This window comes from Salminus brasiliensis, chromosome 18, assembly GCF_030463535.1.
Source record: "Salminus brasiliensis chromosome 18, fSalBra1.hap2, whole genome shotgun sequence".
NCBI classification, from domain to species: Eukaryota; Metazoa; Chordata; class Actinopteri; order Characiformes; family Bryconidae; genus Salminus; species Salminus brasiliensis.
In genome coordinates, this window is record NC_132895.1 from 22,259,557 (window position 1) to 22,331,645 (window position 72,089).

Below are 72,089 nucleotides of genomic sequence, written 5' to 3' on the forward strand. Positions count from 1 at the left end.
TACTTTGAAGTTCTTTTGGCTCAGTCCTCCGTTCACTGGGGCCACTTGGTCAGCTTTGTCCCTGCAGTGGCTTTGTTGTTTTGGCTTGTTTCACAGGGGTCCCACGCGTGCAGGCTATCCTCCTTTCTCAGTGCTCAATCATTCCCCATGGAGTGCAACCGAGAGCCAAAGAAAAAAATATTGGACGGTAGAAGCTCTCCGGGGGAATGTAACAAAAAATGTAACCAAAAAAAAGAGGATTCTCTCAGAAAAGAGGACAGCATGTCATTCAAAATATCCCAAAGCAAAAGGTCCCAGAGTAAAGTGAGTGGTAGAGGAGCAAGGCTCAGGAGCACTTCCACATGCTGGAGAGCTGGAGAGCATCTGATCTGCGGTTTGTCTTGTCTCAGTATGAGCTGAAAGTGGGAGCACTGGATTGTCTCACTTGCACGCTCTCTCTCTCTCTCTCTCACTCACTCACTGGTCAGTGCTTCCTGCCCTTGCACTCATCCATTCTCTCTCAGAGGGCTGTGTCTGTGCATGAGTGAGCGAGGGAGGATGTCACAGACAGAGAGAGAGGGAGAGGGAGGGGGAGATAGAGGGTGGGAAAACAGAGGGAGGGACGGGGAGGGGTTGTCGGATATGAATGGTAGATAGAGAGAGGGCGGTAAAGGGGAGGAGGGGGGGGCTGTGTGTGTGTGTGGGGGGGGGGGTTGGTGGAGTTTTGCTGGAGATAGTTAATGGCTAAGTGGCATCATCAGGCTGAAACTCAATCTCTCATTTGCTCCCCCTCAGGCACTGTTCCATATGATTCCCTGAGCCTAGCCTGCAGCGGGGGAGAGAGAGAAGGGAGGAGAGAGGGAGAGAGAGAGCAGGAGAGAGAGATGGGGCAGACCTGATGAAGGCTGAAAAAAGTAGAAGCAAAAAATAAAAAAAAGAAGGAGCAAGAAAGGAGAAAGAAAGCGACTTCAAGAATCAGTTTGAGGAGAAATCCCATGCTGTTGTTCTAGAGGAACTTCAGAATTGAGAAAGTCAGAATTGTAGTAGTGGCAGTGAATGGAACCACACGTCTGAGGAGTTTAGAGCCTCTAAAAGCTCCCTCACAGAAAGCTATTATGGGAAAAGGTTATGACTATGTTACCTGATGCCTGAGACACTGTTATCCAGCCTTTTTCACATATGAGTTTGGTTCAAAATGTAAGTTTTTAAAAAGCTGTTCGCGCCAGAAAGGCACATGCAGGTCGTTGACCGTCATCAACACTACTTATGCAACTAAGAAGACATGGGGACGCTCACTGGTGGTTTTCGATAATAAATAAAATGGTTGGTTTTGTGTTGTAGACTAGTATTTCTCAACCCTGGCTCTGGAGGCCCACTGCCCTGCACTTTTTTTTATGTTTTCCCAGCTCCCAACACACCTGATTCAACTAATCAGCGGATTTACATCCCTTTGTTGAGTTAAAGTGGGAGCGTTAATGCAGGAAAAGTATTCAAATGTGCAGGACAGTGGGTTTTTAGGGCTTGAGAATCGCTCTCGTAGACCTCATGACCCCTGCTTCCTATCACTGCCATTTCAGAAAGTTCTCTCAAAGCTCCATCTCACATCAAACTGTTCCGTACGGCTTCTTTTACATCTCAGCCATCGAAGTGTGGAGGCAATTTGGTGGAATTTCCTCGGAAATTCTTCCCTAAGGGGATATTTGGCTACCAAAACACCAAACTATGGAACTTGTTACTGCAGACAAGTTTGCTACCCAGCCTACAAGCTCTTGTGGGGCTTGTATGGGAGGAACGTGGGCTAGGTGAGGTTCTTTATCTCACATGGGTCCCATCTAGGCCCCATTTGCAGTGTACAACCCAGATGGGGCCATGCTTAACCCTTCCTGTTCCCATCACTGACCCTGGTGGGCATCCGTATTAAGGGCCAATGTGAAACCCCTGAGAACAAAATAGGTTGGGCTACCTATATGACACAACATTTGTGCTAATATCAAATATAAAGTTGCAATTTCCAAAGATCACAAGCCACAACACACAAAATAAAATCCAGGGAAAGGGCAGAAAACTCGACTGGCCTGGTCTTAGCACGTTCATTTAGTATCTCACTCTGTTGTGTTTGTGAGTGCGTGTGTATGTGCCGACTAGCAGCTGTCCTAGAGCGGCTCACATCCTCCCCCCAGTGAATAATTCAGAGCCTGACGTTCTAGTGCATGTCAGATTGGAACTGGGCCCATGTTCCTATCCTATTTACTTCTGTTGTTGCCAACAGATACCAAGAGACCTTATCATAATGGCAACATGCTTGTGGTGAGATTAGCAACTATTGAGAAGCGCGACTCTGTACACATCCCCCTGCAACTCTTGGATGAAGGCTCTGAATTAATCACGGGCCGCGCCACTGACAGAAATAATCATTTTGTGGCGTGATACGAGCGAGCAAACATGGAGTGAAAGCGCTCACATGTGCTAGCATGTTTGCCCGGCAAATGAGAACAATACAGGGCATCAAGTGGGATGCACCTCCCACTGTATTTGCATTGTTGCCTTACTTGTGTCTTCTTATTGACGGAGCAGGGAAGATATCTCCAAGGTAACAGAGCATGTGTGTATGTGTCTGTGTGCAATAGGACAGGAAGAGGGGTGCTTCCTGGCTTCCTGTAGAGGGAAATAGCTGGGATGGCCAAACAGAGCAGTGAGCTGGAGAGTGAATCAGGTTTCTCCGTCCTTGGCAAACTCAGCCTGAGGCTCTGTCAGCATGACAGTGGAGCTCAGTTGTTGAAGCACACTTCACATCTGACTGCTCCAGAACTGAGATGCTTCACATCTAGCCTAGATAGACTTGTAGAATGCATGTTAATCTGGATAAGGAATCTCACATTACAGAGATAACATTATGCGGTCAAACACATAACCAACAATGCACACTATTAGCCCAAGGCCTTCAGTTTGCCACCTCTACCTTTATTCTAATTTCTGCTAGCTTCAATGGGATTCCGGTATGCACTAGAGCATTCTTTGGCCCTACCAGATTAGTCACAGACATCTTAGGCTTGCGTAAGCTTGTAATAGACAGTAAGCTATGGAGATATTCATACATTACACCGCATATTCAGTTAAATGTCCTAAATGTTTGACCACTGTGCATGGCAGCATTGGTACAGTTTAAGTAAACATGTTGGTTTCCTGGCACATACCCAACCTTTTAAGCACAGTCTACATGTTTTCGATAGGCTTGAGGTCAGGACTTTGGGACGGCCATTCCAAAAGCTTAATATTAACCTGCTTAATCCATTCCACAAGCACTTTTAAAGTGAGGGGTCATTGTCCGGTTGGAACATCCCACGTCAATCGTCCAGCCGTTGGTTTGAGGTCATGCTGAAGAATCCCAAAGTAGTTTTTTCTTCTTCATGATTCTGTGCACTCCATCCAGACACAGAGTCTGATGCTTCCACCACCAAGCTTAACAGCTGATACATTGTTCCTGGGGTTGAATGTCTTACTTTTCCTTCTCCAAATAAATCTCTGGTTATAGTAGCCAAAGAATCTTAACCTTTGTCTCAACTGACCTTAAAACGTTCAGTGATCAGCTGCAAACTTTAGTCACTTTGGATAAGGTGCTTCCTTCTTGGACAGTTGCTGCTCAGTCAATGGTGCTGTAAAACTCGCTTGACTGTAAACGGTGAAGCTGGTGCTTCCAGTATCAACCTGGGTGGTTATTGGTTCGTTCCTGACCATCCAAACAAAACTCCATTCAGCTGAGGGTGACAGTTTGGGTCTTTTTCCATACCTTGGCAATATGGCTACTCCTCCCAATACCTTGTTCTTATGTACTTTTGTTTGTTTAGACTTCTTAGATCTGCACTGAGCTCCTCGAACCTTGACACACTTTACACTGTTGGTGAATTCATCGAGGGCAGCCTAATAAACCCTTTTTAAGCAAGTACAGAGAAGCTACTGGCTGTAGCCAATCATGATCACTAACAGGAAGAGAGGAAGCCCTTGGCTTTGGCATGTTCAACAAACATTTCGGAACCTTCTGAACCACTGAATGAATAGCCTAAGTGGCTGTGTGTATCATTTTAGATGTTAAATTTAGAAAACCACCAAAAAGGAAAACCTGTGCACCAAATTCTTGTTTTGTGTATTACAGATATACGTTGTTTTACCCCAGAAAATGACCAAATTGCCATCAAATCATAATACATATAAGTCAACCTCTGACCACAACTGTAGGTTACCTTGCTGTTTTGCATTTTAACAACTGACTGAAACCTAGTTAGGCGACCAGGTTACAATATAAAAAGCATTCTACTGACTGAAAATTACAAACATGGATGATTTTAAATTCCCAGAACTCTCAGGCCCACCGAATCTTTCTCAAATGGCCTTCAGAAGGGTTCCCCACTGTCTGAATGGAATGATTTTGGTTGCTTTGTAATCTAATGAAGCAGTTAAAGCAATTGTCATTCCAGATTGATGAGCTCTAAAAGGCAAAATATAACTTCCTTATCCCCTGCTTGTATGATGCAACCAAACTGTGTATGTATGGGCACTCATTCAGGATGCACACATCCTCTCTCTTGTGTAAATCATGTGTTCCATGTTTGGTCTCGTGCTCTTTTCCAACAGTGTGTCTCCACTCTATTTATTTAGCCGTGTCTGTTTGTGCCTGTGTGTCAGGAATCGTCTGTGTGATTTCTTCACTCTCATTCTTTCTCTCTGGCTGTTTTTCCCATTTCTCACTGATCCTAATTCATCCGGCTGCATGTAGCTAAGCCGGACCAAACCAGAGTTGCTCGCACCCCTATATACGAACGCTCACTTAACGTCCTCTTCTCTGTCTTTACAACTGAATATGCGAGGAGAAAAAAAGAATGCACACCATGTATGTGTGTATCGACTGCCTGTGCGTCCTCCCCCTCGAGGCACCATGCCCCTGTCGCTTCAGCCCCATAGCTCCTGATCCCACTGGCAGAGAGAGAGAAGGGAGGGGCCGTGCTGGGCCATGGCAGGATCAATGTTAAATGGCCTGGTTAATGACCGGCACACAGCTGACAAAGTCATTCATTTCTGCCGGCACTGTGTACCCTGTGCATGCATGTGTGTGTGGTGGGGGGTAGAATAGATTGCCTCAGATGAGTAAAGAGCAAACCAAAAAAGACAGAATAACATTATTATCAGAGTAAAAATGATGTAAAACTTACAAGTAAAATAAAAAAAAAAAAGTAAATATTTACATCTGGACATTTGATCTTCATTTGAGCAATACTGAGAGATGGAGGCCATATGGCTAAACACAACTCAACTGAAGAAAAATCCTAATCTCTTAAAATTAATTTGTAAAATGTAATTAGTTTTCTGGTGTGGAAAAAGTTAGGACACCCCATTTATGCTGCGTTCCATTTACCTCAGAAGTCAGATGTCGAAGCTGGGAATGACATCACACCAGAGTTGCCTGCGTTCCAGTTAAACATTACAATAATTTACACTGTTTCCGATAATTTACACATTTCCAAAAAACTGTTCGCTAAAGACTTTACCACCAGAGTTTACCACAGCTGGTTTTCACGATCCTATTCCAGTGTTTTATAGCGAATCTAATCAAAATATGGTCTAATTTTTATGCCCCAGGTTAGCATTGTTAGCAATATTAGTAGATAACGCATTATATGGTATTTTGCACATCCAAACACCACAGAAACTGATTAAATGAGACAAATAGATATTGTTACTAAACTGCATGATATAATACTACTGCTTTAATTACTGTTGATGTGTGGCATGGCCATCTTGGATTCTGGACTCAGGGTTAGTGAGGCTCTCCCAACTTTCCCAGTAGAAAATCCCTCTTGTGAGAGTGTTCGAATGCCAAAATCTGACATCCCAATTCAAATGGAACGCAGTGTTATTACAACTGAAACCAGAACCTCAGTGTCTGCTGCCACCAAACCTTGCTGCAGATCTTTTGCAGTTGCTCAAGGGTTTTTGACCGCCTGCCTCCTCGGGAACCTGGTGGCAGCTGGTGATAGCTTCCCAGTTCTGCCACGTCCAGGTAGAGTAGCCAGTGTTGCTTAAACTTTGAACCTGCAATGTATGTTTCCAGCTGTATTCGGGGCCTTTGCTGAATGATCTTTGTGTATCCGTTTCCTTGTTTGTAAAGGCAGTGATCACTTCTCTGAACCTTTTGAACAAATCTCTTGACTTATTCATGTTTCTAGCATGTAATCAAACACCACAGTCAACAAACCCTGAGTCAGTCCAGGAACTGAATGTGTTTAATCTCAGGCACAACTGATGCAACTAATGAAGCCCTTGATTTGCCACCTGATTTGAGGGATGAGGGATTCCATTCAGGGGGTCAAATAACTCGGAGACTGCAGTCGTCATTAAAAGCAATTGAGCAACTTAAATTGGTCTTGTTTGATGGTTTAATTGCAAACAGCTGAATTTGGCAATGAAACCTAATTTACAATGGGGGTTAAATAAGTTTAACTGCAACTATAAGCTATATAGAAATCTGGCTTTTCATCATTTGCAAATATGCAAGAAATAAAAAAAATAATATTTAACAAATGGAAAATAATTTAGAAATAACATAAGAAAAAGTCATGAATAAGAATAAGAAAAGGGTAATGGACTTTGTCATGGAATGTGTGAGTGTCTGGTGTGTACGTGCATGTGGAATGATATAGATAGTGTGAGCATGACCTCACATGTGCGTGTCCAGCTGCAAGAGAGAGAGAGAGAGAGAGAGAGAGAGAGAGATACTGTGCTATTGCTATAGAGTTACAAAACACTTCTGCTCAGCTCTTTCTCTGGTCTCTAAGCTCCAGCCTCTGTCTCTGATTCAGCCTGATTCCTAGAAGGAACTTGACAAAACTGCCCCCCCCCCCCCCCCACACACACACACACACCCTCAGGCTGCCTTATTCTTCCAAACAAGCAGTCAAGCTCTCCCTCATCCTCTCCCTCTGTACCACTGAGCTACATAAACACCACCATCTGCATCTGATCAGAATTAACGCCAGCCCCCCTCCTTTAGGGCCTCGCTCGCTCTTCTCTCTCACTTCCTCACCCCCACTCCCACCCCCCTCTACTCACCCTCACAGGGCCTAGGGTCATCATAAAGTTAAACTTGAGGGGAAAAAGTTAGGATAACTTGTTTTTTTTTCAAATCGTCTTTAGAATTTTCTTAACCTTTTATCCGTCATTTTTCTTGGATTTTATTTTTGTCCCAGAGGTCCATTTATAACTTTATGGACCAAATTCATTTTTCCATGACAATTTTCCAACCTCTTCTTATCCTGTTATGGAATTTACCAAGCTGTTTCTGTTACTGTGCCTTTACAGCTGATGTATGTAAATAAGCCCTGTTGTCATTGGCTGCCTCGTATTGTACAGTGTTGCATTAGAAAAGCAGAAACTTTATTTATGATTTCAATGGGAGTGGCTGAGGCTAAACTGTGTTTGGTAAATGGGTGGAGCTTAACTGCTGTGGACTGAATGGGTGGGGCTGATCTTCTGTTGAATTAATGAACAGAACTAAACTGCTGTAGACGGAAAGGGTTAGGGCTGAACAACTGTAGCCAAAATGGGTGGAGCTAAACTGTTGTGGACTAAATGGGTGGGGCTGAGTAATTCTAGCTAAAATGGGTGGAGCTAAACTGTTGTGGACTAAATGGGTGGGGCTGAGTAATTCTAGCCAAAATGGGTGGAGCTAAACTGTTGTGGACTAAATGGATGGGGTTAAACTGCTGGGGGCTGAATGAATAGGGTTGAGCTGCTGTAGGCTGATGAGCCAAGCTAAACAACTGTAGGCTGAATAGGTGGAGCTACACTTCTGTAGGCTGAATGGGTGGGGCTGATGTGTCGGATGAGTGAACAGAGCTAAACAGAAAGGGTGGAGCTCATCTGGTGTAGACTGAATGGGTGGGAATGAACAACTGTAGCCTTAATGGGTGGAGCTAAACTGTTATAGACTGGGGGGTTCAACAACTGTAGTTTAAATGGGTGGAGCTAAACAACTGTAGCCTAAATGGGTGGAGCTTAACTGCTATACACAGAATGGTTGAGGCTAAACTGCTGTAGGCTGAATGGTTGAGGCTAAACTGCTGTAGGCTGAATGGTTAGGGGCTAAACTGCTGTAGGCTGAATGGGTGGAGCTAAACAGTACAGCCTTTCCACATATTGATGGACTGGGGAGGGACTGTTCTACACTTTTCCACACAGCCCAGCATTTTTCACCACAAATATATAAAATGTAATAGATATTAACAGACAACATGATAAAATACATTATTAATAATAATAACAACTTTCATAAGGAAAACTTTCGAAGTTTTTACTAGCACTGCTTCTTCACTAACCACAGTGAGTAAGTGAAGTGTGGAGCCACATAAAGACCTCTGGGTTTACAGTGATTTTTCCCTCAGAAAGATTTTGTGAATCTCACTCCTGGTCCTGTGCACACGTGGAGATACCTGCACATCATCAGCCTCAGATTACCATCACAACATGAAGATTCATGCGCTCACACACTCACACATACCAAAGCACAAAGGCCCTCCCCCCACACACAAATGAACTCTTCCACCTGTATAAAACTACACACACACACGCACACACACATACAGCTTCTCCTCCAACCTTCACGCCCTGGCGTAATTGTTGCTGATAGTTTGGGGCTGAAGTATCCGTGTTCCATTAAGTGAACGCTGCTGTAGCTGATTGGCCGGGCCCGCGGCCCCTCGGAATAGCCGCCCTGGCCGCCGGCCAGCAGCTCATTTCCTGCCGGCCTGAGAGCCTCCAGCCGCTCCCACTGCAAATGCACTTCCTGACTATGTATAAAATTTTTATTAATGGCCAGGAGTGCATCAGCAAGGGCCCTGTGGAGGAGGGAGAGACAGAGACGGAGAGAAGGAGCGCGGGAGAGAGAGAGAGAAGGAGGGAGAGAGAAAGCGAGAGAGCGAGAAAGAGAGAGAGAGAGATGATGTTAGGGGACAGACAGCATTAAGTATGAGCCCTGATAGACAGAGAGCAAGACAGAGAAAGTGAGAGAGAGAAAAAGAGAGCAAGGAAAACAAACTAGACGAAACAGAGAGAGAGAGAGAGAGAGAGAGAGAGAGAGAGAGAGAGAGAGAGAGAGAGAGAGTGCCCTTTTAAGCACATCTTTAAAACGGAGCAGACCCGGTCATACATCTCTTCCCGTTATCGCACAATCAGATAAAGTGGAAAAGGAGGAAGAGATGGTGTGATAAAGTGAACGAGTGAGAGACGGCAAGAAAGAACCAGAGGAAGCACCTCGAGAGGCAGACATTTCCAATAATAACACACGCAGGCCAGTGAACAGCGTATGGTTCACCTCCTTAAGTCACTTCAAGGCAGTTTGGACAGTCAAGTGAAAGAGAGGCAGGCGGAGGGCAGATGGAGGACAGGCAGGCGAAGGACAGGCAGAACGAGGGCAGGAGACGGGCAGGCAGGCAGAGGACAGACGGAAGCAGAACAGGCAGTAAGAGGGCAGGTGGAGGAGATGCAGGCCGAGGAGAGGCAGGGAAATGAGATTCAGGCTGGAGGTTTGCAGTCATGAAGAGGAGAGGCAGGGAAATGAGAGTCAGGCTGGAGGTTTGCAGTCATGAAGAGGAGAGGCAGGGAAATGAGAGTCAGGCTGGAGGTTTGCAGTCATGAAGAGGAGAGGCAGGGAAATGAGAGTCAGGCTGGAGGTTTGCAGTCATGAAGAGGAGAGGCAGAGGAACAACATGCAAGAGTATAGCAGGCAGGGGGGGTGGACAAGCAGATGGAGAAGCAGAAGAAATACAGGCAGGAAGAAGGCAGGAAGGCAGTGGACAGGCAGGCAAAGGCCAGGCAGGTGGAGGAGAGGAAGGCGGAGGAAGTAGAACAAGCAGACAGGTGGTGGGCAGGTGAAAGAGAGGCAGAAGGAATACAGGCAGGAAGAATACAGAAATGCAGTGGACAGGCAGGTGAAGAGCAGGCAGGTGGAGGAGAGGCAGGCGGATGGGAGGCAGATGGAGAACAGGCCAGCAGAGGGCAGCAGGCCGAGATGAGAAACGGGAAGGAGGGATCATCAGGCACCTCACCCACTTCAGAGGTCAAAGGTTGACGAGTGGAAGAAGAGGAGCGGCAGAAGACTGACACATGGGACTTGTCAAAGCAAATCCTGCTCACCCCTTAAAAAGTCGAGATTGACAGACGGGCAGCTCTCTTTGGAAAGGGCAGGCGGGATAGGCAGCTCGCAGGCAAAGGGGTGGGAGGGTGAGCCAGGCTGTGAGAGGAGGTCATGTTGGTGAGGGGAATACACTGCAGCACGTCCAACTCCCGTCCTGTAGGCCCAGAGTTCAGTAGGTTTCCCTGATAGAAGCTCTTTAGCTTACAGTCATTCAATTCAAACCCCACCAATCTGGAAGTCATCGGTTTTAACTAGTAAAAACAAACTAATGCTAATGCTAACTATCAACCCAGATAGCAGGGTAATGTTAAAACACCAGAGATTTTTGATGATTAATGAAAGTTGCCGGTTCCTAACGTTTGCAGCAATGACACTGAATATACATTGAGTTATAGCTGACCGGTAGACCATGTGACCGAGGACACCTGAGCTCACCCTGGCAATTCCTACACGTCCCAAATGGACGTTTACAACTAACTGTTGCCTCTGAGGTAAGAAGTAAACATTTCATAATGTAAAAATGTTCCATTTCTGAGTAATTATTATCAGATCTACTGAATATTGATTATTTAAATGCATTAACTAAATTACCATTACATTATACTGTGGCAAAAACTGTGGTTGTGCCTGATGATTTTAGCTAGCTAACTGGCTCACTAGCTATGTCTTCGGCTGTTACTGGAAATACATTACTTTTATTGCTCATATAATGTCAGACCACATATATGTCAGACATATATAAAAAAAAAAAAAAATTTAGTCATTAGCATGTTGAGCGTGCTAATGTGAGTTAGAGTAGTACAATTTATTATAATCATTCATTAATTATAATTATCATGAGGAAAACTGAACTAATTAGGTAACATTATGTTATAATTATACCTGACTTTGATGTTTTAAAGAGTTTTTAACACAATAATTACTTTTTCGTCAAGAATTTGCTGTGGGTTCTGTCTATAGTTCTGTGGAGCAGGTTGCCAGACCAGTCCTGCACCTATTGATTTGGGACCTGAACTGAAGGCATATACGTAATATGGGGGAGAGTGAGGAATAACCTCATGCGGTGTAAAATCTAACATGGACATTTGAGTAGTAGTTTAGCATATGATTATGATTTTGATCATATTACATCCTCCTAGCATTGCTAGTTTCAATGGTCAAGATTCACACTTTGCACCATAAAGTAACTTTTAGTAAGCAGCACAAAAGAATAGCGATAGCTTCATTAAAGGAGTTTATTTGCATAAATGTATACATTTATTTCTACAGAATGTATTAATGCATGTATTTAAGCAAATGTGTTTGTTCTACTGCAGTAACTGGATTTTAAAAAGTTTGAAAGTTGACTGAAGCAGTGTTGGTTTTCTGTCGATGGAACATTGATTGAATGAAGTTTATGTTGACAGTTTAACATTGATTTCTATCTGGGAAAGTTTCTGACCACCTGGGAAAACTAGCAGCATCAGTCCTAGTTGAGTTTCAGTGAACTGGAACTGTGGATTTAAGCTTTTTGTATTTTTATCTAAATCGTGACAGTAACATTATTAGTAAGTAATGTATGTGGCCCATTCTTGTCAGATCATATTCTAAGTAATATACATTTGATTTGCACTGCACAATTGCATTGAGACTTAACCCCCCTCCCCACACCCCCACCCCCTTAAGTTCAGGACTGTCCAATCTGAATGTTCCTCAGCTCTTCTCCCATTAGACAGGTTTGACTTTGGGCTCCAGTTATCTGGCTCAGCTAAGAAATTCTTTCTTTATGAAAGTAAGCCTTCACTGTCACTGTCTTCAACTGTACAGAAAAGAAAACAATCTTCTTAACTTTTATTTTGCAGCATTTCTGTTGGTCCATTCATAATGAATTTTTGAATTCATATGAAGAACAACTGCCAGATGCAGTAAATTATGTAAATGTGAAAAAGACAAGCATGGAGAAACATGTTTTCTTTGCACAGTAATGACAAAATACAGTCCTATGTAGTGCAGTAAACCGAAACTCAAAACTCTATAACTCTATAACTCTAATGCTATAGCTAGCCAGCACTTGAACCTATGTACATCTGGTGCACCTGGCACCTCACAGCTAACAGCTGAGTTGAATCGGTTGTGTTTGACTAGAGACACTTGTCCAACCCAGGGCATCTTTAAATGGTTCTTTGCCTGGTTAAACTGTTATTCATGTTTTATTATATATATGTTTTATTATTCATATTCATGTCAAGAAAAAAACTCTTGTAAACCTTGTTAAAGACTTAAAGAACCATTTCTCAGTACTATCTAGAACCTACTAAGAGTGCTGCATTTTACCCCACGTAGGTTTGTGCCCTTCTCTCCCCTGCTTCCACAGGTAAAACGAATCCAGCTCCAACACTGCATTCTTATTTTGAGGAGGGGGGGGGGTGTGCATATGTGTGTGTGTGTGTGTGTGTGTTTGTGTGTTCAGGAGAATATCCAGTGATCCTCGACAGGGGCCCTGGTTATGGAGGTAAGGAGGTCATTGGGGCCACAGAGCAGGGCCCCAATTCTTCCCCACCACTCCGAATTCCACTGCAAGCACTGGGGCGAGTGGGGGTAAGTAACATGCGGAGCAGCACTTTCCCTTCTTTCCCCTTCTCCTACACACTCCCCCCCCCAAAAAAAAAAAACACTTGACTTTCTTTCTTTTCATTTATGCACAACCGGCCCATTCGAGGTCCACCTCTCCACAGAGGTGGCCTGCTGCTGCCTGACCGGTAAAGCCGGAACGTGAGCGGTGTAATCTAATGAGATGAATATATGCTGATGTGACTCTGCGGAATCTGATGTAGGTGATCCGATCAGGCCTCTCCGAGAGGAAGCCGTGGGTGTTCTGCTGACATGATATGCAATTATGAATATTAATTATTGAAGTGCAGTGCAGAGCGAGGAAATATGAACCTGGAGAGCCAGCACTTCTGTCCGACCACTCACACACTCACTCTCTTGCTCTCTCTCTCCCTCTACCCCCCTCTTCCTTTCCCCTATCTGTGAGAACAGCGGAGATGAGGCCTTCCAACAGGCCCAAAAGCTGACTCAGAGCTTTAGAAGGGTCAGAAAACGCTGGGTTTCTTTATGAACGTCTGCCTGAAAACGATTGATTGATTCTGAGCAATTCATTGCTAAGCTCCCACTGAAATACTAGTCTGAATGCTAGTGCATCTGAAGGGCAGCATTCTTTAGCAACATTATAACACAGTAATGGTGGTCTCTACTCCAGACACAACTGCACAACTGTAGTAGCGTTACCTCAAATGCAGTCAATCAGCCATGATAGGGTTGTCCGAGGTTTGCTTTTATGGCCCTAAATCACTACACTACATAATCTAATAATCTACCTTCAGGAATAGAACAGGCCAAATATTGTAGCTACTGCCTTAACTGCCATCACCTGGTTGCAGCTCGCCTTCTTGACACCTGCTTCTTAACTAGTGCACTGTTTGTATTGGAACACAAAATTCTGATAAAAAATCGAAGCTAACTTCTTTGGGAACACATTGTGATATACTGATTTTTCTTTTTTTTAACTAAACCTGGGTGTTGGGGTGAGGCGTTCAGCAAAGGTTACATAGAAAACACAAAGCAGAAACATGATAAATCATCAAAATGCACTCCTCAGACCTCTCGGAGATCGGCCTGGGCGTGGTCTCAATATTCGAATGAATGTGCTTGACTGACTATGACTGACTCCATCACTGGTGAACAAAAAAAACGTTACATTACCATGGTAACACACACAACCATGAGACAGAGATTTTTACTTTGGACTGCGTTCTGCGATCTTTAAGGGGGGGGGGTCTTTAAGGGGGATCTTTAAGGTTCTGACGTCTGTTACTGAGTTACTAGATCATGTACAGCTATGTAAAAGCTCGAGCCATGACTATGGGGACCCGCTGCCTGTAGTCCCTCCCGTCTGACGGCCATCGCCTCTCTGCTTCGGTTATGCACTATGCCAGTAGAACGGGGTATGGGAGGGCAGCAGGCAGCGTATCTCCCCGATGCTGCGTCAGGACCTCCCGTCCATCCCGCCACACGGCCCCTAAATTCAGGGGTATGCTGAAGTAAGCCTGATCACATATAGGGCTGCCCATTCCCAAGCAATAATGGTGAAATACAGCAGATATTTGTTAGACTTTGGGAAGATATTGGTCAGGCATACTTTGTACATTTACGCTGGAGGCCCTCAGGAGCCACATTACCTTAATTAGAAAAAAAATGTTGTACTCTATTTGGAATAGGCTTTCACTTTTACACCAACCCACCTTGCTATCTATGCTATCTTGTGATCTACCTGAGCTTCCAATTCAAATAATGACTGTAGCAGCGATTAAAGAACCAAGAAAATAAGGCCATGGGGCGGGGGCCCGTGAGCGTGCCTGTGACCAATCAGGCTGCATATTAAACTTTTAACCCAAGTTATGTTTACGTGTTACACAGAGAGATTCCCAGGCCACCCATGGCAATGTGCCTCTGGTCAGGCCTTAGAGAAGGTAAGATTTACTTTGCTGCTGAGTGTGGCCGGTTTGATGTAGGAACAAGGACAGACAGATGAAACCATGCGCTAGAGACCGGAGGAGAGACGAACAGATGAGCTAGCCTGCTACCTTTTGGTTATGCTGACTGACCTAAATCAAGCTTACTAGTAGGCTTTCACTCAGCCAGCTTCTCTGGTAATTGGTACCTTGTAACTTGAAGCAATTTTTGAGGAAATAAAAGAGTTTATCCTGCTTTGTTCAGAGAAGGCTGTCTACTAGATTTTGGAGCATTGCTGTGAGAATTTGATTGCATTCAGTGACAACAATGTTGAGTGTTAGTGAGGTCAAGATGTTGGGTGATCACCACCCCACCGAATCCCCAACTCCCCAACTCAAGCCAGAGGTATTGGATGTAGCACCATCCATCATTCCAGAGAACTCAGTTCCACTGTTCCACAGCTCAGTGCTGGGGGTCTTAATACCCACACCTGGCAATAGGCATGGTGCCAATAGGTTTATCTTAATCTTCTCTACAGAGTCCTATTCTATTGGCAGCACTTCTCTAGCTGTGCGTGCGGGTGTCATTTATTGGTTAGTGGAACATTATTCATGGGGCAAAATTTAAACAGGAATTATGTTTCACTTAAAGGAAAGACTAGCCTGCTTAGAGTGAATGAATGTAGCCAGCCATTAATATCCACTTAGCAATAGCATCGTCCAACATGCCTGCCTTAATTCGGGTTGGATATTTTCTGAAGAATAAAATCTTGCAAGGTTTTCAGACTATATCAATGGACTAATACAGTGTCAGTGAGAATGTTGATGTTGCAGAGTTCACAGGGACAGGCCACCAGAGGTTATTCAGGTCCTGCTCAGATCTGTTTAGGACCTGTTTAAATGAAATTTGCTGACCTTTTTTGAAGTAGGCCTGCGACAAATGACTATTTTAAGAGTCGAATGATCTGTTGATTATTAAAATTAATATTCAATTATTCAGATTAGGAATTGCTCAATTACCAAAGAACTAGCTATCAGCTCTTAAATTTAGCTTGGAGGTTGTTTTATATATCTGCAAAACTAGAAATAAAGACAATAAAGATTAATATCTTATTTGAAAATTCCACTGTTTTGAACTTTTCTGCTAATATTAAATGTATTATAAATAAAAGAATTAACTCCAATATATATTTACTGTCAAAATTTAAAGGATGTGCAAAGCTAAACCATTTTCCCCCTTAAACAGTGTCCCCATATTTTTCTGGATCAGCAAAAATGAAAAAAGGGAGACAAATTTGACATTGTTATGGTTAAACTTTTCATCTGTGGTACACCTGCGTCCTGAGCCATTCCTAGTTAGTGTGAGATCACGCATGATGATGTCACCAACTAATCAAAAATTACATTAGTTGCCAGCTAATTTGGTCGATAATGCTATGTAAAAAAACAACAACAAATGGACAAGGTTACAGTGCATAGCTGGATTCTGTCTGTATGTTTGTCCGTTTATTCCTTGAATTCCCTAAAAAGGAGAAAGCTTTAGAAGAGAGGCTGAGGAGGGTGTGCAGCACTTGACTAGTTGCATCTCTTGTTTTATGCAGAGTACAGAAGGACAGTTAAGCAATTTATCCATTCAAAGAGGGGAAAAAATAGGAGGGAAAAATTCAGTCCCTGTAGGTTTGGTCCAGCTAGCCTGCATGTAGTCCCATGAATCAATATTAGTGGGAAATGGGAAAAACAGCCAGAGAGAGAGAGAGGGAAAAAAAGAAGCATGCAGATGATTCCTGACACACAGGCACAAACAGACACAACTAAATAAATACAGTGGAGACATGCTGGTGGAAAGGAGGGGGAAAATTCAAGGAACACATGATTTACACAAGAGAAAGGACTTGTGCATCCTGACACACATACACAGACACACACACACATGCAAAACACATGTTAACAGAACACCCAGGCATGAGAATATGGAAAAGACTGGCCAACCCAGAGCATGTGAAGCACAGATCCAGAACTCTAACTAAGAAGTGTATGACTTAATCTTGAGCGAGTCGATTAAAGAGCAGTGACAGAATAGTGTCCCAACACTATGGTGAGTGAGCGAATGAGAGAAAAAAGTAAGATAGATAGAGAGAGAGAGAGAGAGAGAGCAGTGTCTGTAAACCCAATATCCTCTGTGGCCCCAGGGGCAGGGAGTGCATGGCCAGCGCAGGAAGAGAGAGGCTGCATTATCCACATCAAAGCCCTGAATTATCAGCCATAATCAATGCCTTCCCATTACTAAGCCTGCTCGCCTCTCAACTCATACGCTGCTCTCCCATAGCCCAGCACAGCAGAGAGAGAGAGAGAGAGAGAGAGAGCGCACAAAGGAAAGAGAGACACTTTGACTAAGCAAACTCCAGCCTTGTAATATTTCCCCTCAGCAGAAGGCGAGAGGGATACATGGATGGGCAGCATCCGAGTTTTTTAAGGTGTTGTTGACTGATTACAGCTGAGGACAACAGACCCAACATCACTCATGCTGAATATTAAAGGCATAGCTGAAATAGGAACGATCATAATTCATACCTAATTTACATAATTTCTCCATCACCCTACATCAGCCAAGACATGTCAGATGTCTAAATGTTGTTTCCTTTAGTTTTGCAAAAGGCTAAACTAGCTGAGCACTATCGGAGAACTGGACGAAAGTATAGATGAAAAGGAAGCTGTTAACTGTCAGAAAAAATGGAGCCTATGGCACAGGTACATTTTTGTAACTGTGTCCCTTAAACATGGAGGAACGACAGCTGCCAAAGAATGTAGTACAAAAATACACGGCCATATCCGAATAGCATGACCTCCTACCTAATAGTATAGAATACCCAACCTCGGCTCAGATCACTCTTGCAATTTGCTTGAGTCGTACAGTCGTTCCCATCTGGCATCAATGGCTCGTGGGGCACCACTGTTATTGCCATTGGGAGGCACTCAGTGTGCAACACGTCAATCCTCGGTACAGCTTCACTGCAGCGGCTCTAGTTCATGATCTGTCACTTCCATGAACCAAACTTGATTTGAACCAAACAGCTTAAGACCAGCTTTTGCTGCTGGCTGCTTTCAGACATGGTCTAAGCTGGTGCTTAAGTTGATCATCAATGTGGAAACGTGCCCTATGCTGGTAAGCAAGGTAGTTGACCTATTTAGCTCTTGATCAGCACTGCATATTTTATTATTTTTGAATGAGTTTGATGAACTAGCTGGTCTATTAGTAGATGATCCAACTAGACCAAGCTGGCTGACCTTGGTCATGCTGGTCAACAAGCTCATTGCCTGGTCAGATTGTTCAAGCTGATAGACCAGCTAAACCCTCAAACTCAAACAAAAACCCTTAGCTGATCAACCAGCTTCGCCAACCTGGCGAGGCTGTTTTTTTAGGGTAGGGTACCATTAAATTGCTCATTTTTTAAATCAGAGACCATAGAACCTTTTCCGAGGTCTTGTGAAGGCCATGACTCAGAGCAGTTTTTACACCACAGTATAAGGCAGGTGGTTTTAATGTTATGGCTGATCAAATGCTATCATACAACACTGCCCCCATTATAAAACGTCTCAACGTATGGCATGCCATCACTTTTACCCAGCATCAGTACTAGATAACCGCTTGCTTGTGCTTGTCTTCATTAAAATGATTAAAACTCTCTGCAAAAAAAAAAAAAAAATGTATATATATATATATAAGTTATATGTATAAGAACTATATGTATAAGATCCATTCTGGCAGTAGAACACCTCTCTACACGTGCTCCGTTATGAAGTTCTAGGAGTGTTTAACTTGCATGGGTATACAAACCACTGCCTCCAGATGGGAGTGGCAGGCAGCTGAGTGATCTGAAGCTGTGAATGAATCAAAATGGTGGCCAGCCAAACCTGCCCTTGCCAGTTATAATGACCTCATTCATGCAGATAGAAAGTCTGCCTTCTTGCCGGCCTATAACAGAGGATGCGTGAGCGTGCGGTGCCCCCTGGTGGCTAACGAACATGGAGGAAGTCACCTATGAATAAAAACATGGTTAAAATGATACAAAGGGGTTTAAACTTTGACTCGACCTTTTTACAAACAGCACAAACACACTCGTTTGATTTATGCATGCCCAACTACTGTTTATTTTAAGCACACACAATAAAAAAAAATTAATCAAACACATTTAACACATACAGTGGGTGGCTGTGAATGGCACAGTGCCATATTTTGCTGAATCTAGTTGTTCATTTTACTGAGAATCTTATCAGGGCTGATTCCTGTGAAAATGGCATTTCCTGCAAAGGCGTAGCACAAGAGAGCAGCATGTGGCCTACTGAAAATTATCCTCTGAAAGTTCTCTCTTCCTTGTACAGGTATTTAGTTTGGAGGTAGACTTGACCCACCCCTCCCCGACTCAAAAGACAAATCCGCATGTGTTAAATTCACCTCTGTACTCAGTACCTGTGTTCGACTGTACAGAGAAGGACACTTAGGGTGGGAGAACCTCCTCACTGTATCAGTGCCTTCACCAGCTAATCCTTCTCTCCACTCAGCTCTTTCACGACCAGAGAAGTGCCATTTTTTACACAGGAATATCACCATATTTTTGAGGTTCAATGATCAATAGTTAAGTCACCCTGCTTAACCCCTGAAAATCCTTATTTTATCACTTATTACAATGAAAAAATATTCAGATTCTTTAACAGTGTGATTCAGAAACACCACCACATTTTCCTTTACGTACTGTGACGTATTTCAGAGAAAACCACAGTATCAGAGAGGATCTCTGGCTGAGCCTTTTTTCTTAATAATAGAAAAATGTGGGTTGAAGGTGGCGGGGGATGTAAAATCCGATATCACTGGTAATAGTAATTGTCAGATGCAAGGCAAAATTCAGGCATGACAGGAAACCAACTATTTCAAACAGTGTTCAATGGATCATGCCTGATCATATCTGATTTCACATTTCGATTGACTTGTGAGGAATGGGATGGAAAACTGGATCAAACAGTAGGTCCTGGACCTTCAAGGGGCCAACATCTCCTTCTTCTTAGTGGCTTCTCTAAATAAACTCCAAAACCTTGGGTAAACCTGTCTTAGATCCAGTGTCAAACTATAACTTTCTTACTGTAATTACCAGACGTTTGCTTGCATGAACCTAAATCTGCCGTCTGGATTAGTGTTAGTAAGTGCGGCTTCTGAGGAACTATGCCAGATATCTGCTTTACACATGATTCAGTAGCCTAACCAAGTCGTGGGGTCTCTTTTCAAGGTCAATAGGGCTGTATTGGCAGTTGTTGATGTGGAGGGATGGTCACAAATGTATACTAGCTGCCAACTTGTCTTGATAAGAAATCAAGCAGATGTCTCAGATGCTACGTTACAAGTAATAATTACACCTCACCCAAGAGATTAGATGGCATTCAATAAAATTCAGTAGTTGAAGATGAAAGAAAAAAAAAACACCTTACTCCATTATTGTTAAATACCCTTATTCCTCAGCCCAGTATTCCACTGGTTTTATTGTTTTAGTGATAGGATAGTCAATTCATTGCCACATGCAACTTCAACCACTGTTGCTGTACAGCAAACATGTCCCATCACCAGATTATACTAACCTACACCTACGCACCCCAATCTACAGCAGTGTTCTGCAATATCAGAAAGAACATAATAAAATACATAGTAAAAAGAAATAAAGCACAATTTTCCATAATCCTAATGAAGCGAAGCAACCATGACAGATTACCATAATCCTTACCAAAGCAAGATACAGATACTGTCACATTACAGTGCGCACTGTCTGTGCTTACATACATGCTTACAGTAGTGCCGACCAGAGACTGGTAGGGTTGTGGTGGCTCGAAGCACTACCAAGAACGTCCTTTACAATCCCAATCCAAGTCCTTACTGAGCTATATAGCACGTTAACTCAGGTTAGGCATTGCGGATCAAGTCAATGCATCAGCACAGCTCTCATCAGCCTGAAGCAGCAATGCACCCCAATCCAAGAAAAACAATGCTTCTCAAAAGCATAATATGATGTTAAAGGGCTGTAAAATGTGGGCCTCCACACCAATGCGCTGTGCTTTTAGATGCCTTGACTCCCATCATACCTTACCCTCCACAATTAGGCTGGAACCACCACCACTCTATAAAGCCCTGGAGTAATGGGAAGGACAGCATGCAGGGAAGGGAAAAGGGAGAAAGGGAGGGAGAAGGGTAGAAAGGGGAAGGGAGGGAGGGAGGGGGGGAGAGGCTTCTGGATCTTCCTCGTATTCATTCCTGTCAGAGAGAAGCATTTTCTTTAGGGTGTGGTAATGATTTCCTGCCCAAAACAGAACAGAACACAGTGTTCATGACAGCTTTAACAGTCCCTTATTTCAGTTCTTCAAAATTCAAATAAAAAATTCATATCTAAAAAAAATTATGTCCTTCAGGAAGTCTGGTCTTAAATGGTCATAGTGGTGACCTTTTAGAAAGCTTGACAAGTTTCAAGCAGCCCCTGACACAAGTACTTTTGTTTAGTTTTTTTTTAGATAACACTGACAGTTCTTTTCTCGACTACCATAACCTGTGCTGGTCTATAAGAATTTGTGTTGAGTGAAACATGGCAGCTAACGTCAAGCTTGCGGGTCATTTTAGAGCATTTGTACTGGTTTGTTAAAAAATGTTTTCCCTCAAGGTCCCCGGTCAGTCCACATTTTTGCTTTGTTTCATTTCACTTCACAGCAGGTAAAGTGGCCCAAATATGACCCATCTGCATAAAATAGCAATGCTTTACGTGAAGTTGCAATTTCACCAGCACCACAGGAGCGATTAAGGAGTTCAGCTGGGCTTAGCACAGACAATGAGTTCGAGCTCGCTGTAAAAAGGCCATGATATTTAGCCACGGACACTGCTTTGGTCTGCATGCTTGGTTTCTTAAACTTGCTGCTGCTTTTATGCTTCCACGTCAGTCATTTCTATAGAAATTTCTTCAGTTTCTAAAGAGACACCCCCCCAAATATTTATGAGCGCTGTAAACTCGCTATCCCACCACTGAAAACGTCCACTTTCTTTTCTCCTCAGCATGCACTTAGGACAAATGCGGAGTTTGACTGTTGTTTGTAAAAGTCGCATGAATTCTGATTGGGCTGTTTAGACTGAGTCGCATTGCCGCATATTAGATATGAAAGTGACCCAAATCAAAACTGAAAATGCCAGAATCTTGTGTTTTCGCTGTTCACACTGCCACACACATATCTGTGACATGCATTACGAAAAGTGTTGAACGGAGCCTAATTGAGGTTGTCGAGATTTCACAACCACTAATCACTTTTGTGAGGTCTGTGTAATGCTCTGAGGACTCGGCTGCTCAAGTTTGCCCTCTAGTGTTGACTAAAGTATCACTAAAGTTGCCAGAGGCGGCTCTTCTCAGAAGTCCTTCTTCAAGATTTGAACGTTGCGTCATACGACACTCTATGTTTTCCATGATTGCCACAGACTTTTACAGAGCGTTGATTTGTGCCAAAAATGTTGCAGGTTTTACTGACTTTCACTTTCACACACAGAAATGACAACTAAATGCCTGCTTGAGCACCTCCTTAGTTGAGGAAACCCACAAAAAAAATATTTTTTCGCTTTTCCAAATCTAATGGATTATTTTCCAATATGCTAATTAGCCCAGGACTAATATGACCCTACAGGTTGTTTTATGAATGCTAAAACAAGCTGAAATCTTAATTGATGCAGTTAAGTTTGGTAAAAACGGACTAAACTAATCACTAATCATCACCTGTAGTTAATCGAAGCAACCATTTGCCTTATTGCCAATGCCACCGAGGTCTTTTCAGTTCAGGTAGCTTTGGAGCATTCTTAAACGCCTGTGCAGAGCCACGATCTACAGTACCTGTTTGATCATCTCTCCGGTCCTCTCAATGACAATGGTCTTGGCCTCCTTGACAGGCGAGGTCGCCTGGTAGTCATCACTCAGCAGGCCCAGAATAGGGTACTGGTTCCTGTATCTGCACCAGTGGGAGGAGAGGTCACAGCTGTGAGTGTCTCTTTGACTAGTTCAAAGCAATGCTAACTGAATCTTTATTGCCGTCAGTAATGAAGATATAAACTCTACATAGTTTATGTGTACGTAATAATTGTGTTCTATAGGACAAAGCATTGTCTCATTACAACAAAGACCTTAACTTAAGGGTAACAGCAACATTGTTTTACCGGGATAAACAACACTTTTTGTGATATTCTGTTCAAATACTTAAGATACACTATATGAACAAAAGTATTGGGACACCTGCTTATTCATTGCTTCTTCCAAAATCAAGGGTTTTAAAAAGAGTTTATCCTGCTTTGGTTGGAGTAATAGTTCTCACTGCCCAGGGAAGGCTTTCTACTTGATTTTGGAGGGTCATTGTTACGAGGATTTGACAAGAGTGTCAGTAAGGTCAAGATGTTGGATGATCACCACACCACCTCATCCACAACTCATCCCCAACTCCCCACCTCATCCCAAAAGCATTTGATGGAGCACCATCCATCATTCCAGAGAGCACAGTTCCACTGCTCCACAGCTCAATGGTTTTATACCCCTCTAGCTCATGCCTGGCATTAGGCATGGTGCTAATAGATATCTTTCTTAATAGATGTCTTTTTTTTATTGGCAATAGTTCTCTTTAGGAATCAGTTGCACATAATTGCACATCTGTGTCAGAGTAGCTGAATGCATTAATAATGAAAAGGTGTCCACAAACAAACTGGGCATATAGTGTTTTATGAACCTCTAAATATTCAGAGTTTGTTTAAATGAACTCAGAATGTGACGGTTGTTGATTTATGCAAACCTGGATATGTGCAAAAGGTGTGCAGGCACTTCAAACATGTTCTAGCATACACTGTCTCACTCACTCACCCATTCCTATCCAAGCAGTTTGCTTACCTTTTAGTGATTATAGTCTTGGTGACGCTCTTGGAACTGTCACTCTTCTCCTGCTGGAGCCGCTTGATCTCCTAAAAGCAAACACCAGGGGTCAGAAGTCAGAAGTGTTAAGGAAGGGGGGGGGGGGGAGAGAGAGAGTAAGTGCTGTCAGTCAAACTCACTGACCCTATTAACAGGAGTAGTAAAATCAAAAATGAAGGAAAGCCTAATTGTGTAAAAACAAAGGACATTTCATAATGGTGTAAATACTGAAACTGAAAGGGAATGTTTCCAACATCAGCAGAACTTCTTGGGCTTTGTTACTATGACAGCACTGTGTTTTACTTTGTAAAGCTTACTAAAACTGTGTTAAATATTGAATATTGAAATCCAATGTCATGTTCTTACAACCAGAAAATTGAGATGTAGAGCTAAAAAACAATAGAATGTCTGCGCATCACATAAAGACAAGTATGAGTAATATACAACTGCCTCCTCCTATATATGTGTGTGTGTGCCTGACCTCTTCTTGGCGTCTGATGACCGACTCACGCTGCTCCAATGAGGTCAGCAGCTCTGTGATCCGCAGTTGCAGGCTCTTATCACCGGAACGCTCTGTTGTGTATTCTGTCTGAATCTTCACCAGCTGAGACTGTCTCACACACACACACACACACACACACACACACACACACACACACACACACACACACACACACACACACACACACACACACACACACACACAAAAGACATGTAGAGAAAGATATCAAGATGATCCGATAGGGCAAACTCGAGGTAAAAATCGACTAAGTTTCACCTATACACAAAACACAAGAGCACTTCTACTTTAGCGGCGAACAGCACATATGGCAACCCAAAATTCATGTGAATGAAAAGTGTCAATCCAACACCATGATTAGTGCTGTACTGCTCCTCTTGGGGGTACACTTTTTTAACCTAATTTCTCTAGTATAATCAGCATGCTCTCTTTAACAGTTGGCAAAACGTGTAATAAAGAATATGCATAACTTATGTATTGATTACTTTACAGTCATATGAAGGAGGAAACCCTTGCTCTTAAAAACAAAAGACATCAGAACAATAATCAAGAGTCTGTCCAAAGCACATTGTTCCAGAAGTCTTGTCTTAGTTTGGTCTTTGTATGGGGATTCACTAGCTTACTTTAGATCTTGTGCACGTCCCATGAAAAACTAGGATTTAATGGGACTTCATTATGCATTTTGTGGTCTGCTCTTGGGCTGCACTTGCTAGATCAATGCTAGCAGCTGTTTAACTTGTAAAGTGTTTGTAAATTATTTGCAGACAGTGGAAATGCATATTTCTAACTGTTCAGAGATATCTTTCCAGACTCATCTGCATCCACAACCTTCTTTATGACGGTCTCAGAGAGCTCTTTGGATCTGACCATGTTGATCTTCACCACTCACTTCAACAATCAGGGCAAACCAAACTAAATGTCTGAGGTTTAAATAAGACAGGCTCCTACAAAATCCTCTATATCCATGTTCTAACCATCTGCAGTTGATGTGCTGCCCCTGTTTGTAAATGTAGACTTTTTTATCTAGTAATAAATCTAATAATAAATGTGGACCTGACTTTAAATCAGAGGGAAACTGCATTTCTATGAATTACATATTACTCTTTTTGTAAAATATTTATATTACCATCTCTGCCTATTGTTCAAATGAAGACCAAATGGCCACATAATTAACGACACATTTGTTCTACATGTTTCTATTAAAATAAATCTGGTTTGTTACTGAGAAACATTGGTGTCCCTCTTCTCTTACAGTGCAAACGATCTAAACAATATAGGGGCTTAGAGATTGCATGTACTGGTCCTCACCCTCCCGGCTCGGCATAAAGGTGTGTGATAAAGGGAGACCCAATAACAATATGGAAGGCCTGTACCGGGGAGAAATCTGGCATAAAATGAAAACATGCTCTTGTTGTCTCACAACTTTTCATGAGTGTGCCTTTTCTACACAAACACTAATCCTATGAATATGAAGAATATGAAGTTAATTGTCAGATGGTTATCTGGCCTCACCCGCATGCTCTTGAGTTCTTTGTCCTTCTCCTCCCGCAGAGCGCTCAACATCTGCTCGTAATGTCTGGACAGTTCCTGCGTCTTTGTGTTCAGAGTGGAAGTACTGCACTGGCCTTCCAACTGCAACACACACAGACACACGTTTTTTCAGACTCCAGTTTCCAGTGTGTTTATGTTTCATATATATATGGATTTTGTCACTTCCCACAAAAACCTTGTGTGCCCATGTTTGTTGTTCTTTATTCAGTGTGAATCTGACAGTTTTACATTGTGTTCCAATTTAATGATAAACAAACCAATAACAAATGCAAATTACTAAATAAAATATTACACTGACTTCCACTGACCGTTAAGGAGGTTATTTTTCCCTGTACAGGTCATTTTCCTAAGCTGAACCTTCGGTCTAACCCCTAAACTTCATTTCAGCAACAAAAATAAGAAAATGTCAGGACATTTCTGTCCTGCAAAAACAAATAAAGACTCTCCCTCACACAGAGTCAGGCAGGGAGTAACAAAAAAGCGCACAAAGACACACATACAAAAGGACAGGTCGTAAAGACAGACTGTAATCTTGTGGGTTTTCACCAAGCAGTCTCCAGTTTGCGGTTTTCCTGTCTCCGGCAGTTGTGTTGTTCGCAATAACACAGTTGAATGAAGAAAGGCATTCAGGTCTGTGGGCACTACAAATGCAGGCCAGTATTACAGCTGCTTCTGAGTAAACAGCTGTGTTGTAGCAGGAAAGCGAGCACTGATGTTTGTGTGTGCACTGTGGGAGTCTGAAATCCACAATGGAGTTCCTACCTTCTTGCGCAGCAGCTCGTTCTCCTGCTCAAGAGCTCTCCTGCTTCCCTCCAACTCCTTAATGCGGAAATCTTTACTGGAGTCTGTACTGCGGGTGCCCATGAGCTGAGTCTCCAATGTGCGCTGGGTTAAGCTGCTCTCTTTCAGAGAGTTCTGATGGAGTAAGGGACAGAGAGTATTAGATAGTGTGTGAGCACATACATATACACACATATATATGAGATTTCCAAGGCTTTGAATAGCCACTCAGTGGTCTAATGTGCTACCACTACTAGTACCCAAAAGGGCAAAGGACAACTGTTTAAAAGTACTGTGATGCATAGTAGAACATAGTACTGGCACCAACAATCATGCCACGCTAAAAAATACCCCCCCCCCATTCTGAGGGTTGATTGCCTGAAGCTTTTTGCATTGCCCTGCAGCCACATGAAGGACTTATTATGTATATGTGTGAAGTGCTGATAAATGCACGTACCTGTAGCTGTCGGTTGTTCTCGCGTACAGCTTCCAGTAATCTGTCGTACTGTTGTGCCTGCTCGGCCTTAAAGGTCAAGTCCCTCTCCAGCGCCCCTTTTTCACTCTCCAGACGCTGCAGGGCAAAAAAAATACACACAAAGAAATCGTCCCTTATTCGTTAAAAGTTACTTTAGGTCGAATCAAAGGTTCACTGTTCGCAATCCTTATTGAATCTGCACGATCAAACTCCTGTCTGGTCAGGTCCAGTCTCCAGTGGACCTTTGTTGCTCATTAGTCTTTTAACTGAGTAGTAAGTATAGATGCAGACAATTGCTTGAAGATCAAGGCTGGGCTTGCATGTGAAAAGCCTATTATTTTAGCTGGTTTCTTGAAGGATAATTGGCTTCTGCCAAATGCGTTCCTTTTTTTATGTCTCTGTTGCGACGCTTGCATGAGTTCGGGTGTGTTTGATGTAAACGATATGAACATGAAGGTAAACGGGGTGTGTTGTTTGCAAATGACATGCAAATAAGAGTTTATAAATAAGCCTTTCTTGTGGACTCTGCACTCATTTCTATGTGAATTTCTTACAAAAGGCATGCAGTTCGTATTCTACTAGGCACTGGATTTAAGACTGTTCTTGTATAGTATGCAATTTTAAAAGACCTTCACTAATGAATAGTCTATATGCAGGGTCTGCTGTAAAAGTCCTGGTGCCAGATGCTACAGGGCAATCAGAGCAGAGTCCATGCCTTGTCAAGTCAGAGCTGTTTTGGAAACAAGCACATTTGGGAGGTCACTACATTCTGCAAAAAAAAAAAAAAAAAAGGCATCATGAATACACCTATAGCACATACATTATATGTGAACGCTGCTCATTCAGTTTATCCTGCAAAAAAAAAAAAAAAACTACAGAATGATGTCAGATAGTGTTTCATTTTGTGATGTTTTAACCCTGACCACTAGGCAGCAGTGCTGTACTCCTTTTTTTCAAATCTCATGTTCTGATTGGATAAGAAAATAAACTTCGTATGCACATGCATTTTTTCTACTACGTTTTCCTCAAATTTGATAAAAACAAAAAATCACAGTATATCATTTTGCTTGAAGTAACACATATTGAATCATAACACCTGCATCATGATATGCATCATCTCCCCAGTGTCTTGCCAACACACTCTACTAGTGTTGCCTAATTGTTAGAAATGCCTCAGGCCTTAATACATACGCATCGCACGCACATGTTTGTATGTATGTACACATATACGCATAACCTGTATAAGTGATTGAAGTGAGTAGGCTTTTTCCAAGCCTTTGTGACTCAGATTCAGCTGTGAGAAAAACTACTACTGCTACATTCCAGTGAGTGCAATGAACTTCACTAGCTCAGAGCGACTGAAGAGTTGCTGACTTTTTAACAACCAAAAATTTCCAAAGCAGGACCTCTGGTGTGACAGCAAATCTTTCCTGGAACATGATATTCCACCTGACATGCACACACATAGACATACTCACACACACATACATACAAACACAGAGACAAACATCATCACAAAGAGACATCTGGTATTTGTGTTTATTAACGGCTTGCGGTTGCAATTGCCTGACTGCAGGAAATTTCTGTGAGTTTCTGAAAGGAAGCACTCCAGTGTTGGCACATTATGTGGCCACCATGAAGCTGACTGTGCACCAGTGCTGGTGCTGAGGTTGAAGTTATCTATACACCATCCGGAAAGTGTGAATTTAATTGTGGTTGTGATTGTGGTGACTTTGGTTCTTCCTCACCTCTTTCAGGATTGCCTGTTGTGCTCTTGGAGTGATCTAAACAGGAGACCCTAAAGTAGCAGAAGCCCTAATTCTCTTGATTGCTACATACATTGTCTAACTATGATATTGAGGAGTTCAGCTCAAATGTAGGAGTAGGTGGGTCCGACTTAAGCAGGACCTTCTCAGGTTTCAGATGTGATTTAAACTCAAGTAAAAACTTATTTAGTAGCAGTGACAACAGACTTAAATTTGGGGCCACTCTCACCCTCAGATCCTCCTGCAAGTGCACCAGCTCTTCTCTCAGGCTGCTGAAGGTTGTCAGAAGGAGACGCATGGTCTTATCAGCCGTCATGCGCGTCTGGACAGGGACAGTGACAGAGATAAAGAGAATGAGTATGTACCCGCAGAAACTCAAGTGTTTTGTTCTGGTAAGAGCAGCAAAGACCAAACAATCTACTAGTATTATTACTCAGGAGGGTAAAGGTGGGGCTGTCTGAGAACAGGGTGTGATCAAGAAGGAGTGCTGACTGTTTCCACCACTTACTGCACGGTATGATCACACTCCCACACACATTTAAAACACACCTGTAGAAGGTAGCGGATTTGCTGCTTGGTCAGTTCGGACAAGCCTTTTGGAATGAGGGCCTCGATCTCTTCTTTCTCCACCTGGTCCAGATGCAAACACACACAAACAAACACATTCACACACACTAGGTTTAGGAAACACATTCTCTGATGTAATGTCTACAATAGAAATTTTAGATTTTTTTTTAATTATTGCATATTTCTTTGCTTGTCCAAAATAACCGTCTCCCAAGGTAACTACTAACTGTAACCTGTGAGAAACTGCTTATACATGCAATTGAGGTGTTGTAAAGCCTGACTGGGCTGCCACTCCCTACCTTGTAATCAATGGTGGGGTCAAGCAGGTGTTTTCTGAGGGAGAGAACAAGACAGAGCATGAGCAATACAGGCGGCAGCCAAAAGAAATATATATTTAAAAAAAACAAGCCTCACTGAGGCATCCAGGACTGTGACAACATAGGCTGGTGTTTACTTGTGAATCGCAGACCATATCATCACACAGCAGGTTTGGGAAAAGGGAGAGGTTTCAGTTTTGTAAAATGCTTTTCAGAGAGACTCATTAAAGATTAAAATCCTCCCTATGACGTTCCTTTCCAGAGTATAGATAAGACCTTAGCTACCAGAGATAACGGGATCCATGACTGAGATAATGACAAGTTCTATTCATTACCTCAGGGATTCTGTCATTTAGATCTCAGGGACAGGTTTTATCAGGCGATCTCAAATTTTCAACAATGAGAAAAGATCTAACTAAACTGGCTTGTAACCCTGTTGAATACAGAGGACCGTCCAGCAGGTCTAGGTTTAGAGTCTTATGCCTCTAAGACATAACTCAGGTTGCATTGTTGTTCTTGTTCACAGTAAAAAGCTTGTAATATAAATGGGAATTTAAGGGATGTTATTTTAGCATCTTAAAGTGGTACACTCTTAAACATAAAGGTGCTACAGGTTTTATTTTGGATCAATGCAATGAAAAATGCCATTGTTGGTTCTATAGAAGAAGTGTGTGTGAAGAACCTTTTCAAAGTTTTAAGAAGTAAATGTAAAGGTTATTCACCAATTTCAAGGTTTTCCCACTCATATCTTTTTTTTACAAAAACAGTTCTTCAATAGCATCACTCAAAGAACCCTTTGAAGCACTTTCATTTTTTTTTAAGAGTGTAATAGAGCAGATAATAGGTTAAAAGTTAATCCAAAGCCCTATTGAGTTTGTTTACATGAGGAGGTCGGGTAAGATTTCTGGGATTTCAGTGCAGTCCAAATACACCAGTCAGTCATTTTTACAGACCACACGCTCCTGCATCAGTCGAGATTCCGGTCCCTTTCACCTTCAGTAAAACGAGCCGTAAAAATAAACCAGCTTATATTAATATAAGAGAGAACTGTGAGAATTGACATGTATGTAAATATTCCGGCATATCCTGTGTAAAAGGAGTTTTTTGTGGCTTTTCTTTAGAATGGAGGAGCTTGAGGAGCCATTTGGTTTCGATGTGCATGGCACAGATACTCTGGGTCGTTCCAAGTTTGTGGCAAGGACCAGTAAAATCCAGAAGACGATTTTACTGAGAGAGCTGACTCATCAGAGGTGCAACACTAGATAAGTTAGATAAGTTATTGTGTTGCTATTTTTTTATTAAGTGTTCTTATTGCTTTAAAAGTAGGTTAAAAGATTGTAGAACACTAATTATTTGTTCTGCTCAAACAGCATTTTATAGCTTTGAATACATGTTAATGTTTTTGATGAAGTACCCGAATATGTGTGCTATACTGGCGGTAGAGAAATGAACTCAGTTGTTATTATTTTTACTGCTAAGAAAAATTCAAAGCTTGGGTTTTAATCATTATTATTAGAAAATTAGATTCAAATCCTGTAATATTAGTAATATCAGGCTGACAAATAAGGGTAGGAACTCTAAAGGCGCTCATACCGTCCTCTGATTTTGGCCACATGTTCAGAAATGCAGCTGTGGATGTCGCTGTTCTTGCGGTAGACCTCAGCAAGGAGCTCGCCAAAGAAGCGTGTGTCTAGCTTAGCCAGCGGCTCAGCTTCCACCACTTCAGTCTTCACTTCGCTCTTCAGGTGATTCTTCAAATCCACGTTTACAATCTCTCTGCTCGTCACCACCTCTGGCTAGACAAAGAGAGCAGCAGGAGATGGTTACTCAGCATGGAGCAGTCACTATAGATTCTTACATAAAAAAACAAAAAACAAAAAAGAGGTAAACTTTGAACTTCCGATGAAGTACATAAAAAAGATACTGAGCTAATACATTTCTCATTAGAAAGAATGGGCTTCATAACTGATTTTAGAGGATACATATATTATTGAAGTGACTCAAAACAGCTGGAGGTTCACATTATGTGGCTTTTGTCAATGGATTTAAACAAGTTTCTACAACTTATGTTTCTGAGTTACATTCAGGGTCAAAACATACAGGTCATATTTTTGTGATTGACGGTGCACACTGAATTGACCAGCAATTTAACCCAATTTACCCCATCCCGAGTTCATGTGAACTCCCCCTATCACTAGCAATACTCCCAACACTAGGAGGGTCTCCTCTGACACACGTGGACAGCTCTGGTACAGATGCCTGTGCTGACCATCATTACACTAAAAAAAGGAGCCTAGAGAGTAAGGCCAGAGTAAGGCCAATTGTGCTCCCTCCGACTCCGGCAAGCAGCATGGCCTGGGATTTGAACCAGCGACCCTCAGATCAGAGTTGCAGTGCCTTAGTCAGCTGGCCCACCCCAAGCCCCAGTTCACACTATCGTACATAAGTGAAATTTTTGGGTGGTGTGGCCACATTTCCAAGGACTAAAAGAATTATTATTATTATTATCATCCTCAGAATTATTATTTTTTTAATTAAACTCATTCTGCTCCAGAAAAGGCCCAATATCACCATGATTTGCATGTCCATGATGAGGGTATGCACAATTCTAACCACAACCGAATGTGATGCACTTGTAGATAACAGTGCGTCAGAAACAACAAATCCATTCCAATCCAAAGACGTTTCTCAAAGCCTCAACATGGCTAGCATGATGCTAATTGGTAGGATATAGACTTCTATTACTTGTTAGCTACATACCTTTAAAACGTCTTGGCTGATCAATTACATTTTTACCAATATTTCCGTTTAGGAGTGCTAGATTATGAATGCTGTAATGTTTGTAATGTGGGAGTTCACAAATCTAACTAACTCTGAGAGACGATTTGAGCAGAGGGAGACAGTACAGCGGTAGGGCAGTTCAATATTGACTGACCAAACACAAGGACAGCCAAGAAAAAACCCACAGACGACACAAAGTCTTGGATTATGTAACAGCACACAATGCTACCATTTCAAGCTACAGGCCTTACAGACCACAGAATGCATCTGTGTCCATGTTAAACCCACAGGGGGACAGGCATCACAACCCTCCCTGTTCCAACAAAACACTGCAGTTTGTCTTTGCAGCCCTTTTTAATGGCACCACTCGTAACCACGCTTTCCTTGAACCGGAAATCATGGAACATGAAAAAAAAGATTGGATGATTAACTATTACTGTTTGAACATTAACTCTAAAGAATGTTGTTAACTAAAGTACAGCACAGAGTAACTAATGCCCTCAGCCAAGCAGCCCAAAATGTTGCCATTACTAGCCATCCATCTGACATTACTAAAAGCACCGGTAGTGCTAGCATGCTCTAGCTGTCACCGTGTGGATTGATTAATGTGACTGCGGGCTGGAGTCGCACGCAAACCTAAAAGTTACAGTTCTTTCGGCTTAGTTTCACACTGGCAAAAACAGGGGCGCGGCAAAGCAGTCAGACTGGATTGTGTGGAGTCGTAACAGCAGCAGCAGCAGCAGCAGCAGCAGGTTCACACAGGGTCTGAGCTCAGCAAGGTGCACTGAGAGACCTGACTCCAGAGCACTTCTTTTGCTAGTGGCGACTTGTTTAAGGGTTGCTGCACCTTTTCTCTATGTGATTAGGAGGATAACCCAATTACTTACAGTTACTCATCAAGGCCACAATACAAAGCTTGTATATCCATTTCAAACACTGCAGTGCAGGTCTGTCGGATATAATGCTTTAATGGTCTAGTCCACCAGCCGTTAAAAGCTCCAAGAGGATAGAGACTCTCGAGGCAAGATGATGAATGAAATGCAGGGAATGCCGGCACGTGTGGAGCAAAAGAGACATTCTTTCAAAGAAGGTGACAGTTGGGTCGGCAACTCGTTTGATGAGATGCATAAAGTACAACAAATGTTAAGCATGTTTAGCAAGGTGTTCTTGCTAACATGACACAGGAGAAAATCCATCTGCTTCTTCCTAGTCAGGATCACAGTGCGTCCGGAGCCCACCCAGAACCATTGGTCAGTAGACTGGAATACTCCCAGGACAGTGCGCCAGTCCATCGCAGGGTACTGCACACAACCATTCACTCACACACACACCTAGGGCACAATGTTGCACATCCAAGTCACCTAATGTGTATTTTTTGGGAGGCGGGAGGAAACCCTCATGGACACTTAGGAAAACACCCCAAACATCTAAAAAAACAGAGACTGTAGCAAGGATTGAACCCACAACCCCAGAACTCTGAACTAATTTTTTAATCAGTACATGGCCATTTTCGCCATTTATTATTTTCAGGATTATCAGTGTGTCCATGTTTACATAATATGCGTTAATTCAAAATAAAATTTAAAAAAAATTAAAGAAAAAGATGTGTGCGGTCCTCTGTTTGACTTACCACCCAGTCACACTAACACTAACTGTTTTGTCTATAAACAACGTACTGTCGCATTAAATGACAACAGAAAGAGAACATGACATCACCTGAGCCTTTGGAGCCGGCAGGAACAGTGGACTGTTGCTTGTTCATGTTAGACGAGGTCCGTTAAACTCAAATCAACCACCCAGTCATGCAAAATAGATAAGAAAACATCTCTTCCATGCTGTGGATTTTTTTTAGTGGTTTTGAAACTGCAGTGATGCCCGGCTTGTAAAAATGATGTCAATTTGTTTTTGCAAATTGTACTGCAAAGTTAAGAGAATCCCATAGCTATAGCTGGATGCAGTTTTGACTTATGAAAGGCTTTAATGGTTCATGGTAAAATAAGTGAGTTAAGTGGGCTATTAGCATGAAGAAACCCAGCTGTCAGAGACGGACAGAGTGTTTAAGTGGGGGCTGAAGCTTCCATCATAAGAAGGGCCAAAAAGTTAGAGGAAGCCCGCTCTCTCTAAGTAGGTTATCAAAGCACATGGCTTAATTTGAAAGCTTATCTGTTGTAATCTGTTATGAACTTTCATTTGCAACAATGCTGTGCTCTATTGAAGCGGCAGGGTATTGGGTGGCCAGGAAACAGTGGGGGGATTGTTCGTCCAAATGTCACTTTCTAAAACATAAAACTGTCAATGCTCACCACTCAGGAAATCCAGTAAAATCAGCCAAGCTAAACAGCATTTACATATGTGCTGAATTTTTATTTATTTTTTTAATTCAGTGTCGGCCTACGCTCGAGTGTGTTTTGCGGGTATCCTTCAGAATGGGTGTGTCAGAAGAACATTCCTGGCATTCTGCAGAAGGAGGGAAAGTACTGACAGCAAGTGATGTGGATTTATTCCTGATCACCCTGTCCCTAAACCGGTTTGTCACAACAAGAGTCAGAGCTCAGATGTCAACACAAGTCTACAGAAGTGTAGTTCTTGGAGTTTTTTTTTTTTAACTCCAAGGAGTTCTTTTTTTCCAAGGTATGTCCAAGGTATTCGGTGGGCAGGTACGAGATGAAAGGACAAATACAGATGGGCCAGAGAGTGAGAGTGACAGATTGCATGAACTACTTAGTCAAAAGATAACGACAGCAGGGTCCCGCCCTCCACCTCAGAAGATAAAATCATAGCGTTTGACAACATGCACTTTGGACACTTGCTCCACCTTCTTCGAATCACGATACTGTACACTGTAAACTGCACATGTGCAAGCCTGTGCAATATGCATCCAGGACTTTCAAAAAGTGCGTATGTGCACGGCTCCCCACACACTTCCTTTTTATTGCAAGATACAGCTTGTGCTCAGTGGTTTGGGTGAAGTCATGCTCAACATACCTAAAATGTCTCCCTATAATAATTATCCCCTCCCCTACCACACTGTACATGCAAATTCTGCTCAGTGCAACTTCGGCTGACAACAACAGTTCACATTCTACAAGTACAACTATATGCAAATGACCTCGGCAGCAAATTATTATTATTATTATTTTTAAATCTGCTCAGTTGCTTAAACAAAAACATAAAGATAAAAAAAAACTATTGTGGCATGTGCAAAAACTAAAGTAATAGCTTAAAAACTTAATGTGTAGGAAAGGGGAAAAAGCAGCATCTGCTGAAAACACACTATTTTCGACTCTTACATATGGAAATAAATTTGGGGTTGTGTGGCAGCCAGTGGCTCAGGACACATTGTACAGGTTAATGGCAGAAGCAAATGTCTCACTGTCAGTCAAGAAACTGCAAATAAAAGGACTGATCCAGAAGACATCTTAAAATTTACCATAAATGTGCATCCCTCAGTCCAACCTACCAGTAGTGCTGGGTAATATGACCTCAAATCAACATCAGACCTCAGTTGGCTCGATGTTTGAGTTATAATAAAACATTGGGTAATAAAAAAAATCTAAATAATTGTCATAGACAAGATTACAATGATTAGAGTTCTGATTGTCGGTTTTGATTAATTTCATTGCCCATTAATTTCCATTAATTGCCCAGCCCCCCCTAAACCTAATACACTATGCTTTAAATAACATCATAAAAAAGGAAATTACATCATTTGAGCAGCCAGGAACATTGTTTATTTGATGCTTTTTCATGCTAGTCAGGGTCCGTCAAGCTCGAACAAACCAGCTAGTCATGAAAAATCGACCAGGAAAACATCTCAAAACTGATTGCTGAATTAGAAGCATTCAATAAGAAGGAGTGGGTAAGAACGGAAAGACTTCTACCTGGCTACAAGAGTGTTTGCAAGCTGTGTCATCTGCAAAAGCAAGTGTTACTAAACACTGACATAGGATGTAGAGTGTTGCACAAACTGTTGCACAGGCCACAAGCACTATTTTATGCTCTGCATTATGTTAAGTTTATTGAATATAATTTGAATGAACATCTGAAGACAAACGCAGAAGTTGAGGATTTACTTCTTTAAAACAAAAAAACAAACAAAAAAACTGTGCCACTATTAGATTACAGTCATCATCCCCATTGCAATAGTCACAATAGCCACATCACAGGACATGCAATGTCAGGTGCAATGTCAAATTAAATCAAACACATTACGCTACAATTATTTTGCTGATGTTGATGCTGTCTCATTTTCCATGACATTTCTACTTATATCTGCAAATATGTATCAGAAAAAATATTGCAATGTCAGTTTTTTGCAGCTCTAAATATAAGCTTCAGGATTCTATTGTAAGCTTTTTGCCTGAACTTTTCCTTCTGTTTCCTTTACTTCACAAAGAGTCAGAGAGAATGTTTAACACAGTAATCCAATTTTGCCTACGTTGTCCGAGACCATAAGGATTTCCCTAAGGATTGCTCTGAGCGTTAATTAGAAGGTAGATACAGACTTGCTAAAAATCAAAGAATCAAGAGTCGTTTGGGAGCTGAAAGAGTCGGGCCAGTACAGTGAGCCGAGACGATTGATCTGACTCAGTGAAAAGTGACGGAATGCCTTGATCGCTAGCTGTGTGAGTGAGCAGACGCTTTCCACTGCATTCCCTGTTAAAGAGCCCTGACTTTGTGATCTTCACAGCAGGCCTATAAACTCTACTAAAACACATCTCTTTTAGCTTTAGGTTCTCAATGTAATTAAACTAAATGTTCTATTCGGGGGATTTTTCTTTTTAATTGTAGCATCTGACTTTTCCCATGGAACTGCTTAAAGAAAAAACTCTACGTTTTAACTCACACATAATAAAGTGGTGGGTTACAATTTGTTCATCCACTAGTGCTCCTAAATAAGTATTCTGCTTAAACGTAGGAGAAACGGCAAGAGTTTGCACTGCAGAACCCAGGGCTACCGAATAATATCCTCAGAGTCTGCCTCACATGCTAGGAGTTAAAGCACTTTAAGCAGTGTGTAAGCTGTTTTATATGCAAACTTACTTTATTTTATCCATTCCATTTTCTGCTTCATCTGCTGCTGTCCTGCAAAAACCTTTTTCCCCTTTTAGACATAATTGACCAATAGAAACACAGAAACAGAACAAATACGCTTTCCTCTTCCTGTAAAGTCGTAATTTTTTTTTTGAGATAAGAGGTTTAGTGTGACAGAGACAACATTACACAACATCATCTATAATTAACTGAATCTTGAAACAGGTTAATTTCATTCACAAATAGAAAATCAATACAGTAAACTGGCTAAATGTAATTCTTCAAGCTACAACAGTCTCTCAGCACACCTAGCCCTTAACTCTAACCTAACCCTACTACTAAATAGTAGGAGAAATGGACCTCTTAACAAAGCTAGATATTTTAGGAATGTCTTAAAAAGACTTCACACTCAATAGCCCAACCTCTATTTTATAAGGCATGTTTTTCAGAACCTTATTAGGCCTAATTTGATTCCAGACTGGGTGTTTCTAAGGGATGTAGGCAAGAATGTAATAATCCTACCGTGCAGGAACTGGGCCACGGTACAGAAAGTACAGCTAAGTGCATTACTCATCTCCCCTTCAATCCAATTTCAACTATTTCAACTCGGTCCAGTTCAAGACTGTCTGGAATGCTATTCTGTAACTGGGCAGTGTCTCTTTTGGGAGCACAAGGCTTCTCTGTGTCAGTAGAATAGGGAGAAATAGGTCAGTGTGTGAGGCCAAGGTTTCTCTGTTACAGGGTAAGAATAGAGGGCCATTACTGTGGCCGACCATGAATGGAGGCAAAGAGCAAGAGGCAGGGAGCTTGTTTTTCAAACCGAGGCTGAGCAAGGCCTCGTGATGCTAGAGCAGAGGTAAACAGAACCAGTGTGGAGAATCCACTTTCTGAACATGATTGGATATTACTCTTAAAAGAGAGGAAAGGAACTGGAATGTACTTTAAAACTGCGGAAGAGAGAAACACTAAAAGCTGACTGACTAGATTGGATTGGTTTTACACATGATACTTCTCTGAGTGCTGGGATTTATAATAGAACAGTGTGAGTAAAACAGTTTCACAATGTGACTTGAACTCATGCAATATTCCTATTGGCTGCTGTTATGATGAGAAATGCTCAAGGGTCCCAGATGTGATCAGAAGATCGCTGGTTTGTAGCCCGATCATCGGCAGCCGGGCCTCGAGAGAGCTCAATTGGCATTGCTCTCTCTAGGGTGGGAAGATGGCGCTCTCCACCACATAACTGTAGTGCAGCACTGGCCATCATTGGCGTCTGTTAGGTATGTGGCGCTTTCCTCCAGGCGCATTGGATGCCTGGTGACGTAGCATCGGTGGCAGGTCGAAAAAGGACGCACATGACCCCCAGATTAATGTTCATTTTAACAGTAATAAGTCCTTCAGACTGGACGCAGCGCTGCAGTGAAAACACAGACTGAGCAGCTGTCGGTCACAGTGTGTGGATAAAACCAGTACTGTACGGTCTGTAAACACTGAGCCACAAGATCCATAAGGCAACACCCTGACCACAGATGCATCTGCAGAGACACACTGTGGTGTGTGAGTGGAGAGCAGAGTTGTATTAATGTGAGGCATGGAGTCTCATAGGGACATGGGCTGAGTGTAAAAAGGAGAAATCTACAGGTAAATTAAACTCAGAATAACAGACTCACCTGAAACAGAGCTTTAGAGAGAGAGGCAGTCACTTCACTCGAAATGCTACATCACACACAGATGGCGTCAAAATAAAAGTCAGTAATACAAACAAATAAACACAGTCTGTTCATTTGTATCAGTCTCAATAAGTTTTGACATGCTGTGTCAAAATAAGTCCCAAATACAAATGAACAGACTGCCATAATAATAATAATAAAAATCGGAATAAAAGCCACAAATACAAATGTACAGGCTGTGTCAAAAAGTCTTCAACATAAAACAACAGACCATGTCAAAATAAAAGCCACTAATACAAACAGATGGCACCAAAATAAAAGCTACTAATGCAAGCAAATAAACATATATATGTCAAAATAAGTCATTTTACAGACTCTGTCAAAATAAAAGTCTCTAATACAAACACGCCCACATGCAAACCGAAAGCTAAAATTACTGCCTCACATTTGTCTCCCTTTTCTCTCTCTGAACCAGAAAAATCGTCTGACTAAAAATAAACATGGTCTGATTCAGTGAATTGTGTGATCCATTACACCCCTAACTATCCACTATATAAAAACCACAAAGATGCTGATACGGAGTCACAGTGCATTGGACTGACTAGTTTCTTTCTACACTAAACTAATATAACTAACATATACCTTTTAAGAAATGCTACTACGAAGCTGGAACACGCACAGTACCTCCACACTAATGCTTACGAATGCAAAAGGAAGAGCCTCGGGCTGAACACTAGAACTAGGCCTCTACTCTGGTTATTTTACGAGGGAAGACTCTTTCTTCACTACGCTTATATACGTGCTGATGTGTCAGCCACATGTGCAGCGGTTAACACACCACCTGGACACCTCTCTGACCAGTTCTCGTCCTAATTGTTTCTAGTCACGATATACCTGAGGACAGCTACAGACATGCCTCACTCCAACCCGGCCATGTGATACAGCAAACCACTGGGATTTAAGCAACAGCCTCATAAAAGGCTATAGCAGGAAAACTCTACAAATTAGCCCCAAATTGCATGGTCTTGTTAAATTCACATCTCACTCTGTCCCACACCCTGACCTTTGAGAATTTGCTGGAATCAAACAGCTGCGGTGATCTCTCACTAAGATTCACAGTACTCTACTGTTTGTGCAATGTCCAATTTCAGATTCAGGACAAGCCAGAGAGGCCACTCATCAGCCAGTGTGTGTGTGTGAGGAATGTGACGTGAATGTGTTTGCACTGGTGCTCCGCATGCCCTCCTGCGGTGTAAAGAAGAGCTGGGTCATGTGTTTGCTGTTTCATCTGCAGGTGGGTAACCGAAAACCCTCCTGTGCTCCTATTCATGTGTGATTCACTTGATCTGCACCTGCAATTCATCTGTTAAATACTTAAACTGGTACAACCACTGAATATCTGAACAATTTACTGTCTCTGTACCACTCTCTCAAAAGCGGAAAGCACATAGAAATCCTATACTTTTGTTTACATAGCTTACAAAGTTATGGTTTGAATTTAAAATAAATGGGAAAGATCCGAACGCAGACTGAAAAGCAAGTAATTCAAATGCCAGGGAAACTCAATAAGTTACTTTTAGTTACGTACTTAATCCTTTAATTATTAAAATTATACTGAAATAGTTTGGCATAATGACAGACACAACTCTAGACGTCCACTGTTTAAGAAAACATTGGTTAATTCTTATTAGCATTAATGTATCTGCCTTGAATTGTCCACCCTCATCAGCTGTTGTTGAAACTGAGACACCATGTTTGTAAGCAGGAACATCAGAGGGAATAATGTTCCTCTGTGCCCTGCACATAAAATGGCCTCTCCCTGACTTTACATTATAATTAAGGGCTTCTACTACAGCACTAATGACTTAAGCATCAGATCATGAACACCTGATTACTGCTTAGCAGCTTCTGTTCACACAACTAAATAACCACTACTGTTCCAAAACATGTAATTACAAGTATATGCTCAACAACCTCATTATGAATGACCAGAAACTGCCAAAAATATATATATTAAAATAAAATTTAAATAAGTATGTAAGAATTAATAACATTTTAAAAAATAAAAGACAAGTAATATAAAAAACACAAAAAGTAATGAAAGCAGAAATAAAATATGAATTCATTTAATTCAGTATGAATATATATATATATATATATAGATATATATATATATATATATATATATATATATATATATATATATATATATATATATATATATATATATAGATAGACAATTATTTCTGGTCCATATCTTTTGTCATTTTATCCACTTACAGTTACACTTACATTTTTTTTGTCTCATAATTATTTCTTTGTTTTTGACAATCATTTATTTATTTCTGAATTTTTTGTAATTATTGTTCATTTTGGCAGATCTGTATTTTATATACTCTAATATATACTATCATAAGTACTCAGTAATATGTAGTTACAGTTATTTAACTTGCACTATAATTTAATACTAGTATGAATTACCTCCAAGTTATACTAGGTGTAGTTACTCATGTGCAGCATTCATAATAGGGTAATTTCCACTATTTTAGCACAAAAGTGATCCCATTCAATCGTGCAGCATAACTGTACAGCATTTAAAACCTGACTATGTATACTTCACATGACCATCCACAAATTGACCCCTTTCACACGTGCTCACTTCATGTGGGTAGTATCTGGAAAATGCTGATACTCAAAATGACGCGAAGTGACCAGGTGTAAACAGGGTCCCTGTTATCTCAATATGCTTGTTTTAGCGTACCTCAGGATTTTGGCCCCGGGATGATTATCGTAAGTAAATTGCAGTGCAGCTAATGGCTTCTTTGAAGACTGGTTAGCCCGTTCACCAAAGTTCAAACAATGAACAATGTACATGACAGTCTGTCAACACTTCATTAGAAAAGTACATGTCCTTAGTCATCTGAAACAAAGGGTACTGATAAACATAGTGTCCTCTGAAGGTCTAAGATCTGTTCTCTGCATACATGTGCCAAGTTCCAATCTACTTCTCCATTACATTCATAAACACTATACGGACTAAAGTATTGGGACAACTACACATTACACCTAGAGGAGCTTTTATGAGCTTTCTAGATCCATAGGCAGTACTATGAAGTTGATCGCCCTTTGCAGCTCTAACTGCATGTCTAGGAGCTTGATGTGATCCATCTGTAGCAATGGGACTAAAAAAAACACTTGAAATTAGTGATAAAGTGGTGTGTCCCAATACTTTTGTCCATATATTGTATTTCACTTTAACAGTGTTCAAACTTTTAGCAGTGCTTTAACTCTGAAAAGTCAAAAACGAGTTCGTACAGAGTGATTCCAAGCTTATAAAAAAAAAATAATAATAAATAGAAGAGAAGTTTTCTGCCTAAGGATAAGAGTGTCCATGAGATTAACTGAAGCTATCAAGTCTTCAGGCTCAGAGATGTTAAACATGTCTGTGCGTGGCTCTGCTAGCTTCATCTACACGAGGGGCAGCTAAATAGTTATCAGAATGTAAAGTGCTTCCCAAAAGCTGTAGATCACATAGTCACAATTCAGGTTTGTGTCACAGTTATGCTGTGATCTGTCTCTCGTCAGGCGTGCACATACATGCAATATTGAGGGGGTGGCATGAAAAGTACCCAACCAATGTGACCAACATTATCCTGGGTTCCCTTAATCTGTGTCGTTTAATTAAAGAGTATCATTTATAGACAAAAAAATATGTACAGATGTATGGGGAAGTTTGGGCATCTCTGGTCAAATGGCACATTGCGGTTTACACAATATTTTCAGCAAATCCCAACACACCGTTACTCTTTCAGAACATCTGAAGCTTTGGGGTTGCCTCTGCAAAGTTTTGAGCACCCCAAGTGATGCAAAGGCTCCCCCCCAGACATTCATTAGCAAATCAGGCCAGAGGCATGTTACCAATTGTAATGAGGACCAGTCAGTCAAATCAGATTTCCAAGCTTTATAAATTCTGCTGACTCTTTAAACCTTGTACTAACCCTCATCAAACACAGGCTCTTCCAAACAACCGTCTACAGATCTGCAAACAAAAGTAATCAATGCCCACAAGGCAAGGAAGGCAATCAAAAAATCAGCCAAGCGTTTTCAGCGTGTGGTTTCTACGGTAAGGAATGGTATTAAGAAAATGGCAGTTCAGGAGGTCAAGATAAGATCTGGAAGACTCCAGAAAATTCCTGGGGAGAATTGCTCATATACTGGTAAGACAGGCAATTCAAAACCCTCATATGACTGCAGAATCAGCAGGAAGGTTTGGCTGAGTCAAGAGAGCTGTTTGCACAAACACGATCTTTAGGAACCCTTACCTGCGACCTCCTCACCAAACCCAAATGTCTGAAGTATGGTAAAGAACATCAAGATGTTAGCTGCTAGATGAGCTGTGAAAAAACTGCCTTTATGAAAAGGACACCTTGCCCACTAATAGGCATGAGTTGGATCTATCATGTTTTGGCATCAGTGATATTAGCAATATTGCAAAGGGAGGGATGAATAGATTACACAAAATACCAGCAAAGCCTGGATGCATCTGTTAAAAGACTGAAGAGGACTACTTCTACAACAGGCTAAAGTAATTATACCTTAAACTCCACCATGGACTACCTGAAGAGACAAGCTCACAGTCGTCTCACATAAATATGATTAATTAAGGATGACTAAAGGATATGTTGGCACTAGAGGCCTTCTGCATAGCAGAGTGAGACAATGTCTACAAGCTACATGCGCGAAAAGACTTCTAATTGGCTACAAAGGGCGTTTGCAAGCTGTGATTTTTGCCAAGGGAGTGTTACTAAGGCTTGACTCTTTAGGATGTCCCCGGTACACAATTACACAATTATTCGTGTTCTCACTGGAATAGATGATGACAGGTTACCTAAATTGTTGTTCTGGAGAATAACAGAATATTAGACATCTACAGTATGATCCACAGTGATCTAGGTGGGTATGATGGCCCTACCTGCCCCACCATCAAGAGTATTCCGTTTTTTAGTCACGCTGTATTGGAGATGCAGTGGCTGGTTGTGTGTTATTCGGATGAATCACATGCTGGCCTTGTGCTGAAAGGTTGGGGTATTCATTCACAGTACATGTCTCAGGTAGTAGCATTCATACCACACAAAAACCAAATTTCCCAATTTCCACCAACATTAATACCTAAAAAATAAGTCTACAATCCCACATGAACATCAAACAAACTTATTTTGGGGGGATTTTTCCTTTTAATTTGATTAAGACTACTGTTAATTAATTTAACTACTGTGCATATGCTGACTGCATCACACTGTATTGAACTGTATAGTTCATTTTAAACTAGTTGAACATGTAAAATTCTAGTTGAACTGAATAGCTCTGGCTGGATTGTATAGCTGTAGTTGCACTTAATAGCTCTGGTTGGATTGTAAAGCTCTGGTTGAACTGTAAAGCTCGCGTTAAACTGTAAAGCTCGGGTTAAACTGTAAAGCTCGGGTTAAACTGTAAAGCTCTGGTGGGACTGTGTAGCTCTCGTTGGACTGTGTAGCTCTCGTTGGACTGTGTAGCTCTCGTTGGACTGTGTAGCTCTCGTTGGACTGTACAGCTCTGGTGGGACTGTACAGCTCTGGTGGGACTGTACAGCTCTGGTGGGACTGTACAGCTCTGGTGGGACTGTACAGCTCTGGTTAGACTGTATAGTTCTGGCTGGATTGTATAGCTGTAGTTGCACTTAATAGCTCTGGCTGGATTGTATAGCTGTTGTTAATTTGACTTAAGACGTGAACACATCTGTCAATCCATTTGCATTTGATTATTTTTCTGTTTCAGCAGTACTTATTGTTGCCAACGCCAGATCATAAAGGGCGTTTCCACACAATGTCATGTGGGAATGAATAAGTCCATTCCTCCAGTTAGACACACCCGCTACACACCCTGCAGGTAGAGCGTTGTTGCTCAAACCCATAAACCCCCACTGGCACACAGACAAATCAGCTTACACAGCAAGGCTTTCCTAAAAAAATGTGAAATGAAATACACTAGGAACTGTACAACAATGCTCATCAGCTGCATCTTCAGCCATTCGTTTCAAAGAGCAATGCTCTAAAAAATACACACCAGACAGAATGCAGAGACAGGCAACTGCAAATCAATGAGAAAGTGTTAGGTGTGTGTGTGTGTAGCTAAATTAACAACAGTCCATGAAGTCATCTCCAAGTGTGCGTCATTCAGGGTTTATGGCAGAGGTGCTTACCTCTGGTGGCTCAGGACTCTTGGTCGGGCTCGATGTCTGACTGAACACAGATGAAGCTTTCCCATTGCTGATCTAAATGCAAGAGGAAGCAACTTTGTATAACCATGTGACAGGTGACAACAGAGCACACATACAAGAGACTACATAAATCATTCAAATGGCCTGTCAGGCTGCAAATAGCTTTCTAGCACAAACAGGAGGCAGGTAAACAAGCAAGGTAGGTAGGTAGCTTTTAGCAAACTAATCATGTATGGCGGGAAACTGTACATCAGCTTGAACCAATGTTTTAAAAGGAGCAGCTGGCTCTTTACTGACTCCTTACTAAAGTAGCTGCTCAGGCTAAGCTAGAATTTCAAATGTATTACAAACCATTTTTAAGTGTAGACAACCCTGCTAGCTAGCTAAAGCTTAGCTTATTGTCAGTGATAAGGCCATGCAGGTTGGCTTCACATGAATAAGATGTGAGATGCAGATATAAACTGAACAACAGTCACTGTGTTGATGGAATAATTTTATCCATGTAAAATTAGCTGTAAATTAAGCTAATCCAGTAAATTGGTACTGGGATGTTATCATTTTCTTAGCTGGGACCATCACAATTTATATAACAAGTAATTTAACAAGACTTGGATGCAAACTGTATTAAGCTACCATACAAAAAATAGTCAGAGCAGATCTCATGTTGGTCCATAACCAATCTATGATGCTATTAAATATGAAGAAGCTAGCTAACGAACATATCACTGGGGGCTGTAGGGGCCATTCTAAGCACTTCCCTGCACTATTATTTTAATTAAAAAAATATTTAGTCTGGTAAAGACTACAGAAATAGTGTCTGAAAGGTTTTTTTTTTATTTTTATTTTTTTTACTTTTTTTAATAAACCTGTTTCACCTTTCATGAACATCATACTCCCCCCCTCCCCCCTCTCCCCCTCCCCTCATCTCATCAATGTCCCAGCACTTCCCAAAACCCTATGATGCTATAAAATGTGAAGAAGCTAGCCAGCTAACGAACATATCACTGGGGCCTCTAGGGGCCACTCTAAGAGCCCTTAGCACCTCCCAGTGCTAAGACTACAGAAATGGAGCCTGAAAGGCACTATTTCTCCTTTAGTGAACAACTCTTCATACTTTCGCCCTCACCTCATCACTGTCCCAGCTCCCTTTCACAACCCTATGATGCTATACAACTTACAGAGGCTCGCTAACAAACATATCACTGGGGCCTCTAGGGGCCACTCTAAGAGCCCTTAGCCCTATTATTTTAAAGCACAGTCCGGTAAAGACTACAGAAATGGTGTCTGAAAGGCTTTTTTTTTTTTTTTTTTACTTTTTTTAAACCCGTTTCTCCTTTTATGAACAACTCTTCATACTTTCCCCCCTCATCTCATCAATGTCCCAGCACTTCCCAAAACCCTATGATGCTCTAGCATATCAGTGTGGGGGGGCCACTCTAAGAGCCCGTAGCACTTCCTAGCACTATTATTTTAATTAAAAAATATTTAAAGTCCGTTAAAGACTACAGAAATACGTCTGAAAGGCTTTTTATTTTACTTTTTTCATTAATTTATGTTTTCATAAATAACTCTTCATACTCCCCCCTCACCTCATCACTGTCCCAGCACCCCTCAAACTAAAGAGACGTCTATATGAGGAAAATGGGGGAACTCGTAAACTCACCACTTGCTGGTAACCGTCCGTTTCCTCCACGCTGCTCACGCTGAGCCTCTGCACATTTTGGACGTTTTGTAGGTACACCGGGTTCAGCATCTGCTGCCCCTGGTTGACCAGCACGTAGGAATCGGAGGCCCGCTGGACGGGCACCAGGTACCTCACATTGCCCTGCAGCAGGTTCCCGTCCACACCGCCGTTGAAGTACTGGACGGACTGCAGCTGAGCTCCGGGGGCCACGCTGACCGCCCGCAGGGTCGAGGTTCCGCTGAGGTTCAGCTGAGAGGGAGACATTGTGGCCATGGACGGCTCCGAGGCGAGGCTCACGGTCCGCAGGGTCGAGGCTCCGTTAACGTTGAACTGGCCGGGGGAGAGCACAGTGGCCACGGACGGCTCCGAGGCGAGGCTCACGGTCCGCAGGGTCGAGGCTCCGTTAACGTTGAACTGGCCGGGGGAGAGCACAGTGGCCACGGACGGCTCCGAGGCGAGGCTCACGGTCCGGAGGGTCGCCGTGCTGTGCGACGAAGGCAGGGTCATCTTCAGACTAAAGGTCAGTCCGGGTCATATAGTGAATTAGGTGAAGAAAACGAGCGTAAAACGCGGGATAAGCAGGAACCTTCGTGCGACCAGAAGCTAACAACACCGAAACTGACCCTCAGGGGAGGCGCCGAGCTGGTTGTGGGCGGAGTCTGATAGCATACCTTTCTGTTCCCACTGCACGCGAGCTCGCACCTGATACTGTGCGCAGAATCACACTGACAGCACCACAGGCCAATGTCCTAATACCATAGTACTACACTATAGGAATGACTGTGCGCCTGTTGAAGTGTACGGTTTACACATACTGTTCAGCAGACTGTCCTTAACAGCCCTATGTATTTTATATGGGCTGATCTCAGATCAGATCACCTGACCTGTTTGTTTACAACAGTCATGGTGACTCTCCAACACCTGAACAAACCTTGTAGCCATCACCCACCAATCCCAACAGCGTGCTTTAGGCGTAGTAGTAATTCACAAGCATATGGCAGGTGAAACCTATGACCTATGGTCATTTTAAATGTTGTTGATTTTGGTGATCTTCCCCTGTCCTCTTCCTCTATCCTGTAATCGGTGTAGGAGGCCTTCACACCAGTTTAAGCAATAGATAGTTTGCCAGACTGCATTCACTATTGTGCTGTTTACTGCAGCAGTAACTCTCATGTGACTAAAGCATAAAGCTCCTGGAGGTTCGCCATGTTTCTTCCACTAACTCAGAGTGTCTGAACAGATTCACCGTGAGTAAATGAGTCAGTGCACAGCATAACATCAGCTTTACTGAGTGGAAAAGATTCGATGTGGTTTACTCGGTTTATGTTTACCAGCAACAATCCAGAAAAGCAAGCTCACACACATGGGTGTCACTTTTCGGACACCCTACAAGTACTCCTCGCTGCAGAACCTGAAGCCCACAGGGTGGAGTCTGACCCCACCCAGCTCCTCTCCTTTCATGTTTGCACCGGAGCAGAACAGGCTATTTGTGTTTCTGTTAGTCTGGAATGATGTATTTGTAGAGAATATCAGCTGTGCGTAAAGGTTGAAATCAACAAAAATTGAAAGATACGGCTGAGAACTTTATTTAGAAATATTTCTTTTTGTTTATTTAGGTTTTGGTTAAACTGGTTGTATGTTGTATTTTGAATAGTGCTGTCAATCCAATAAAAAGTTTAATCGTGTTAATCCAAACATTATTCAAGGATTATGTGTAGCTAATGTGCCTAATAAACTGTCTAGAGGTTTTGTTTTCTTAAAATATCTCAGTGTAGATTTGAGAACTTCAGCCTCGAACACGAAGAAGCTCGGAGATCAGACTTTTTGAGAGATAAATGGATGATCATTCATTGGGCTGGATTACCCTAAGAGCTAAGAGAGAAGCAGCTGTGTGTGTGTGAGAGAGAGAGATGGGTGAGAATGGGAGTTAGTTATGAGATTGAATCAGCATAATTCATATTTCAGCATAAATGAAGTGTAATCTACCCTCTGAGCTCAACAGTAGCGACGCTGTGTTTACATCACCAAATAAAGCAGCTAATACGTCACTGGGCTGTGTAAAGAGAGTGGCCTACGGGAGGAAGTTGGGGCCAAACTTAGATAAGATGATTAATCTGCAGATTAATTAATCATGTGTTTTAACGCATTAATGTTGACAGCACTCATTTTGAACAGTGTGCAACAGCAGCCTCCTCTACCTTACTCTTTCCACCATTTGAGCTCCCAAAGTTTCAAACTTGCTACTTGCTGACAACACAATCCAACAACCTCATTTTAAACAAAGCCGCAGTCACTTCTTTTTGGACTTCTCAGTTTCACCTGATGAAAATATTAAAAGGTGATCAATGAGAAGTTGCCCAAACCCGGACTGTTGGTGTGTTCACATGCACAAAAGTGGTTTAATCTTAGGCTGCTTTGAGAAGTCAGGCCTTGCAGTTACTCCATCTGTTCACTGTGTGTTCGAGCTACAAGGGAGGGAAACTATGACCCATCCAGGAAAGCCGCTGTTGTGATTGCTTTTTCAGAGCAGCAAAGGTTCATTAATAGACACTTCCTATGACGTAAAATGTTGTCTATACAGCAAGCTCACTAGGTTCTGAGACAGACCCATTGTGTCCATATTAGCGAATGGTATAACCATTAGTATGACTACATTACTGCTATAACTTGACTGTGTGAGCAGCTTATAGATGTTAATTTGACGTTATACACCATCCTGACTATACGTAGAGGTCCCTGATGACCTCCACATTTCAGGAGGTGTTTGTGGTGGTGTTTGGCTTTTTTTGGTCAGAGGATTGGTTGGGAATTCTCGCTCTAGCTAAATGTAGAATTAGTCCAAGATCACAAAGATACTAGTCCTGTAAATAATACAATTTTACAACGTACTGCAAGTTCCGGTAGTGTGTATGTGTGTATGGAGACTGTGTTTTCATTTTGCAGTCTATTGGAAATGCCCAGATGAGGGGTTGAAATATGAATACTGTAAGCTAGCACCTTTAAAATGATAAAACTGACATGATCACCAAAATAGCTACCTTGCGCAAACACAAGGTGGGTGGCTTTGGCTATAATTTGAGTAGCTGATGTCGTAAGTGTTTTAGGATCAGACTTATTAATGCTGGAGCAGGCCTAGTAGGCTTGGCGGGCCAGCCAATAAAAGGCAATTTCGCTTACTCACTAACTGACGGACCGTTCAAGGACTGCAACTTGTTTGCCTAACAAAGACATTTTCGCATACTGACGGCCTGTGGACCACATCGTGCCATAAAGCTAGCAAGTATATGTGCTGTCGAGAGGAGATAGAATCTTAGGTTAGCTGAGGTTGGGTCTTCTTGCTCAAAATACTACTGTAAAGGGAAGTGGTGCGAAGACATACTATGTCATTAATGGGTGCGTCAAAGTCTGTCGGGACAGCAGTTCGACTCAACCTGGCTCCTGCGGCATTAGCAGCATGGTGGCCCAACCTGTGCTTAACCGTTAAAGAGATATTCTCTTCACCTTTCTCCTTCAAAAACAGCCTTGCTTATTGAGTCCAAATTCAGCAGTCCTATGGACTGTTTCCAAGAAGCATCAGACTCGTCTAGACATTAGACTGTGAATTTATGAATTCTATGAATTAATTAATTTATTTAACGTCGTAATTGTGCAGGCATCGCTGCCCAGTAGAACAGTGCACCACCACTCCAGTGTCTGCTAAATCCTCCTGAAGGTTTTTCTGAAGTCTTTACATGTAGCACCTCTTCCTCCATCAAATGTAAATTCTCACGTACCTGCATCCTCCACTTTTCCCTGGACAGCACCTCAACAAGAGTCAGTCAAGAGCCAAGGCAAGGTGTTCGACTGTAGCATCAGGGATGCAGTGGTTTTGCTGAGTAGAGTCAATAAATCAAGCTTACCAGAAAGGTTCAAGGTACAGGATGCATCAACACTGCATCTCAAATCCTAGTCTACGAGGTGCCTTTGTTGACAGTCTAGGCCAGGGGTGGGGAGCGGGTGCCGGAATCCAGTTTTCAAAGTTTACTGGTTTACCTGCTTTAACAGACCTACTAAACCTGCCAATTAACAGAGAGTTGAACCAGGTGTACTGGAGCAGGAAAAGCTGCAGGAAAAACTGCAGGAATGCGATCCCTCCAGGACTAGAATTCCCGTCCCTGATCAAGGCTCTGGAGAGGAGGATCAGCAGCTTCCTCTGTTGATTTGCCACGCAGCATTAGCAGCATCAAATTACAGCTTCCCTTTAGTTAGCCTAATGAGGAAGAAGAAGAAGAAACCACTGAATTACAACAGGAATTTGACCTTCACCTTTAACCCACCCATGCAATATACACACACACACACACAGTAAGCACACGTGCCCATAGTGGTGGGCAGCCATGCTGCAGCACCTGGGGAGAGGTTGAGGGTTGGGTGCTGTCGGATCAGGGGATCCAGCTATCAACCTTCTGGTCAAAAGGCTGTTTCTCTAACCTTTGGGCCACGGTTGCCCATCCGTGAAGAGTGCAGAGTAGTCTGAATGAGAGAGGCAATGCAGTATCGGGACTCCAGAGCAGCAAGGCACCAAGGTGCAAACGAGGAGGAAAGAGAGGGCACTCAAAGTGCTGGAGTTGGCCAAATCAAATCAGGCACAAATCACTGGCTCGAACCGTGGCTTCAAAACACTGCCCAGACAAGGCTCAAAGTAAGGACAGGGGCCATCTCGCCCATGAAGAGAAAGAGCATTCCAGCAGCATGGTTGATGTGAGGCAATAGAGAGTGTGAAGCAATGCTCGGAGCTGGTGATCTTATTAAAACGGTCTGTGCCCTGGGAAGTCCGCAAGTCCACGAGAGGCAAACGAAAGGAATTCCAGCAAATATCAGGAGCTTGTGAAGCAGAGTCAGAGAGAGGGCTGGAGGGCTCAATGCAAGCCCATCAATACAGGGTGTAGAGGCTTTGCAGTCCATTCACTCTGCAGGGCATATGCACGGCTTGGCATTACAAGGGTGAGTAAAGAGTAATCAAGAACACCACAGAGGCTGCGAAGACAGCCTCCGGATGGCTATGGATTAAGAGGGGCAAGACACGGACGATCACTGCTGGGGAACAATGTGGAGCCTGATCAACTCTGCTGGATTGCCTGGATGAGGGTGTCTGATGTTGTAAGCCCCGAAACATTACTGATCTATCGGTAGGTCGGTCATTATTGATCCCTGAAGAAATAGCATTGAGAATAACAACTAGAAGAACCTAACTATTCTCCTCAGCTACAGTAGCTCATCTAACCACTCTAGTATTCTTGGAAAGTTGAATGGGAGTGTGATCTTGCACATAAGCTACTGGTGCTAAAGCACTGGATGAAGCACTCATTCGGGAGCTCACCTCAACAATCATTAGAATAAAGACCCCCTCCCAAGTGCATTTAACCTGCAGCTGTGCGACAGGCTAACCAACTGATCTGGCAATACACCTAACTAGTGTGAGCCCAAAGATACACTGTATGTTTACAAATGTTTGTGGACACCCCTTCAAATGAATGCATTAGCTACTTTAAGTTGCACCCATTGCTGACACAGATGTACACACACACGTACACACACACACCTTGTCAAGGATAAGATCAGCATAAGAATCCTGACCTCACTTGCAGTCTTGCCAGTAAACACAGTCAATCAAATCCTCACAGCAGTGCTCCAAAGTCTATAACAAAAGCATCATAAACATTACATTACATTACAGAAACAATGAATGAGCAGGTGTCCCAATACGTTTGTCCAGATATTGTACCTCTAAGCTTGGATCCTGCCAAACACAAAAATCAGCAGTGATAGCAGGTACACTACATGGACAAAAGTATTCGGACACCTGCTCATTCATTGCGCCTTGTGAAATCAAGAAACCATGAATGTGAAATGACATTTTTTGGTAGCACACTTTGTGGAAACAATAACTGAAGTCAAGCACTTCCTGTAACTATAAATGAGTTCCTGAAACCTAGTTCACTGGAATTTTGGACCCTTCTTATGCCAGATCATTCAAGGTCCCTCATATTTGAAGGGTGCCTTCTCTCAACTGCTGTTTTTTTTTAGACCTGCAATCCTTACTAGTCACTTCAGAACTCTCCAGTACTTTGTCTTAAACCAGTTCTAGGTGCTTCTTGAAGTAGGTTTGGCATCAGGGTCCTTCTGGAAGACCCATGAACTCCGATGGAGATCCAGCTTTCCGAAACCAGGCACTAAATTCTGCAGCAAAACCATAAAACGTATTGGAACCGCCACCATGACTGCACACACTTAAAATCAAAGGTGCTTCAAAGGGTTCTTTGAGGGATGCCCCTCTTTTGGTTCCATAAAGAACCATGTTTGTAATGGATGCATGTGAGAGTGAAGAACCTTCACTTGATTGAAAGGTTCTTGACCAATTTAAACAGTTCTTCACAATTACGCATTACTGTAATTAACATGGTTCTTCTATAGCATTGTTTAAAGAACCATTTACAGCACCCTTATTTTTAAGATTGTAGGGATCGGTGTTTTTGTCTTTGAAGGTCTCATTCCGTTCTCTGTAAATGGCACAATGAGGTGCTTTACCAATAACCTCCATCTTGGGCTCATCTGTCCACAGGACGTTCTGCCAGCACGATGCAGCCCCTTTCACTAAAGCACAGAGTAACTGCCCAATGCACCCAGTAGTCCAATGTCAACAACTGGGATGTAACTGAGATAATCCAAAATCAAGACACCCAGCAATGTTTTTTTTTTTGTTTTGTTTTTTTATTGTCAGGTGCACATTTATGTCATACAAAGCAAAACCAGCCAGAGAATATAGCCAAGTTTCAATTCCAGTCATAATCAAGCAACAAAGTATTATACAATATGATTGCATGTTCAACAGCATAGCTGAAAACTGTCAAAGGTGACAAAGAACTTGGCAAGTCAAGTGACCGAGAGTGAGCGGACCAGCAATCCAGCGAACAGTTACGACAGGTGTCACAGCGCATGAAAAACGTACAAACTAATAAAAGAAAGCAAATCAACCATGAAGAAGTCGTCAATAAATGACTGAACTATTCATGATCCCTTATTCAGTCTCATCCTCCATGTGCAGAAAGTAAATAATTTGATCCACCAAAGTAGAAAATATTTTAAATACTCTATAAAGCCAATAGATTTTTCATTTTAATGAACTTTCAATGAAGCTCAAATGAAGATTTAGAGACCATGGAAGAGAAGCTTCAACTTTTAACTTACACGATCCAGATCCCTATGGTCGCATACTGAACCAATCCTTACATTAGATCAGTTATATGTATGTAATTACATACATTAACCGTGATTTGAACAGAATAAATACAAGTCCTTTGGTTTTGAAATAAGGTAAAAAATAACTATACAGTAGCTAAGGTCACTGGAATTCCAAAATGTAAAGCAGGAGCTCAGATTCAAGGCAGAAATCAAAAAGTGAAAGGACACTGTGAATCTACAGGAGCTAAACAGTACAAAAGTGGATAGTGGCACATGGGTATTATGTTTCTGGAAGTTGGTGGCACACGGATTTAGGCATTTTACAATGGCTAAAAGTTGCAGAAGAAGACAGCATGCATCATGCTTAAGAAAAAAAGAAAGAAGAAGGAGCTTAAAGACAGAAAAAAACAAAATAATCCAGGCATTAGATTATATAAAACATTCAAGGCCAAACCCTTAACATACAAAACAACCGAGGCCAACTGAAAGACAACGCAAGATGTGACATTAGCTCTTCTCAGTGTGGATAAAGCAACACCATCAATGAGTAATTCACCATCACTACATTTTTAATGCCTAGATTTCATTTTTGATCATTAAAACATTTTCTTAAAGAGCTTATGAACTTTAAAACTGGGGTTCCCCATCCGTAGGATGTCACTGCAGCTCCCGTCCTCGTATCTAAACTGGCTTTTGGAAAGCCAAATTTCAAAAGCCACAAATTCTTCGCAACACGACGAATGTTTAACTGCTGGTTACAAACTCCACGGCACGACGGAGAAAGAGGCTGAGCTTGCAAAAGTCACAATAACAGAGCGTGGCAAGAACCGAAACCCTTATTGCTGGTTCAATCTTAAGCGTAGCTCCTTGCGTATTTGGTATCCAGTGACCAGGAGGCATGAGAAAAATTAAAAAGGCATTGTAAAAGCAGGACACAAATAAAGTAATCAAGTGAAAAGGCTCGACCATGAAATTCTCATGACTAGTGTGTTCTATATGTAACAGTACCTTACTAATAACATGGCGTGTTGAAAACGCATCAACAACAGTGCAGTTCTGTACAGTACACTTTGGAAAATGAGGCCAGAGCTCCAAAGCTACATCCAAAGCCACATCTTTCATGGAGTTGATTTACTAAAAAAAAGTATGTATAATAATAATAATAATAATAATAATAATAATGCACAACAGACATATGTACAGCTTACCACAAATATTCTACTCGTTCACATTCATGCATGCTTGGGTGTTAAACACCCTCGCATGCACCCAGCGGTACAGGCTAGAAGCCACCGAAGACTGCCAGGACCCTGCGTACTCCAGAGAAAAGCTCTCTCTAACACTCTACTAACTCAGGTGGAGATTTACTGAGTTACTGATGCCACTACACAAAGCACAAGCTGTACCAAGCACTGTTTAGCTAGAGAGCACCTGCACAAAAAAAAAAAATAATAATAGTAATAATAATAATAATAATAATAAAAAATTGCGCTTCGCTCGACACAAAGAGATGAAGCTCACCTGAAACATCAGCACAAACGCCGGTTTATTCGCTTCAGGATACTCTTGCCTATCATAACGCTTGACACAGGATTATGTACAGGTTACACGATTATGTTACTTAGGATATACAGGCTGTAAGAAAGGTGCTCAGGTGTCTTTCAATTCAACAATTCTGACTCTGTTTAAAGTTCAGCAAAATGGCTTCTTTTTTTTTTTTTTCCCCCAAATCGAATTACAGGATTTTCCCCTTACTCCAGATACAGGCGAGACGTTTTTTGATATTGGTATTATCTTTTTTTTATAGTTTACAATAACCAAAGTTATTGTTGCTAACAAACTGTAGACATGGACATAATCCTCATCTTAGTAACACACCAAATCTTTTTAACTGACTTGCTTCGGTCAAAAAGCAACGTTAACTAAAAGAGAACCAACAGAATATTTATTTATTTATTAATAAATAAATACATTTAAAACTGAATATAGACCATATTTAAACACCCAGCTATTTGCTGAGGTAAAAGTGGTGCCTGTCCCATCCTTCAGCTCTGCAGAGAGGTTTGTTTGTGTGTGTGTGTGTGTGTAATAAAGCAAGTCAGACAGTGATCTTGACACAAATGAAGATCTGGCTGCATTTTCAGGGGGTTGGGGGACGTTTCTGGGCACGTGTTCACAGAGCTAAATTTGGTGACAGTCCAAGTCCAGTGTGTGTTGACAATGTTAGCATAGCATCACTCCCTCTAAACTGACGACGCGCACGTCAGAAACCAAATATGCCGTACTCTGATCAACTGCATCTGGTGTAAATGGGAAATCATGTTAATTTTACTTTTTTTGCTCAACTATTCCTTTAGATGCCTTTCACACACTTCTGGTATTCATCTCGTCACTGGCAATGAGGGACATATTGAGAACTGAGCACCGTTAGGTCAACCAGCCAATATAAAAGCCCTCTGGCTATAGTTTCGAGTTTCCTCCCAAAATTATTTCATGGTGTGGCTCTAGGCTGGCGTAGCATTTCTGACAAGATTTGCGCTCCAAGCATTGACCTACCGTTTAGCTGCCAGGAGAAAAAAAAAACAACAAAAAAAAAAAAAAACAAGGCTTTGGGTGCAAAAAAATGGACTCCTTAAAAAAAAAAAACAACAATCTAACAAAAGACATAAATAAGCGTGCACATGAAATAAGTGACGGAGGAGGGTTTGCGAATGCTTGAAGAGGGACAAAGGCAGGAGAGGTGCACCGTGTTCCCTTGCCCCTCCACACACACACACTCTTTTAGCCTGTGGAGTGTCACTGGCTCAGCTATAATGGGAGCTTCTTCAGCTGCTCATAGGTGATGAAGAACTGCAAGATCAGTTAAGGTTGCATAACAACAGCACAATGTAATTTTATATAAATGATTTCTTAGTTGTAGCCCACTGGATGCAAACGCACACCCAGATACACAGCTTGTCTAGTTCCTGTAGAGAAGTACTGCCAGTCTCTGTAGCATGTCTAATGCCAGACATGGGCTAGAGGGGTATAAAGCCCTCCATCATTAAGCTGTGGAGCAGTGGACCCATCATGTTCTCTAAGATGGTGCTCCTGATGAAATTTTGATTGACAAAGCAAAAAATAAGCTACATTGGCTCACACTTTAGTTTGTTTGGCATGTACCTGTATGAGCCAATGAAATTGTAGAGAGTGGGAAAAAAAGTGGTATCCCCCTTCTCAAACTGTCTAATCATACATAATATACCACAGTAGACTGCCATGGAAGAAAAATCTAGTGTCCCCAAAGGTGCCTATAAAACTGCCTTTTAACGCAGATCCTTTTAACGAGAACACAGTGACCTAGTGCAGTCAGAAATGGGCTTAGAGGGTTAAATATCATCCACCAGTAATATCTTCTGCGTCCATATGCTGACCTCTAGTGGACAGTTAGCGCAAAATCCACTAAGTGACATTAACTAGCCTGTTCAGGAAGATGGAGGTTAGTTTATTAAAGGATACAATGATGTTCCAGGGTCCCAGACGCAGCCAGTTGGGCCAGAAGCCTTTGTAGAGGGCAAAGAAGCCTTCATTCCTCCAGGTCTGCATGAGTCCATCCAGCGTGCCTTTATACAGCAGGTTCCCAGACAGCACGCGCTGGTTCATCATCCGAGTCCTCACCACGTCCACGGGGTTGGAGGCTAGCGCCCCCGCCAGGCCACACGCAAAACTGGAACTGTGCATAGACAACACAAGCAAGGTCAAATCTGGGCTCCTGGATGACCAACCAACGGCACATGTGATCAAGGCTTACTCACTGAATCAACTGGTGTATGGTGCAAACAGATACACGACCAGCAACCCACATAGGTTCTACTCACATGAAATGAGTCAAAACAGTGTCTCCCATGAGGCCAGAACGAATCAAGTGCTTCTTGGTGATGTCATACACAGGCAGCTCTACGCCGACCACAATGGCTGCCCTCTGTGCTGTGGGAATGACACCCTGCAAACACACAACAGCACGATTTAATTACTGATGTTTATTAATGGGTTTTAAGACCATAAAGACATGGTTCCTTTACTATACAGTTCACAGACAAAAGTATTGGGACACCTGCTTATTCACTGTTCCTTCCAAAATCAAGGATAATGAATGAGTAGGTGCACAAAGATATACCTAACAAAGTGCTCTATGAGTGTGTGTGTGTATATAAAAGGTAAGGGTGCACGTATTTGTCACTGTACTATGTACAGCGGAATGTGTCCTCTGCATTTAACCCATCTGTGGTAGTGAACGAACACACACGAACACAGAGAGAGGTGGGCAGCCAACTCCAGCGCCCGGGGAGCACATAGGGTAAAGGGCCTAAAGGGCCCAACAGTGGCAGCTTGCCGAGCCCGGGAATCAAACCCACAACCCTGTTATCACCCTGTGTGTGTGTGTGTGTGTGTGTGTATATATATATGCGGGTGGTCGTTGCCAGATCACAGACGATTAAGGTGAAATAATAAAAAGGTAAGTCACAGAAAGTCACTTAGCCAATCCCACACTGCAGTCAGAAATAGCTGCAACAGCAGTAGATCCTTTTTCTCAAACTGCCTAGTCTGGCAAAATGCATGAGGACGGTGTCAAAACACAAGCATTTTTCAGAGATTCATGACCTCAGGCACCTTTCAAGAGTTTTCACCTTTTCCTGAGTAGACCTGCAACTAACAACTACTTACCATCAGTTCAGATCAGTTTTTATTTATTTAGGAAAACAGATATTTAATACACATTATACTCAACACTGAACAAGTCAGCCCAATAAAAACAGCAGCCAGTGACCTTAACAACCTCCATAGAACAGGGGTGAGGACACCACACATTCGAAGAAGCCTTTGAGAGCCGAAACCTAGAGGCCATACCACGCGATACAAACCACTCATTAGCAGTGGGAATCGGCAAGACAGACTGGAATTTGGAGACCAGACAAGCATTCTGTAATAAATCTCTGGACTGATGAGGTAACGGTCAAAGTGTGGAGAAAGAAAGGATCTGCTCATGATCCAAAACATACAAGCTCATCAGTCAAACACTGTATTGGAGGTAGTGCCAAGGCTAGGGCTTGCATTTCTGCTTCTGGAACGGCTAATATTTATTGATAAGGTCACTCGCAATGGTAGCAGCAGAGTGAATTCGGAAGTCTACAGAAACGCTGTCCAGCTATTACAGGGAGATGCATCCAACTGAATCGGGAGGACCATCATTACGCAGCAAGGCATGGCCACAAAACTCATTTTCACAAAGGAAACACAAAAAGAGAATGGTTTTAGACCAGCCTCACTAGACCCTAATGCAATGGATCTTAAATTTAATTTAAAAAAAAAACAAACAAACAAACAAAAAACAACTTTGTTAACTAAAGAAGCAGCAGCAGAAAGCCTGGGAAATCATCAGAAAAAAAAGTGCACAGAGTATTATCCAGATTAAAAAAAATATCAGGCAGCCATTACATGGCACCTAAACAATCAACAGCTGATCCTTTGGGTGCTGCGAGTTGCTAGGTGGAGTGCCCAGCAAATAGGACTTGATCCAGAGCATCCCTCAGGTAAACAGCGTATATGCACCCAGCCAACAGCTTGATAGGAAAGAAAACAAGACTCATCAGACTAGGTACTCCTCCATTGCTTCATCGTTCTGTTCCAGTGCTTGCATGTCCATTGTAGGCACTGCAGACTTCTAACGACGGTGGATAGGGGTTAGCATGGGCGCTCTGAATGATCTGCAGTTCACCATGTGTTGTGAAACATTCCTCCTTGATGTTACATTTGACGTTTTTACACTCGATTTCTCAGTACTTTACTTTGCAGACTGTTGGTTTTCCTTGTTAAGTCTTTCCTTGTTAAGGACTTTTTCCAACTCTTGCAATTCAGCATGTGTTGTGAAACATTCCTCCTTTAACCCTTTGACAGGAGCTGGAACCATGCAGTAACCTTTTTCTGCGAATAAATCTTTTCTAATAACATCTTCAGTGGTTTGATCGTCGGTACAAACGTTGCCCATGATTACAACCTGTTCAGTTACAGTCGAACAAACATCCCAGACCGTGACAGGAACCTAATTTACACCATTGTTTTGAGGGGAACCAACAGAACCCTTTTGTAAAAAAAAAAAAATAATAATAATAATAATAATAATAAATAAATAAATAAATAAATAAATAGTGTTCCTGGATCTTCAATTACCAATTTTTCAGTTCTCAAGATAAAACACATACAACTCAGTCTAGCAAATGGCAATTGGTAATATGATCTTTATGCTGAGCTAATGTTAGCGTCCAGTTTTGTTTACCCTGGGCAACTCAACCAAGCGGTCACACCAGCTTTTCTGGGTAACCTAGACACATTTCACAACAACAACAGAATTGTTAGGGGGTGTAGCACATGCAGGAACGAACACAAATTTTTTCTGAGCTTTAAGGCACTGATATCCTTTTGCCGTCAATGGATATAATTGACCGGACACACTCTGATCTTCCGATGATGATGTTTTTAGAGCAGATTTATTTGCAGAAAATGACTGACCACGTGGTTCCAGCACCTGTTAAAGTGTTAAAGGAGGGAGGTTTTACAACACATGGTGAATTGCAGATCATTCAGAGTGCCAATGCTAACCCCTGTCCACCGTCGTCAAAAGTTTGCAGTGCCTACAATGGACATGCAAGCCTTAGAACAGGACGTTGAAGCAATGGAAGGGTACCTAGTCTGAGGAGTCCTGTTTTCTTTCCTATCAAGCTGTTGGCTGGATGCATATACGCTCATCAGTTCACAATTGTATTCATCTCACTTGTGTATCCTTGTTGGCCACCCAACGCTCAGTCACTGGTTTGTCCTTCCTTGGGCCATGATCAGAAGGTATTCACCACAGTTGACCAGGGGCATCCCCAGTCTTTTCGTTTCAGAGATGCTCTGACATAAGAACCTGGTCTTTGTCAAAGTCACTCAGATGTCCAGGCCTGCCCATTTCTAAACATCGCATTTAATAACAACCTGTGCAGTTAGAGTTGAACAAATATCACAGACCGGGATAATTATTAGATAACCAATGTTATTCACTTTATATATTTTGGTTCACTGTAGTTTGTGATGTTTTTACACTCAGTTTTCATTACTTTACTTTGCAAGGTGTTGTTTTTCCACAAGTCTGTTCTTAAAGACATTCTCAAATTCTTTAAAACTAGACAAGAATTAGTGCAATCACATGCACTGCAAACATGGCTTGCTTGGGGCAGAACAGTTCAACTGAAAGGGGATTTAGTTCCACCCTGACAGACTTTGGCGTATACAATTACAGCTGAGATAGGATGTGCACATACCACTTAGCTTACTGTAGGAAGATTAGCCCAGCAGTCAGTTTAATCAGTTTGACTGCCTAATTATAGGGAACATAAACTGGAATAGCTGTCCGCTACCAATGTTTTTTTAGTTGCCAGGTCTACTCAGCTTTGTACACCTTTGACTATCCGAAGCAGAAATTTCCTTTACCCATGGATCACTGTTTATTAACTCACCCTCCACAATCCTCTGGTGCCTTCTGTCTGGTAGATGTTGATGAAGTTGGCCATCATGCTCCCTTGTAGCAGACTGCCCTGAGCCTGCATACGTATCTGTACACAAAGCAGACAGGACAATAAACATCAAGCACAGCCTCCAACGCATCCTTTTAGTGCAGATGCTATTTTGAGCTTATGCAGAAATTCTCCCTATGAACATCCCTTTCATATATCCTAGAAGGTAAGAGAAAACACTGAGTGTGCTTGGTCGATATACTGGAAATGCTGCAAACCACCAGACCTTGTGTTATTACGTTTCCTTCATTGTATTCCCAGAAAACTCTTTGTGGAATGCTAACATTATCAGATCGCAGATGTGCAATCCCAGATCATTTTCTTTAAGTCAAGAGACATGTTTACAGTAGCTTACCTTAAGCACATCTGTGGGATTAGCTAAAGAAGACGACAGCACTCCAGACACCACACCGCAGAACACATTAATTACCATGGTCTCATCTGCAAGGGGTAAAGACAGCGGACACGGTTAGCATTCTGAATGTGTCGTCCAGAAAGAAACACAGAAGAGAAAAAAAAGAATCTCAAACAGAGGCTCTAATTCTGATCAGAATCTGCAGAATAACTATAAAACGAGATGTAGAGGTGGACATGCAGTACTTAAAAACCTGCTGAACTGAGCGTTATTATATTGCTTCCTACTTATGCAAGACAACACTGAACATATGACAAGGGGCCTTGTGGGATGTCAGGTATTGTCTATGTTAAAAGAAGATCTTCAGAAGTATATTAGTTCTGTATGATTTCTTAGCAATTAGCTTGTAAAAGACAGGGTGTTATAAAGCAGTCAGCAGTTTGAACATTCTCCTCAGTGGAAGCTTTATCACTTGTGTGCTTCACTGAACAAGAGGAAACCCACACCAGAAGGAACTCATTAATATACAGTGCCCTCCATAATTATTGGCACCCCTGGTTAAGAGGTGTTCTTTAGCTTCTAATAAATTGAGTTTTTTTTCTAAATAATATAGGACCACAATGGAAAAAAAAAAGAAGAGTAAAATCCAACCTTTAACTTAAAAAAAATCCCTGACTAAGAAATAATTATTCTTTATAAAATCACCTGTTCCACAATTTTTGGCACCCCTAACATTTCTTAGGAAATAACTGTAATTTAAGTATTTCTGGCAATTGTACAGTCGTTTACGAAGTTGATCAGAGTATGTAGGAACATTTAATTAGTAATTCACAACTTCCTGTTTCCCCGGGGTATAAATATGACGTGACACAGAGGCCATTTCTCTTCAACATGGGAAAGACAAAGGAACATACCATTCAAGTAAGGCAGATGTGTGTTGACCTCCACAAGTCAGGCAATGGCTACAAGAAAATAGCCACTCACCTACACCTGTCCATATCTACTGTCAGAGGAATTATTAAGAAGTTTAAAACAACTGGAACAGTGATAAACAAGCCTGGACGAGGACGCAAGTTTATTTAGCCACCACGCACAGTGAGGAGGATGATAGGAGAAATAAAAAGGTCTCCAAAGTTCACTGTTCTTGGGGTCACAAAGTCTCCAAAACAACCATCAGGCGCTATCTGCATGCCAACCAAAAAAAACCTTTTCTCACTCACAATCATAAACGCAAACGTTTGGAGTTTGCTAAGCAGTACTGGAACTTCAACTGGGACCGTGTGCTTTGGTCGGATGAAACTAAGATAGAGCTTTTTGGCAACAAATGCTCTAAGTGGGTCTGGCGTAACACAAGAGCTGAGTATGCAGAAAAGCACCTCATGCCCACTGTGAAATATGGGGGAGGATCAGTGATGCTGTGGGCCTGTTTCTCTTCCAAAGGCCCTGGGAACCTTGTTAGGGTGCATGGCATCATGAATGCTTTGAAATACCAGGACATTTTAAAACAAAATCTGGTGGCTTCTGCCCAAAAGCTGAAGATGGGTCGTCACTGGGTCTTTCAGCAACCCAAAACATATGGCCAAATCTACACAGAAATGGTTCACCACACACAGAATCAAGCTCCTCCCATGGCCATCTCAGTCCCCAGACCTCAACCCCATTGAAAACCTGTGGGGTGAGCTGAAGAGGAGAGTGCAGAGGAGAGGACCCAGGTCGCTGGATGATTTAGAGAGATTGTGCAAAGAGGAATGGTCAAAGATCCCTCCATCTGTATTCTTCCATCTTGTGAAACATTATAAGAGAAGATTAGGTGCTGTTTTGTGGGGGGTTGTACAAAGTATTAACATCAGGGGTGCCAATAATTGTGGCACACATGATTTGATGTTAAACAATTATTTCTTAATGTGGGATATATGATTTTTTTTCCTACTGAATAAATTCACTTGAGTTAAAGGTTGGATTTTACTCTTTTTTCCATCGTGGTCCTATATTATTTAAAAAAAAAAACTCAATTTATTAGAAGCTAAAGAACACCTCTTAACCAGGGGTGCCAATAATTATGGAGGGCACTGTATGTAGGTTTTCAGTTACAAATGATGTGTATATGAAATTAAAGTATATGTATATTTTGGAAAATGTTTTGTTTACCTGAGTCAAGACTGAACAGTTCAGCAGTCAGCTAACGGGCTAAAAGGCTACTCCGATAATGGACCCTTTTCACACTCCCATGGAGTTTAGAGGAAATAGCGAAAAATCTGTTTACTACAGCGCTTTACTTGTTATCTCGAGGACCTTTCTCATCTCAAGCAGTTGTGTGGACCAGATTATAAAAAAAAAAAAAAAAAAAAAAAAAAAAAAAAAAAAAATTAGTTAGATTAGTATCTCTAGAAACCTCAAAATAGTCATGGTCAGGTGCCAAAGACACATTCTCCTCCTTATCGAGGCTGAGAACATTAGCTCCAAGCTGTGTGGATGCTCTGGAGTAAACAGATACTCAAATCCTGGGCTTTTTAGAAAGGTTATGGCAGAGAGAGACATGGCAGGGTATGGCACCATTTTTAGCAGGAATCAACCAGGAGGAGTCTCGACTATAGACATGAATGCCGGGTTGTGCTACCATAGTGTAAATTTACAAGTAAAGCTGCCTTAATAAAACAGCAGGTAGAATATTTCAAAAGACTAAAAGCACTATATCAGAAAATGCACCCAGCAGAAGTATAAGCAGGATATTTGTAATAACAATATCACTGTAGCATGGTAATTCAAGAATAAGGTAAGTGAGGTGATGCACGTTTTTATTTAATTAATTAATTAATTAATTAATTAATTAATTAATTAATTAAATTGTCAACACACACTTTTGTAACATTCAAGCAAATAACATTAAGCTAAGACATAGTATAAGACAAGTATAATTCACCCAAGGAAAATTATCATGGAAAACACATGAAAACTCTGCACACAGCTGCCAAGTAGCACAATTCAGATTGCCTGGATCCATTTAGATCTTAGCATGTGCTTGGTGGGAAATTTATGAAAATCCAGGTATGGCTGTTGGACTGTGCTATTTGTTTTAATCTGAGCGGAAACTGAACTACCTGTTCACAGAAACGGACAGAATTGAGAACCCAGGATTGTGAAAAGGGTCCATTCACGGTTAGGCTTTACGAAAGATTTTACAGCACAACTGCAACATAGCAGAGCTGGCTCAAGCAGTATTAAACTCTTTGCGGGACGTGCAACGTACAACACCCCTAACTCGGTGCTAACATAGCACTAAAATACACCTACAGGTTCCTGTCAGGAATTATCATCATCATAGGAGTGGCACTGAGATTAAGATTTCTGTGATAAACATTGCTATCAAATGATACCTATCCTACCTATAAAAAGCATTGAACTGAATTTGTTAATGTTTTAAATCAGGAATTTTCAAAGGCTTCTTTCTTATTATCAGTAAAGTATCTTGGACTCTTGTATGTTACAGTTAGGTAAATCCTATTTTTTTTTTTGCTTGGCCATAAAAATGATATATATTATTCTCAGTAGGTTACTTTATCACTGCTGTAAAGAAATCAAACAACCCTGAAAATATATTTAGTAATACAAAAAATAACTAAAAAAAAAGCACAAATCAAGAGTTAATAGAACCTCACATAAACCTCAACGTCTGTTTAAATCTAAAAGTCTAGAGCAAAGGCAAAAACAGTGTTAATCACTATTTTGTTTATCAACAGCAGTCATTATAACAGAAGGAAAAGAAGAGAAGGGTAAAAAAAAATGAATATGGATCAAGTTTTGAACAATAGTTACAGTAATTCCTTGATCAATGTGACCAACAGTTAGTGTGGTCCAGCACGCGCCGTTCATTTTGGCATTGGAATCCCCACAGCAGCAGGCAAACCAAAGCCTGTATCAAAATAAGCATTCGACACACAGTGGCAACATCCTTGGCAAAAGCATGCAGCGAGAGATTCAAAAAAAGAAAAGGAGCAGAAAATAAAAGATGCTATGCTATGCTGCGACACACATGAAGGCACCAATGACCTCATTGTGAAGGTTTGCCGTTTTTGACAGACTGCAGCAGGGGTTCAAGTAATGCTGATGCTGTTTGCTAAAGAGAGTGGATATGGGTGGAAATATGCTGGCGCCAGGGCCAGATAAGCGAGTGATGGGCAGCGGCGTCAGGGCAGCATCTCCTGTTTGGACAGCGCATTAGTGACAGTGGATGCACCATGTTTTGGAGAATTGAGTCACAACAATAAGCACAAAAGGTATTTGGCGAGCCAGACTGTGATGAAGGTGCTGGAAGTGCTCGCTTTGTTAAATGCAACTCGGGGACAAGGTAAAGCCTACGGTCAGACCAGAACATCCTATTTAATTACAATATAAAGAATCACCTTATATCCATGTAATATTCGTGGATTTGATGAAATTCGAAAAGAACATCAGGTTTAACTTGAACCCCTGCCATTTTAGTCCCAGTGTGTCAAATGACCCTCCACCAATTCAACATCCACCTCTTAGTAAAATCATGTGGTTTTTACAAATTATGAAAGTATTACTACTAAACAGGGATTGACTCTGGACGGGGACTGATCCAGGCTTTTTTAATGGGTCGGAGATCAGCTTAAGGTTCTTCAACTTGAAACTAGGGATGCACCAATCGGATGTTAGGTAATATCTGTCCTGATATTAACAAAATTAGCTGGATCGGGTATCAGATAATTAGGCCGATCCATGGAACCGATCCTTTCACTTTAATTTGCTGGCGTGAGACTGCACTAAATGTGCAAATAAATGACAAATGCAGATTTAGTACATTTATATCTAGGTGTTAATTTGTTATATTATATAAAGTAATGTTTAAGTCAATCCTGAGGCCTTAAATCTCTCCCACATGGTGAGGTACGGTTTATTAATTCAGCAATGGTATCAGATATCGACGGATATGCAAAGTTTATTTATCGGAACTGAAAAAGCCGTATCGATGCATCCCTACTTGAAACCATAGAGGATCCTCTTACTGTGCTTTGAGGAACCTTTAAGGAGCCTTTTTCTTCTAAAACAGCTCTGTGCTGCACATTCATAACCAAGGAGGAGGCTAATGCTAATGAACACACACCAACTGATTAGACTGCAGAGTTGTAAAGGAACTTGGAGCTGAACGGTCTGACTGGACTACCTGACTGGACTGTAAATCAGTTAAAAATTTAGAAACTGAAAACAGTGATTTTACTGCTGTTTACTATTGTGTATTAGCACATCTTACATGAGTTGTGGGGTTGTATTATTTATAGACACACAAACATTGGATCAGATTGTAACAGCCAATAATCAGCATTAAGAGTCTCGGATCAGATGGGGGGGAGGGGGGCATTCTTGATTGGGACATTCATATAAACAAGCAAAACAAGGGTTCATTTCAATTCAGCAATAAAAATGGATAAAGCCTCAAACACAAACACTGGCCAGATATTAAACTACGCTACTAAAACAATGCGGTGCTTAGCTGGCATGTGAACTCGTCCACACACACACCACAGAAGAGAAGTTTTGAATGCTAGCCAGCTAGCTAACATTAGCACCACTCCACTGTCCTAGTTTGGGCTGTTGATGTGGGCAGTGCTTTGCTGTCTGGGATGCAGCGAGACACTTTGGAGTTCTCACTACAAGAATAATGTGGTCATACGTGTCTCTGACCACCTCTGAATGTTGTCTGAACGATAGGACTACAATCCTTTATCCTTTGTGTTGACCACTTATGATCGGATCACCTGGGGCACATGGCAATTCTAGATGTGAACATGACTCAAGTTTGCACAAACTGCTCTTTTATAAGCCCATATACGTTATTCAGCTACTTCCAATGGGGTTAACCCCTATTCTGCTTAGCGTAGTGTAGCCTTCCGCTGATAAGCTGGCTAACAGATGGAAGTTACAAGAAGCTCAAATACAAAAACACTGACCCTTTCTGTTTTTGTAATATTTGTCAAATTAACTAAAACTTCAGATGCATGAACACTGTTTGTTGTTGGGAAAAATAAGCCTCGCTCCCAAGCTATTTATTTAATGTGGCGTTCAGATCTGCCTGGTGAAATCAATTTGTCATCACTGGCAGATAAACGTACTTGTGTGATAAGTTCTATTTCAACAATGGTTCTGCCTGGCTACCTCTCTCTGTACAGTAACAACAGAGTCATTAAAAGTGTATGGAGAAAAGGTGTGGCAGGCACTGCGAGACCGCTTACGAAGACTGCTAGGAGCATATTTATGGCTGCATTATGTTGTGCTAAACATTCCTGTACTGCTCTACTTCACTGAAAGGACGGAGGGTAAATGAAGTAAATGAAGCATGCAGAGTTATCCTTCCTACTCACCTTCAGGATGGCTCACAAATAATTTCTTCAGTGTGTTGTACGTGCCAATCTTAATTGTCCCATATGAGGCTTGCCGTAGCAGGGCGGGCGAAATCCTTAACAACACAGAGGAATAATAATTGCAGTATCAGTATTACAGACAGTCATTTCAGCAGAAGGAGACGTCAGAGAATAATGTATTACAGCAGAAATGGCCACTTTGGGTCGCCAATAACCTGACCCATAAACCCCAACCCATATTCCCCCCTCGATCACATGCAATGCTCCCAACACTGGAAAAGTGAAGACAGGCACGCCTCCTCTGACACGTGCACAGCCAGCAAACACCTCTCTTTTCTAACTAGAGTCGATGCATCGTCACCGGACAACCAATGCGCTTGATGGAAACCGCTGTGTACCCAAGCTCTGACGCATCGGCCAGCACTGCACTGGAATTATGTGGCCAGCTATCAAACTTGGAGAGAGCATGGCTGACGGCTAGCAGCATGACCGGGACTCCGAACTAGCGATCCTCTGGTCCTAGGGGCGTACTTTACTGTTTGAAATCAACCACATTCAAAGCGCTGTGAAACGCAGAGGACCAGCTCAGAAAGACAGCTAATTCCAGTGCAGAGTTTGGCAACACACTTGAAAAGGGCTGCTTGTCTAGCGCTAAAAACATTTTTGGGTTTGTTTATTTTATTTTATTTATTTATTTATTTATTTTTTAAATAGAGCAGCAACCGAAATATTTCCACCATCATCACTGATGACAGTGCGCTGCCATGCTATGCCAGGTGTTCAATTTTGCCCAAATTCTTTTAAAAGGGGAGTAACTGAAGACTCTTAGCAGAAGTCCAGGTGAATCTGGCCACGAACATCAAAACCAACAATTAGCTAGATCAGCATGTGTGTAATACACTTTCAGGAAAAAAAAACAGAAGTATGGAATAGCCCTACACCACAGCTATTCCAACAATGCCAGGGCAATACATGCCACGGCTGGTTGTGCACTGCTAGGAGTATGTTGTTGTTTTTTGTTTTGTTTATTTGCATGTAAACAAAGCTTAAGCAAATTCCCTTCAATTCCTCTGAGTGGGGATGTATGATATTAATGGACTGAGTGCAATAATTATGGTCAATTGTACAGGTGTATAAGCTATAGGACTAGAAGAACTGTTTTAAGCTCATATGAGGCTGTACAAGATAGTAACATTTACAGCACGTTATTGTTCACTAAGCCACTATCGACTACTGAGCCACTTTACTTTTGCATACTTTAGCTTTTTGTGCATTTACTTTCTTCTTAATTCCTTTATTTATTATATTACTATGTGTATCTGCATCTGTACCTGTTCCTATAGTGTACCAACTGTGTTATGCTGCCGGATGTTTAAAATAAATAAATAAATAAATAAATAAAATCTAGCTATCTATTGATCGAATGAGGTCAATGTGCTTTGGAGTTCTTTGTAGGGCTTTGACTAAGCAGATACTCATTTATAATGGTTCAACCTATTCAGTATGGGCAAATTCAATCAGCAATGATGCATCAGTTCCCTTTCAAAATTTGCCTACTGCCCTCTACCATGGAGAAAACTAAACAAAACAAAACAAACAAACAAACAAACAAACAAGAAAAAAAAAAAAAAAAGCCTGCTGGACACACCTATTTGCATTTGGCGCCACGCAGTATTTCTGTGCATTCATTTTGAATTAATGCCCTTTGTTTTAGTTATATATATATATATATATATATATATATATATATATATATATATATATATATATATATATATATATATATAAATAACATTAGCAGACTCCTTGATTAACAATCAGTAGCGACAGCCGTAAAGGACTTTTGTGGTGTTTTGATGTACTAGCCCTGCCATCAAGTCACATGTCTGCCAAGGCGGTCATGCCAGAAGTGTGGGCAGCACTAGACTCAGCAGCATGTCCACATATCTATCTACATGTGGTTTTAATATCACCTATTTTTAGCTGATTGCAGCTAGGGCCACCACTCTGATATAAGAGTCATAACATAGCAGCGTTCGTTAGGAAGAAAGTGTCGACTGAGAACACTATACTGAGAAGCTCTACAGCCAGCTGTAACCTCCAACGAAGAGCTGGCGTCTCCACACACACCACACAACTGCTGGCAACACTGTACAGTAAGAAAACTCTAGAGAGTCTCTTTGCAAATGACAAGCACGTGAACACACACACACACACACACACACACACACACACACACACACACACACACACACGCGTCACGTCACACAACCCTACCCAGAGTACAGCGCTCGGACGCCTTCCTCCCGTCCAATCCTGAGCAAGGCATGGAACATGCCCCTGTAGCGGACTTCCATGCACTGGGACTGGCCTTGGACCTGCAGCCGCGTCTTGGTCAGATCGATGGGGAAGGTACCTGCAGCATTCATACAGAGGGATTTCATGCAGTCAGTGGGAGCGCTTGAGTGATATGTGGACAATACATACATGAATGGCTTTAGCTATTACACATCTACAGGAACAATAGGATATGCATTATTTGGAGTCATATTTGCCTTACATGGCTTTTGCAAGGTAATTCACTGATGTGCCACTTCCAACCTTAGATCACAACCCCGGGCCGTGCAGCATGCCTTAGATTGCATTGCTTTGCACTGCACTGCAACCATAATCTCTTATAATCTACGGATGGAAGCAGCACAAAACCCATTAATCCAATGCGTCTGTCCATTATGGCATTTTGTGCAGCGATGCTGGGCATCGTGCAGATCCAGCAGGTGCACCGCTCACCAAATTCGGCGACGATTGAGGCCATCCCCCCGTAGACGAACGGTTTCCAGTTCAGGTTTGCCATTTCCGTCGCGGTGCCCTCCGCTTGCTGGAGGCCCACTAAAAAAAGAAAAACGCCAAATTGGCTGTAAACAAACTGTTTCCATCGTACATTGCACAGCATCGTCCAGCCCGTTAATAATACACCCAGTGCAGTCAGCTGCATAGCCAAATGTGCGCCGGCGAAAAAAAAAAAAACACACACAAGCGACCGTATTAAAGATTCATGCAAGCGCCATCGCAAATTCCATTGGCCGGAACCACTGTCATTCACAAAATAGCAGCTTCTGATTGGTCGAAATTAGCTTCGCGCCTTCCCATTTTTCTTAACGGCAAGGTTGAGTGACAGCGGTTCGCAGCTCCGACGAAACCTTCACACTGAAGTCATTAGCGCGCATTTAGGACTTAAAACTAGTTAAAAACGCAACCAAACCGCCAAGGTCTGAAATGTATATGTATTTACCGCGTGCTTAGCATCTCCTTATGGTTTCGGAGCAGTTAGCAACAACCGTGTTTCTAGATTTGTATTCAACTAGTGCTATTAGCTGCCCCGCTTAGCCACTTAGCAAAGGCAGCCCAACTCCAGTCTCAGTAATAAAGTAGAAAACAGCTCGCCGAGACAAACTACCGCCATTATCGCACCCAGAGCGCTCCTACCTGTCTCGTAGCGACCAAGTGTTGTCCGTTGTTTTGTCTTCGACT

The 72,089-nt window shown here is 41.9% G+C and overlaps 3 protein-coding genes across 6 annotated transcripts in view; all 3 read right to left on the reverse strand.

The window, feature by feature from the left end:
- LOC140539053 (protein sprouty homolog 3) overlaps nt 1-519 on the reverse strand; it is an 8,598-nt gene extending 8,079 nt beyond the window's left edge. The window contains exon 1 of the mRNA XM_072661659.1: nt 1-519. This exon is cut by the window's left edge and continues 39 nt beyond it. The gene's annotated coding sequence lies outside the window, so the exon portion shown is untranslated.
- An 18,256-nt stretch (nt 520-18,775) lies between these two features.
- Nucleotides 18,776-47,631, reverse strand: pof1b (POF1B actin binding protein). Of its 3 annotated transcripts, none has more exons than XM_072662300.1 (13): nt 46,993-47,631; nt 45,312-45,383; nt 31,182-31,384; nt 29,571-29,604; nt 29,254-29,334; nt 28,934-29,026; nt 26,921-27,034; nt 26,446-26,598; nt 25,645-25,764; nt 24,094-24,222; nt 23,592-23,662; nt 22,554-22,668; nt 18,776-20,947 (listed from the first exon to the last, which is right to left on the reverse strand). In XM_072662300.1, the coding sequence occupies exons 1-13, from the start codon at nt 47,518-47,520 to the stop codon at nt 20,942-20,944; spliced, it is 1,719 nt and encodes a 572-aa protein (XP_072518401.1). In that variant the 5' UTR covers nt 47,521-47,631; the 3' UTR covers nt 18,776-20,941. The 3 variants fall into 3 exon arrangements, with proteins under 3 accessions (XP_072518401.1, XP_072518400.1, XP_072518402.1); XM_072662299.1 differs by having other exon boundaries at nt 18,776-20,990; XM_072662301.1 differs by lacking the exon at nt 18,776-20,947 and having other exon boundaries at nt 22,579-22,668; nt 24,123-24,222.
- A 6,116-nt stretch (nt 47,632-53,747) lies between these two features.
- The window catches only part of slc25a14 (solute carrier family 25 member 14), an 18,455-nt gene continuing 113 nt past the window's right edge, over nt 53,748-72,089 (reverse strand). Inside the window, exons 1-9 of one of the 2 annotated variants that reach the window (XM_072662341.1) lie at nt 72,045-72,089; nt 71,349-71,447; nt 70,836-70,974; nt 68,559-68,653; nt 62,179-62,264; nt 61,767-61,862; nt 58,092-58,216; nt 57,733-57,946; nt 53,748-57,084 (exon numbers count right to left, since the gene is read on the reverse strand). The exon at nt 72,045-72,089 is cut by the window's right edge and continues 113 nt beyond it. In XM_072662341.1, the coding sequence (XP_072518442.1) occupies nt 57,043-57,084; nt 57,733-57,946; nt 58,092-58,216; nt 61,767-61,862; nt 62,179-62,264; nt 68,559-68,653; nt 70,836-70,974; nt 71,349-71,412 (861 nt within the window). In that variant the 5' untranslated portion in view covers nt 71,413-71,447; nt 72,045-72,089 and the 3' untranslated portion in view covers nt 53,748-57,042. Of the gene's footprint in view, nt 57,085-57,732; nt 57,947-58,091; nt 58,217-61,766; nt 61,863-62,178; nt 62,265-68,558; nt 68,654-70,835; nt 70,975-71,348; nt 71,580-72,044 lie in introns of those variants that run through there. The other variant, XM_072662340.1, reaches the window with a different exon arrangement.

Excerpts from the sequence above, each read along its gene's own strand:
- pof1b (XM_072662299.1), bottom strand. The coding sequence starts at position 47,520 with ATGACCCTGCCTTCGTCGCACAGCACGGCGACCCTCCGGACCGTGAGC. Across the intron at positions 29,027-29,253 it reads AAATCCGCTACCTTCTACAG|ACGCGCATGACGGCTGATAA; the intron begins GTGTGTTTTAAA and ends GTCCCTGTCCAG. Across the intron at positions 24,223-25,644 it reads AAGAACTCAAGAGCATGCGG|TCTCAGCTGGTGAAGATTCA; the intron begins GTGAGGCCAGAT and ends TGTGTGAGACAG.